At 35.6% G+C, this 60,948-nt stretch overlaps 1 protein-coding gene across 5 annotated transcripts; it reads left to right on the top strand.

Moving 5' to 3' along the window:
• The first annotated feature begins 649 nt into the window (after positions 1-649).
• Positions 650-35,562, top strand: LOC311292259 (uncharacterized protein). Of its 5 annotated transcripts, XM_084411877.1 has the most exons (15): positions 650-812; positions 13,677-13,988; positions 14,085-14,432; positions 14,739-14,825; positions 24,970-25,032; positions 25,159-25,200; positions 25,502-25,561; positions 25,961-26,002; positions 26,441-26,515; positions 31,684-31,712; positions 31,804-31,878; positions 32,028-32,096; positions 33,724-33,792; positions 33,917-33,985; positions 34,102-35,562. In XM_084411877.1, exons 1-15 carry the CDS (start codon positions 752-754, stop codon positions 34,204-34,206), a joined length of 1,506 nt encoding a protein of 501 aa, XP_084268003.1. In that variant the 5' UTR covers positions 650-751; the 3' UTR covers positions 34,207-35,562. The 5 variants fall into 5 exon arrangements, with proteins under 5 accessions (XP_084268003.1, XP_084268004.1, XP_084268006.1 ...); XM_084411878.1 differs by lacking the exon at positions 33,724-33,792; XM_084411880.1 differs by lacking the exons at positions 14,739-14,825; positions 24,970-25,032.
• The last annotated feature ends 25,386 nt before the right edge of the window (positions 35,563-60,948 follow it).

Raw genomic sequence — 60,948 nt, 5'->3', positions numbered from 1 at the left:
TCTAAACGAGTCAAAAAGTCGAGACAGGACCCATCGTCAAAATGTCTGTGTCCACCACTCTAGTTCATCCAAACCAAACCAAACCAGAAAAGAGACTCAAAGTGCTAAATACCGGAATTATCCTTTAATAAAGGAGACTAGATCTGATCTATTTTCTCAGGGCTGGAGAGAGTAAAGCAGAACATTATAATCCATGTGTAGAAACTCTTCCTGAAGACATTTAATATCTGCTTTACAGACGCTCATGAAGTGTGTGCAAATACTTTCTGTTTCACCAAACTGGAGCTGACGTTAATCATTTCAAAATACCTTAAAAACAGTAGTAATAATAATAATAGTGAAAACCTTTTCAGTAGAAAACTAATTTTATTACTAATAATGTAATTATTTTATTTCTAGATTTTAACGGCATGTGGGAAACTGCTAAAAGAAAGAAGTGAGACTAACAGTAATTCTCTCATGTCCAAAAGTAGCCAATAAACTGTTCAGAGCAGATGTGTGTGAGACAGTGTGTTGACAGTATATGCACTTCTCACACGTTTCATACACACTTAAAGCAACACTTCACTGTGGCATCGTGTCACTAAACAGCAACTCTAGCTGAATTTAAACACTCATTTGATGAGAACAGAGAAATTACACAACCAGAGGAGGAGCTGATGATGTTTAAAGGAAGAGCTGTAACTATATATAATGAAGAGAAAGAGCTGTAACTGTATATAATGAAGAGAAAGACTGACAGAAACACAAAATGGCTGATAAGTGTGATCTGTGTCTGCTGGGACTGATCATTCTCTCTTCACTTCTCACAGGTAAAGAAATCTGTATTTTCTCTAAAGACATTTAGTGGAATTAATCTGGAAAGAGTTCATTTGAACATGCTCAGTTTATTCTTGCACACATTCACGCTGTGATCTCAGAGTTGTGTATTGATACACACAGATCATACTGTATTATTCCTGATACTGGACATAGTGTCACTCAAACATCTGATGATGAAGAATTATCTTCATATTAAGAGCGTGTCAGTGATTTGAACAGCTCTCTGATAGGGCTGTAGTGCCTCTTGGACTCGAGTCCGGACTTGAGACCGTTTTTCTATGGTCTCAGACTTGTCTCGGACTCGCTGGTATTCGGACTCGGACTTGTCTCGGTCTCGGCCACTGATCTTGCCAAATATGGCTTTTGGTCTCGACCGAGTCCAGGTGTCTTTATTATGTTCCCAGTAAGCACACATAGCCTACGTTGCCACAACGTATGTGTGCTTACTGGGAACATAATAATATTGGAGGGAAAGTGAAACACTGGCCACCTAATAACTAGTGATGGGCATTCCGGCTCTTTTGACTCACAAACGGCTCTTTAAAAAATAAATGTTTAAATAAACTCACGGAAAGTCCACCGCTAGTGCAACATTAATATTCACATTTTTAATTGTCCATAACAACCCGAAAACTTGCCTGCTTGCCTTGCACATCTAATTAATGGGCAAAGTTTTCCGACTTTTTTTTTTTTATGTGGACGTTATTGAGCTTGTAGAAGTTTAGCTCTTGCGTTCTTCTGAACATCTCGCTGAATGACATCTGAACATTGCCCGATAATTTCTGAGTCATATCACTCCATAATCTGCCTCTCTTTTAAATGCCTATTCCACGAGTGGTACCCTGGTGAAAAAAAAGTATACTTTATTATATTTGAAATATATTCCCTTTTTCAATAGTACATTGCAAATATATTTAAAAAAAATATACTATCTTTAAATATATTAAAAGTATATTAGCATCATGCTTTTTATCTATTTTTATAATACAACTTTTAACACACTTTAAAATAATAGTACTTTAGTATATTTTCTAAAAATATATTTAAAAGCAAGCATACTTTTAACATATTTCTAACAAGTGCACTATAAGTTCATTGGTAATAAATATATGCTTAATTACATTTTTAAGAAATATGCTAAAATCAAGCATACTTTCAATATATTTCTAACAAGTGCACTATAAGTACATTGATAATAAATGTATGCTTAAATACACTTTAAAAAAAATGCTAAAAACAAGCATACTTTTAATATATTTCTAACAAGTGCACTATAAGTACATTGGTAATAAATATATGATTAATTACACTTTTAAGAAATATGCTAAAAACAAGCACACTTTTAACATATTTCTAAAAAGTACACTACAAGTCTTTTTAAGTTTTTGTGTATTTAAAGAAAACATACTTATGTTGATCTACTTAAAATAGATTTGAGTATGCAGTGTACAAATGGCTACTTTTGTAATTGTGATTTAAGTATTTTTAATTTAAGTTTATACAATGTTAAAGATAGGCACAATGTACAATAAACACAAATCCATTACAAATTTTACATCAACAATCACACCATTGGAACACACAAGAAAATGTGTTTTCTACTGTACAGAAAGTGGCAGCTACTGGATTGTGATGTCACAAGTGGCCGTTTAACATGCAGCCAAGTAAACACTGGCTATATTGCATGGCCAAAAATGGAAGTTCACTCACTAGGGTAGGTAATCCTGTTCAGAAACACTTTTTTTATACTGGGTGAAATGGTCCTTCCATCCTGAGAGTAGTCAATACATTATGTGTTCAGAAAAAGGAATGAAAAAAATCAGACCTCTGTAGCAGCTGCAGGACAGTAAAAACTCTGACCAATCACTGCCATTCGGTGCGAATGTAAAGAACCAATCAGATGCCTTCATGTCTCGTGCCCGAGCCCCACTGCGTGCGCTGCCCTGCGTGCACTCATCACATGTCACCGTTCCGGAAACATTCAGCTCACTACACCGAGTAAGCAGGAGTTTGCGGCACAATGGAAGAGAAAATGCAGCAAAATCTACCAATGCCAGCTTTGCTGGTAACTGCTCGCCCTGATAAAAAGCCTAAAAAAAAGAAAATCGCAACGAAACAGGCACTGGATAAAGCCAGAGAACAAACTTGCGTCAACATTGCAGCATTTGAATGGTGGAGACAACTGAGGGAGCAAAAGTGATGAAAAGCGATGCCGAGGTTGCGTTCTTTCTGCTGAACAGGTAATTATTTGTTTTGCTTCGGGGGGATTTGTTATTTCCATGATGTTACGTTAGGCCACGTAGCTACTTTTGTAGCTAGTGCTAACTAGCAATGCTAACATTAGCTTCTCTGTCGGTGTAAGCCAGTTGCGTTACAGGTCTGCTTATCTGACTTTTAGGACATGCCATTTTGAACATATTGCACAGCCATAGTCGCAAGTGTCTGCATTATAATTGTGATAAAATGACGTTAATATTGCTTATAAACGGGACAACTGTGGTGATGTGGCATATGTGTTTTGTTAGCTACGAGAAGAAATGTTTGTTACTGTGTGAAATGGAAACAAAGTTTTGTTGTCATTCTTTGTGTGTCTTTGAGATGCAGTAATTATTGTCAGATGTGTAATTGTGATATTCTTCCTAAAGGTAAATCACTGCCAAAGGAGTAGATCACCACAGCAGACGACGCCTCATGCAAAGCCTGACCTGTCAGCCATCCCTGGACACTCCTTTTCTTATATATATTTATTTCTTATTTATTATATGTAAATACAGATTTTTATGACAATCAAAAGCAGCGAAAGTACAGATACTTGTGTAAAAAAGTATTTCTCTTAGGTCTCTCTTGTTCGTTTTAAAAATAAATAAAACAAAAAGTGTTATACCACATTCATTGTCATTATTCATTTAGCATGTAAGGAGGTAAGAAAAGTAATAGCTTGTTTATGCTGAAATGGTAAAGGAAAGGCATTTATCGTTTCAAAATATTTATTCCAACATGACAAAAATACTCTGCTTTCCTGTGACCTGCAGCTGACTCCGACTGTGGATGCGCGTTCATGTTTGTGGGGGCGTAGCTTTGGACGGAGTACTGACGGGAAGGGGTGGAGCTTAGAAGAGGTGCCGCTTTCAAATCTTGCTAGCTCTCCAACATTACCTACTATAGCTTTAAAGTATATTGTACAAAGTATAGCTAAGTAATATTTGTTTATTAATGTGCATTTGTTATTGAAGACAAAGTGTGCTATTTGTAGTATTTGGATTAAGCCAAAGGTATTACGGAGAATATAATTTTTACTCAAAAATAATAGACTTGTATATTGCTCGTAATGATTTTGTAATGTACTTGTAACACAGATAAAGTACACTTTATTATCACTTATCAAGTATGTAAATAGTCCCTACACAGGCATATATTTAAAGTATACTAAGTATACTTGAAGTTGTTCCAATTTAGCACACAAAAGTACACTAAATAGACTTAAAGTTATGCTTTACTACAATTTAAATGCAACTAAAATATACTTAGTACAAAATTAGTTGTTTCAAAATAGCACACTTAAAGTTAACTAATCCTTAACACACTTGAAGTATACTTATAATTAGTGTGGCTGCAAGTATACTTAGTATATATTTTTAATAAATTTACGGTATATTTCTTGTATGTTTCGAAGACACTTGTAATTAATTTGTAATGTACTTGTAACACAAATAAAGTACACTTTAATACACTAATCAAGTATGTAACTAGTCCCTACACAGGCATATACTTAAAATATACTAAATATACTTAAAGTTGTTCCAATTTAGTACACAAAAGTACACTAAATACATTTAAAGTTATGCTTTACTACAACTTCATTACTACTAAAATATACTTAGTACAAAATTAGTTGTTTCAAAATAGCACACTTTAAGTTAACTAATCATTAACACACTTGAAGTATACTAATAATTAGTCTGGCTTCAAGTATACTTAACATATTTTTTTTTCACCAGGGTAGGCTCCAATGACTGGCCGTTTTAAAATATAGCTAATATCGAAACAAAATAACCCAGCAGTCTACGAGATGTTTAGGCCTCCTCCAGCACTGACAGCTTGGCTCATAGTTTGCAGGTTTGCTTAGTGGCAAACTTTTTTCATTTGATTGGTTGAACGGTCTTGATCGGACTCGAACCTCTTTGGACTCGGTCTTGACTTGGACTCGACAAAGGTGGTCTTGACTACAGCCCTACTCTCTGATAAAGACTAATAGTTTATTCTGGAGAGTGTGTTGTTTGCTTTAAGTGAGGAAAAAAAGGATAACACTTTACAATAAGGTTATATGAATAATCATGTACTAATACCTGGATTAATACTTAATTCAACATGAACTAATGATAATTGAAAGCATGAACTAATCATGAAACACTGAAGAGTTATCCTGAACTACGATGGAGTCATTATGGATTCACGCATGAATAACGGCAGCCTTAACTGTAAAATCCAACAGTGATTCTAACTAACACTTTTTAGTTAACTTTACTTAATGTCTTAACTTAATTGTAAAAATCTAGTAATCTGCACTATTCACATACTATGCTTTGTTTACTAATAAAACACAAGTTCAGATTAATTGATTGGTTTGAGTGTGGTTTTTGAGGCGGGGAAAATCTTAATGGACGTTTCACTCATTTCCTCCACTTCTACAGTTATTTTTCTCTGTTTGCATTCACTCATTTCCCAAAGTCATCTTGAATGTTGACATTTTAATACAACTGAAAAATTGGAGAGAACATCACATAAGCTGACTTCATAAATTGATGTTGATTTTCCTAAAATGTTTTAGTCACCATTATGGCGATTAGTGTTCCCTTTGGTTGGGCACTTGGAACTTCATTTATACTATTGTAATACTCTTCCCATTGATTGCAACAAGAAATCAGTTATTCGGTTTCAAAGGAAGTGAAGTAATAAGTAATATTTGCTAACACTAATATTTGTAGACTTAATAGTTGCTAACACTTATGTCCTAAACATCTTGTGAAATTGTGTTTATATAGTCCCTCTATATTTGTGACAATCTTGTAATTGATCATACTTGAGTCACACAGACTTCAACATTCAGCCTGCAAAACACAACAATGGTAACAATTATATTTTATTTAAAGTAAATTATCAAGTACTCTCTACAGTTCTTTTTTAGTTACTAGAACTCTTGTGTAAGTGAACTATACTAACTAAGCATTTGTCAGTACCACATACTATTCCTATTTCACTTCCCAGGTGAAATATATTTAAATTGCGCTTATTTTGGTATATTTAATGTATTTTAAGTGTACTGTATTGAGTATGTATTAAATGTGTTATTTTGAAACAACTTCAAATATACTTAGTATACTTTTATATGTATTTAAGTTCAATTTTAAGGTAATAGTAATATATTTTAACTAGGGCTGGGAATCGATAAAAAAAAATAATAATAAAAATAAATAAATAATTAATTGCACAATTTGCTGTAATTAATTGCAATTAATTGCATTTCCCCCAAGCTTGTAATCATCAATATTTAAACTTAGAATCACCTAATTAAATTAAACAACACAGGAAAAAAAAGGAACAGAAAATAGCCCTATATTAAAATAATATTAAACATCAATATACCAATATATTATTCTTTTTTAATAATCAATCAACATAATCAATTAAACAGGTGTTTTTTTTTTTTTTTTTTTACTAATTATCCAAATAAAATATAGTCCTACAAAGCTATTATTACCAGAGCATGTGATCAGATCAGGTCATTTGACCATTGTTGCCCAGCATGACTATACCAGCTCAGTAGGGCTATTGCAAACAGAAGTCTAGCTACTACAGAGAAATTTCACGTTATTTGAGCGGACTTTGCTTTTCCCCCAGCCCTAATTTTAATATACTTAATTGTGTTAAAATGAAACTATTTTAAGTACATTTAGTGTAATTTAATAGCACTTCTTTAAATTGTATTTTTAATACACTTTAAATATGTTTTAGAACTACACAGCTGAAGTATATTTTTAGCTTCACATTAATGTGTTCCCAGTATATTTTAAATATAATATCATCTTATTAATAATGTATTAATAGAACACTATAAGAGCCACTATTAATATAATAAAAATACATTTTTATAAAACCATTCAGTATGAAAATAATATATTTTAATGTAATAAAAATACAGTGAAAAATTATCATTCCGTAAAACACACAGTAAAAAATATTTGTATAAAACAACACACACACACACACACACACACACACACACACACACACACACACACACACACACACACACACACACACACACACACACACACACACACACACACACACACACTTTGAAAGCTAGTAATCTTTAATGTACTACACCCAGTGTACATCAGTACAGCAGCATATGTAAACTGTAAAAAAAAAAATACATTAACATAAAATACAGTGATCTGCAGAGGTATTATAAACAACAACAAAAAAACTAAATTAAGTCAATAAACCTAACTACAGTCAATAAAGTGCAGTCATTAATAGTTGCAAACAGTTACAGTACTGTTACAACTAGTGTTGTCACGGTACCAAAATTTCAGTATTCGGTACCGATACCAGTGAAAATCCACGGTTCTCGGTACCAAATTCGGTACCAAAGCTTAATTTAGATTAAATTTACATAATTATATTAAAGTGTATATCACAGTTACAAAGATGGAAACTGTAGTAAAAACACTTTACAATAAGATTCCATTTGTTAGATAACATAAGATAAAATGACCTAACAAAAAAACAATAGCCTAGTTATACTGTTGCAATTATTCTCCTTTAGGGGTTAATTTAAAAATACATTTTTAAAATCAAAAGTTAACATTATTTCTGTTAACATTATTTAATGCACAATGAATGAAGTGAACAAACATGACCAATCAAGTGTTTGTATTAAATAACATTCACAAACATTAATTAATGTTGTAAAAATATATTGTTCACTCAATGTGTTATGTTAGATAACGCATTAAGTGATGTTAATGAATGGTATCTTATTGTAGCATTACCAAACTATACAGGAGATAAAATATGTTTTATTTGACTTGACTATACTTTTATTTAATCCAAATCTGTATTCATATTTAACTTTAAAAGGGCTTTTTAAACCTGCTAAGAGTTATCCAGCCAAGAATAAGACTAGAACTGCTTTTGTGACGGACTGATATTAATGACGGCTTTTTATTTCTCATCTCCATAAATATATCTAGTAGTAAAGCTAATGCAAGGGCTAGAAATCAATTAATAGGCCTATGTCACACTTCCTCGTCGTCATGGAGAGCGCAGTTCCCACAAGCGTTTGTACTCCCGTGGCGTCTGTCGTTGCTATGCATCCATGAACGCGCATGGAAAAGCGAGCGCGCCGCTTCTATTATGAGCAAGCGCGCCATTTGAAATAACGTATCTGCACGCGCAAAAACATCAGCACCACATCAGCAGCAGCACCGCCGATCGCCATCAGCGCTTTTATGAAGAGGACGCAACTGCACGCGCTTCGGGCATGCACGCGCATCAAGTACCGGGTTTGAGAAAACCTGGTACCGTGACGTTTAAAAAAAAATAGTAGCGACTTGGTACCGAAGTACCGGGTCTTTTGACAACACTAGTTACAACTCAAACCATCTTCATCCTTCAAGTGAGGAGTGATTGGTCTTTGAGTTTGCCTCATTGTTGCATTTCCTTCGAATCAGTGCTCGCACCCTCAGACGTGTTGGAAATAGTTTGATCACAGTGTCTGTGAAAGGGGAAAAAGAGGAGTTTATTTTTATATTAAAGCAAAATGAACCTCTGTTAAAAAAGTAACTGTTCCCTTTCAAAAGGGAACTTGCACTGCTTCGATGATGCTATTGGGGAACGATGTTCTCTAGGCGCCTCTTTAATACTTCTGAGTCGCACTAGTAGTGTCACAGGCTGTCGCCAGTCAAATTCTATTGCCGTGATTGTACAGCTTTTCAAACACCGGTTCACATGGAGGCCGTTCCCCATAGCGTCATCGATGCAGTGTCTCATTCCCTGTTCTCAGGGGACAGAGGTCGTAACCTAGACGTTTTTTATTACAACACAGTATGATGTTTTGACATTTCCCTCTGTTGTACATACAAGGTGAAAAAGACGTACTGTTAAATGTATTATAAATGCATTAAAGTATATTTGTTTTGTACTAAAAACATACTTAAGTACATATTTAATACATTTTAATATGGTAAAAATGGAATTCTTTAACATGACATGTAATGCTTAGTTCATATATTTTAACAGTAGACATTCAATATAAAATATTAATGTAATTCAGAAAAGGAGTTAATAAAATATCTCTTGAACAACTGTGAAGTCTACATGGTTTGTCACTGTATCGCTGCAAAAAAGGACAATTTAACTGTTTAACTGAAAAAGTATACCCAGCCAACAAGAATAATAATTATAATGTACAACAAATGCTAATCTTTATTTTTAGCATTAATGTATTAGTCAGCCCCCTTTGACTTTGAGAGCAAAGAAAAGTGATGTACAGAAACACATACTCTTCACCTCTGTTAAAAGATTTAAGGAAATTAGAAGTTGTGCAAAATATTGTAAGCCAGGACAAGTGACTTGCAGCTTTCCCAGAAAACAATTAAACAAGATTTTTACATGATTTTTAGATTTTTACATGAATGAGCACAAATTAGACACCTGAAATGGACATGTTGCTAACATTTTCCTACCAAGACTGACCGAATCACCTTTCAATAAGCCTGATTCAAAAATCTCTATAACAGAGGTGATATGAGATTAAACCATACTTACTACTCTATTCTTTGCTTGTCACTGCACTCAGATTTCAGTTTTTCTTCTATAGCAGCTGGTCTGAAAAACAACAAATATTAATATTTAAAAAAAGAGAGAGATTTACATGCATATACATATTTATATATCAGTCAGGCATGGCGCGTTTACATTTGTTCACATTAAGTAGCCTCTGTATCTGGATAACTGATCGGATGTTGCACAATTAAAATGAAAAATGATACACATGGTATCATGTAAGTCTAAATAAATTGTTTTAAAGATTGACGTTTATTGTAAGGGTCAAATAAGTTTAATTTCTTGTCTAAACTGCGTCTGGCCATTATTTTCTGACAGCATGTGGGGAGACTGGGCAGGGATTTATATGACGTCCACCTGTGAATGCAGACATGATGGCTGGAATGCGTTTACATTACACTGAGATCCGATCACAGTGCGTCCTCGACTACCTCCGAACCTGGACACGCTGATCGGATAACATTCCGATCAGAAGCGCGTTTACACTTGCCTTTTCAATGTGTAAGTGGACAACTTGGCTTGTTAATGCCAAGTGTAAACACAGCCATAGAAAGTTATCAAAAAGGCAATAAGGTTGTCAAGCTTGAACACATATAAACACCAATCACACTCTTCCATAATTGGCTGGTCAGTTTTTTTCAAACTTTTCAAAGATCATTTACAAAATAACAATAAAGCCACATTTTTCAGGTAATCAGAAATAAATACACAGCTTCATTTTGCAAATACAAATAAAATTAATGTAATTTTGTACATTTTATAATAACTAATTCTGTTTTTTGCAGATGCATTGGACAATGTTTTATAGTTGTTTTAAGTAGGGATGCACCGATCCGATTTTCAGTATCGGCTTCGATACTGCCATTTTTGCTGGATCGGGTATCGGTCAGACGAGGCCGATCCAAATTCGATATTGTGTGTATACTATTCTGTGTTATTGTTAAGCCCCACAAAAGGCACACAAACATTATAAAGCACCATAAGTTTTTGTGCACAATATTTTAAGTGTTCTGAAGCAATTATATAGTATAATGTGAGATAGAAATGTAATATTTAAGTCGTTACATTCAAGCTCACGTAAATGTTTCTCTCAGCTGCGGCTGTCAATCATTCTTCATTCAGCATTCAAACAGCGCGTCGCGTTCGGTTATGACAGTTAACACGATGAAACTCCAAGATGACTCAATGTTACTATTATTATACTTGATCTGTAGATAAAGGTCTATGGTTTCGCATAAAACAATTTTATATTGCTGGACTTTATTGCTGTACCTTAATCATGTTACTTTCTACCGGGTGTCTGTTAGATCACAACACTGCAGTAAAGTCAGAGCACTATTTGTTCTTCACACGCACAGTAACTGAAATTTAAAACTGTTAAAAGAAAATGCTGAATAAACTATTGCATAGATAGATACTGTATAATACACTACGCATCAATATGTATTTTCTATGTGCTTTAAACTGTGCGCAGCGCGCTGTGACTCATGTTGCTTCAAGCGCATCATTCTGCGCTTGGGATGCGCATAAGCACTTTGTGCCGCACTTTATTGGAGCGTTTCATATCATAATACAGTGACGCAGTGTAAGATTATTAAAAGCCGTTCTTGTTCTGTCCTATCTATCATATGTTGCTACCACATTAAACAGCTGTGCTATACATTTAAAAAATGTCTCAATTTTATAGTAGGATATAAAATAACTGATATTTTAGATTTTTGTTATCTTGTTTTTCATGAATGTATTTTACAACAATACAAAGAGCAATGTGCAAAATTTTACCAGATTTAGTGTTACACTTGTCTCTAATTTGTTCCCCAGTAAACGGTTTTTTTTTTTTTTTCACAAAATTTTATACAATTATTGTTCACTTGTGATTTTTCTAGACTAAATTTTACTGCTGAATTATCCACTAATCTACTAATCACTAATCTTATAACACCGCCGTCAGTGTATGAATGAGTGAGTGAATGGGTGAATGTGAGGCTATGTAAAGCGCTTTGGTGGCCATAGATCTGTGAAAGCGCTATATAAATGCAGTGCATTTACCATTTAATCTAGTTTATAATAGATTATGATCATATATTTTTTGTTGTTGTTGTTTATCAGTTCAACACAGAGTTACAGAATACTTACAGATAAGGATCCAGTAAGGAACAAGCAACTGAAGTTCGAGTGAGGTGTGAGCTCATTATTATCACAAGAACCAATCACAGCCGTTCAACGGCTCTGGAAGCAATCAGGATTAGTCACGTGTGTTATTCGTATTTTTCAAAATTAAACAAGTACAACATATTTTTGGATAACATTTAAACATCTTTGGAAAATGTGTCTATGATGCATTTAAAATAATATGATGTTGATATCCTTGTGGGAATTTCAGTAGTAAAAACATATCATGTAATGGACAACAGCCTGTAGCCCTTTACAAGTATAGCCTACAAACAAGTAAAAGTGAACAACATTCATTTTAAGTGCTTATTGCAATGCTTAATAATAGTTGACAAATGTTTATAATACATTAGAAGTTGGTACATTATACAAAAAATCTAAAATATTAAAATGATAAATACATAAATATTACAAATATATTGCAGTAGGCCTAAGTGTTTAAAGTACTTTTAAACACACTAAAAGCTTAATCATTTTGCTATGTTCTTACACAAGTTACACATAAAATGTACTTCAAGTAAGAGCAACATAAGTATGTTTAAATACACTAAAACTTCACACAAATGGTATGATTGTGTTTAGCATATTTCTTAAAAATTTAACTAAGCATATATTTATTACCAATGTACTTCTAGTATACTTTTTAGAAATATATTAAAATGCAATTCAGCGTATTTTTAATGCACTTCAAATAAGCATGTTGGTAATACAAATGTATTATAAACATACTATTTGTATTTCAAGTATATATTTAATACATTTAATACTATGTATTTTTCACCTGGGTTTACTTGCTCTTTTTAAGGCAATCGGTTTGCATGCTTTTTTTAGTAAGTCCAACTAATTAGATTTTACAGTTAGTACATGTTTGATAGTTAATGCATTCATTAACATTTATGGATAAACCAAATCAAACTGCCTCTTTAAGAAAGAATAAGAAATACCCTTAAAAGGTCTTTATCTGTTTTGTGTTGCTCTCTTTCCCTTCAAACTCACCCAAACAAACAAACAAATAAAAGATAAAGGTTATTTGTAGTGATTTTACTATTTATTTACATCATTCGACATATCTGGACTCAAAAGGAAGCCCAAACATACCTGTAAAGACACACGTTTACAATCAAATTTGGAGCGCAAGCTAATCGAAGCATAAACCAGTTAATAAAGTACTGTACAAAACTACCTGGAAAAATCCCAATATAAAACACATGCAAACATGACTTTAATTATCAATTTGGTTTACCAAAGCAATCAATATATTAGATTAAAATGCCAGCATTACCGTAGCAACACAACTAGCACATATTCACACACCTAACACAACAATATCTACACAACGAGTGTTCAGCTCAGCTCAGTGATGTTGTGTGGTCAGAGAACAGAAGTACAGTATCATCACGACTGTGTCTGGATGGAGAGTGAACTACTGATCCCAGCAAACCTTCCCTGAGTTTTGCTCCTTCCTTTGGGAACTGTTCCACAAATATTCTTTGTGGGTTTTGAATTGTTATTTTGTATTTAGCTGTGCATAAGTCACAGTAGGGTGAGTTTGAAGGAAAGAGAGAAACACAGAACAGATAAAGAGCTTTTAAGGTCAGTTATTAGTGTATTTTCTACGGTTGAAGAGGAGGATCAACTAATCCTGTGCCGTCCAGTAATGTTTATGACAAAGCTGAAATCAAGAGTTCAAGATATGATGATATTACATTATTTCTTATTCCTTATTATAAAAGACAGTGTGATTTGAATCTTCTGCTTTTTATGCTGGTGTGGTTTATTGTTTTCATTTATTAATATCATAATGATCACTGAGATATACTGTGTTTCAGGTATCAGTGGAGTGGATCAGGTGTTCATCAGTTCTGGTGAAAATGTGCGTCTGCCCTGTAATAATGCTCTTTCTGACTGCAAATCAACTACATGGACCTATAACAGACTCAGACATTCAGCAGCAGTTGAACTGATTACTGGAGGGAGAAAGAGGAAAGACACAGAGAGACATGAGAGACTGAGTCTGGAGTCTGACTGCTCTCTGAACATCAAGAACGTCACAGAAGAAGATTATGGATTATACACCTGCAGACAATATGTGAATGGCAGACATGGAACTGATGCTGATGTTTATCTGAATGTTCTTCATGGTAAGTTTATGATTATGTGGTCAATTTAAAAAGGTCAGATTCTCCGTTTAAACTCAGATGATGATGAAGAGTCTGTGATTTGTGTCTTGTGTTCAGTTTCAGTGTCTCCATCATCATCTTCATCATCATCTTCATCCTCACAGACTGAGATCAGTCCAGGCCGCTCTGTGACTCTCTCCTGTCAGTTGTATTCAGATACTGGATACTCCTGTGATTATTGGGTTCGTTCTGAGGGAGTTGAGCTGTTGTGGGTGAATCAGACTGGTGTTGAACTGAAGACAGACTCCAGATATCAGATATCATCATCATCAGGTCAATATCGCTGTATCATCATCACTCTGACTACAACACTCCTGAATGAAGATGACAACAGAGAGTGGAGATGTCAGCTTACTCAGAGAAATCAACTCGAGACCTCAGTCAGATACACTGTCAAGTATTCAGGTGAGCAAACAGTGTTAGAAGACCCTCATAATGTCAGTAACACTAAGGTCTATCAGTATCACTGAACCAGAACAAACTGAGGGAACAAAAGCTTCTTTGACTCTCACAGAAGAGTAACTCAAAGCATTGCTTCAAACTAATGAACTGCAGTGAAGTAACAGTCCAAAACGTGATGCTGGAAATAATAAAGGAATTGAAACTTGACAGCAAAAATATTAACTTTTTATGTAATGTGATGATCAAAGTTAAAATATGATGGTCATATTGTACAGTATTAATCATCTGATCTAACATTCATCTTCACAGCTCAAGCGAATTCAACGACAGCAGTGAATCCAGTCCACATCACACACTCTCAGGATCCCTCAGCTATAAACACACACGTTTCTAAAGGTACATCATCACTGTCTTTCTCACATCTGTGCTTTTCAGAGCATAATGCTAGAGTTATCTTCAGTGTTAACTCATCAAAATATGACTGTCATATTCTACTGTATGATTGTCACATTGAGTTGTTGTTTTAGTTTTATTTCATGGACTTTTATGGTGTGTCCCAATTAGCGTACTTGTGCATATTCTATGACATGTTTAGTATAAACAGTGAGAGTAGTGTGTTCATATAACACTCCGGTTCTTTCACTCGATTCTCCCAGAAAGCGTCACATGAAGACGATATGTTGAGCTCATCCATGCAGCGCATTCACTGTAGATCCATGAAAAACACCAGACAGACATAAAATACTGCTCATCCACTCACACAATTATCAAAAAACATACATGTGAAAGTAAACAAAACAAATATACAAAAAAAGAGAGAAACACAAAATAAGCCGTACACTCGTAATGCTCGGCAACAAGTTTAACATATAAAACTTCAGTTATTCATCAAGTCTGGGTGTCTTATGACCCCAATATGAAATAAACTGATTTAAATATCTTTTTTAAAAGAATATTTTTGACCCTAAAGAAAAATAGTTATCTCTGCCAACATTTTGTTTCTGTCTGACCGGAGAAAGTTTGTCCTGCCATTCACCTCAACAGCTCAGATGAAACTGAAGAGAAAATGGCCGACTTCACTTACTTCTAATGCTCAATTCGCCTACTTCTACTACGCTCAGGGCCGGTTCTAGACATTAGGAGGCCCTAGGCAAAATTCATGTTGGAGGCCCCCAATAAAAAACACTTGAAACAAATATGATTCCTAACCTTTATATTTATACAACATTTTTATTTTAAATTTAGTATATTTTTACTTATACAGTGCATATACAGTTTGGACAAATTACTATTTTTAATGTTTTTGAAAGAAGTATCTTATGCTCATCAAGCCTGGATTTATTTGATCAAAAATACACTGTAAAAAATTTACTGTAGAATTTACAGCAACTTACTGGCAATTTTGGTTGCCAGTAAGCCTGTAAATTTTACAAGAGTCCTGTAAAACATCAACTACAGTTTAACAGTAAAAATACAGCACTAACAAATTGCTGTAAAATTTACAGCAACTTACTGGCAATTGTGGTTGCCAGTAAGCCTGTAAATTTTACAAGAGTACTGTAAATCATAAACTTCAATTATACTGTAAAATTATACAGCACACCTGTAAAAGCAGCAAAACAAGAGCAGCTGTGAATTTACAGTTCTTTAATGTAATCTTTACAGTATGTTACTGTTATTAACAATGTACTGAATTAAAAACTGAGATAACTCACTTCATTTGAGAAAATTGATTGGTCAATTGCCATTAAATATTTACTAGAAACATCAATTTAACTAAATCCTACTAGTGATCATCATCACACATGCATGAGTTGAAAAACTTAAAAACGTCATCAATGCATCAGCAACTACACAGTCACTGCCTTTAAATAAAGCAATATGCAACATAACATCTGTGTTTCTCTGCTCATCCTGGACTGAAGCTCAGGCTCTACTCTTCAGCACAATGGTGACACACAAAACTCAACAGAAACCCTTTAAATCCCAACAGATCAATAAAACACTAGCATATCTCCACTATAGCATTATGTGCAAAAACACATAAAATCACACAAAGCAAATCACAGAATTGTACTTTTTTGTTTAGTAAATTTGACACTGAGATTTTACTGTAAACAAATGACTTAAGCCACAGCTTTAGATGAAATCAACTGAAGAGAAAATAAGACATTCAATCTGTGAAGATCTCAGCAGAGGAGGATTAAACAACTCCACAAACAGCATTACCAGCTTCACTTATTACTAACCAGACTGACTTTATTTCTGTCATAATCAGAAGGTCTTTTTGAGAATTAACGGAGGTTTAGATGTTGATGTTTTTTTTTTTATTGTTACCATGATGGTGATCAGTGTTGGCTTTAGCTGGGCTCTTGCCCTTGACATTTGAACATTAGGTTTTTCTCTGGCTGCTTTAACTGTGTGTTTGTGAGGCACAACAGTTAGAGCAAAAAAGCAGAGAGAAAAGTGCTCTGGTGTAAATGGCTCTGCATTGATGATGTCATCAATAGAGCTTACAAGACTGTACTTCATTTCATTTACACTTTAATCTATTCTCAAGCAATCATGTGGGTCATTTTGAATGATTGGTTAAGAATACACATATGACATCCCACGGCATTATTATAATTTGAACAGATTTAAAAATATATAATGCATAGAAAGTTTTAAAATGCTGTGTTATTTTCTCACACACAGACATCAACAATCGGCGTATGAATCTCAACAATGGTGACATTCAAATGAAAAGCTTCATGTTGCAATGTATGCTGGGTACCACCATAGTACATAATTCCCAGAATGCAATGTGGCATGCATAAATTATGTAGCTGAAATGTATTATTTTCTTTTATTTTTACCATGTGCTTTTATTTTTGTTGTTGTTTTTGATATGACTTTTTAGTAGCTTGATTTGTGATGTTCAGAGTTTCTGTTTATCTGAATATTTTGTTTGTCACCATTGTTGAGGTTCATATGCTGATTCTTGATATATGTGTGTTCCTGTAAATTTAGAAGTTTTGTGATTCGTAAATATGTAAAACACAAATTATCTGCTCTCATGACATGTTGTAGTATCATATGACTATTACAATCAATTTTTCATAATTTGAGAATAGACTCTGGTCAACATCAGCATATCTTCCACTAGACATTGATACCCCAGCATCAATACTCAACCATCAACACCACTGCATATTTTACTTTGCTTTTATTGCTATAACAAGCTTGTCTTATAAAGATATGGTTATAGCAGCGAAAGAAAAACTAATGTTAAAGAAATAAAGAGTCAAGAGCCCAACTAAAGAAAGCACTAATCACGATCATGGTAACTTCAAATGAAATATTGTCAATACATCATCAACATCTAAACCTCAGTTATTTCTCATTAAGTCTGATTATGATTATCACTCTTCAGGTGATTTCATCTAAAGCTGTGGCTTAAGTCAGTTGTTTACAGTAAAATCTTACAGTCATATTTACTAAACAAAAAAGTACAATTCTGTGATTTGCTTTGTGTGATTTGATGTGTTTTTGCACATAATGCTATAGTGGAGATATGCTAGTGGTTTAATGATCTGTTGGGATTTAAAGGGTTTCTGTTGAGTTTTGTGTGTCACCATTGTGCTGAAGAGTAGAGCCTGAGCTTCAGTCCAGGATGAGCAGAGAAACACTGATGTTATGCTGCATGTTGCTTTATTTAAAGGCAGTGACTGTGTAGTTGCTGATGCATTGATGATGTTTTTAAGTTTTTCAACTCATGCATGTGTGATGATGATCACTAGTAGGATTTAGTTAAATTGATGTTTCTAGTAAATATTTAATGGCAATTGACCAATCAATTTCCTCAAATGAAGTGAGTTATCTCAGTTTTTAATTCAGTACATTGTTAATAACAGTAACATACTGTAAAGATTACATTAAAGAACTGTAAATTCACACCTGTTCTTGTTTTGCTGCTTTTACAGGTGTGCTGTATAATTTTACAGTGTAATTGAAGTTTATGATTTACAGTACTCTTGTAAAATTTACAGGCTTACTGGCAACCACAATTGCCAGTAAGTTGCTGTAAATTTTACAGCAATTTGTTAGTGCTGTATTTTTACTGTTAAATTGTAGTTGATGTTTTACAGGACTCTTGTAAAATTTACAGGCTTACTGGCAACCAAAATTGCCAGTAAGTTGCTGTAAATTCTACAGTAAATTTTTTACAGTGTACAGAAAAAATAATATAGTGAAATATTATTAAATAATGGTTTTCTATTTTACTATACTTTAAAATATATTTCTGTGATGCAAAGCTGAATTTAGTGTCACGTGATCCTTCAGAAAACTTTAATATTCTGATTTATTATCAAATGTTAGAAATGGTGCTTAATATTTATTTTATAACCTGTGATACTTTTTTTCAGGATTTTTTATTTTTAAAAAGTTGTTTTAAAAAAAGTCTTCACTATCACTTTTTATATATTTAACACATCCTTGCTGAATATTCCTGTTTTTGTTTTTTGTTTTCTGTATTTTTGATCAAATAAATGCAGGCTTGTAGAGCATAATATGAAACTTTAAACATTAAAAATAGTAATGGGTCCAGACTTTTTACCGGTACTGTATACATATTAATCAAACTTTATCTAAGGTAATCTCTTTTTTGTTTAATGAAGATGTTATTGTTGTTGTTGTTATTTTGCTGTTTTATTAAATTTATTCACAGTTCCAGAATACCACTTCAGTAGATGAACATAAGTGCTTTTATCATTTTTTTCGGTATGGGCAGGATTTTTCCCTCCCATTTAATCAATACTGACTGCAGATATTATGATATTATGTATTGTTACCTTAAAGGGATAGTTCACTTTGAAATTAATTTTTGATATGTTTTAGCTTACCTCAAGGGCATCCAAGATGTAGGTGTCTTTGTTTCCGCAGTAGTTTCAATTTTGATATTTTTAGGTCAAACCGTTCTTGTCTGTCAGTCATATAATGCAGGTCTGTGGTCACTGTCTCAAAACTCAAGCACAGAGTCCAAATTAAAACAATTCCCCATCGTCCAAATGAAACAATTCCCCATCATAAGTACACATTGATGGCCTAAGACACGAAACGAGCGGTTTGTGTGAGAAAACGAACAGTATTTATATAGTTTTTAGCTCTTGAAAACAGCACACGTCCAAATGGTCTGACGGCGCGGGCGAGTATAGATGTATACATAGATGTCGCCTTGGCTACTGCAGTTCATTGGAACGAAACCGTAACAAAGCGACATCTAGTGTATATTTCTATGCGGGTATAGATGTATACACTAGATTTCGCCTTCGCTACTGCAGTTCATTGGAACGAAACCGTAGCCAAGGCGACATCTATGTATATATCTATACTCGTCCGCGCCGTCAGACCATTTGGACGTGTGCTGTTTTCAAGAGCTAAAAACTATATAAATACTGTTCGTTTTCTCACACAAACCGCTCGTTTCGTGTCTTAGGCCATCAATGTGTACTTATGATGGGGAATTGTTTCATTTGGACGATGGGGAATTGTTTTAATTTGGACTCTGTGCTTGAGTTTTGAGACAGTGACCACAGACCTGCATTATATGACTGACAGACAAGAACGGTTTGACCTAAAAATATCAAAATTGAAACTACTGCGGAAACAAAGACACCTACATCTTGGATGCCCTTGAGGTAAGCTAAAACATATCAAAAATTAATTTCAAAGTGAACTATCCCTTTAAATATGCTATACACAAATCAAGTGGAAGAGAAAGACACAGTCGCTACTGAGCAGATTTTTTTTATTTTTTTTTAAACTCATCAGCAGAATTTAGAAGATAGACCCATAGATATGAGATCCTTTATTTGAAACATTTAAAAATGTTGTAAAAATGTTGTAGTGTGTTGGCTTTTTAACTTTGAATACAAACGGCTTGTCTTTTACTTTTGTAGCTTTTTTACTAGCAGCTCCTGACACAATGTTATTCCTTGTACGCGCAAATTCAAAGCGTCGCGTCTGGCCACGTCGTTAATGACGCTCGCGCTCTTTTAAACTCGTAATAAAGCGGTGAATGATTTTTCCAGAAATGACGCTGATCTACAGTACAAGTTTATTTAGAATACATTGCAATCACTCCAAAATAGATGACGACAACTCACACACCTGCATTACGAGCTGTGCTTCTTTGAGTGCCTATTTAGGCTTTTGCTTCGCAGCACCTGATGGATGTGTTCGTTACACAAACGTTCAGAAGCCGGCACCCGCTTTGAAACGGAAACATTAATTGGTTTAACCCTCTGGGGTCCTTCGGGTCCAAATGGACCCGAAGCGTTTAAATAAAAAAATGTTAAAAATCATAGCTTAATTGGAATGGTCCGAGATTTGGTGACTTTGTTGGTACTTGGTATATGAACACCCAAAAAAATTGGGGACAGGATTTGAATAGTCTAAGTGGTTGTAAAAAAAATAGTCACACTCAGGACCTTCGGGTCCAAATGGACCCGCCATAGGAAATGAATGGGAAATTGGCAAAAATGTGAAAATGCAGAGTTTTTTTGTGCGTACAATCTACAAATCAGCCACGATCCAGAAAAAAAGCACACAACAGTGAAGGGGTTAATCTATAAAACATCAAGAGTGCAAAACAGACACATCCACACACACACACACACACAAACACACTTTTATACACATACACACTAATAAATTCAGATTACAAAAATCTGTTTTGAATTTTTAAAAATCACAGCTTCATCGGAATTTTCCGAAACTTGGTGACTTTTATGGTATTAGGTATGTGAACACACAAAAAATATTGGGGTCATGATCCAAGCACGTCACACTTCTGCTCTTTGGTCAAAAATTACCCCCATAGGAAATGAATGGGAAATTGTCAAAAATATGAAAACACAGAATTTTTTTGTGCATACAATCTACAAATCAGCCAGGATGCAGAAAAAAAGGACTCAACGGTGAAGGGGTGAATCTCTAAAACATCAAGAGTACAAAAAAAAAACACACACACACACACACACATTTTTTTAATAAAAAATAAATAAAATAAAAATATATATAAAAAATGTCTATTATATTCAATGGGAAAAAATGGGTCATAATTATTGAATAAATATTAATTAAAATCATAAAATTATCTCAAAACACCAAAAAAGAAAAGAAAAAATATTATAAAAAACAAGTAAAAAAAAAAAATATGATTTTTTATATATATATATTAATCCCGCCCTCCGGGTCCATTTGGACCCGAAGGTCCTGAGTGTGACTGTTAAACGAAGGACCCCAGAGGGTTAACTGCAGATCAGTGACAATTCAACAATATCCAATGAACAATGAGGCTACTATTTCTGTCCGTCTTGACTGGTGGACTATAGGGGATGTTACGGTTATGGAGGCCCCTCCTCAAAGCCCGTGGCCCTAGGCAATCGCCTGCTCTGCCTATAGCTAGCGCCGGCCCTGACTACGCTCTAAAAGTATGTACTCTTTTTGGGAAGTAAAGGTGCATACTTTTGAGTGTGTAGCAGAAGAGTAGACAAGCTTTGGGACAAACTATCACGTCATACAATTGCGTCTTTAACGGTTGCTCTCTGTCACTTATTTATGCGCATCCTGACACTCAAACTAACCTGTCAATCATCTTGTCAAAGATAAAATCCTCCACATTTAATTTAATTTCCTATAACATCCCTCCACTCACTCTTGGCCTGTTCTTCCACAGCCAGGAATACGAGGGGAGTACTTTGGGTTCGGGCCGAATACCGATCCCAGAGCCTCTCCTCGGACAGCACGTCAAATATGCATTTATTCTATCTGACTTATTTGTAAGTGTGAACTCGTGAAATCTCAATTCTCCAGCGGCTGTCGTCTTTGTTGTTAACCAATTCAACACAAGCGCTCGTTGGTGACGTAGATGATTACGTTGCTCATCTGTCCATCATCGTATAAAGCCCGCCCTGACAATTTGATTGCTCCGAACAATTTTTGTTCGGGCATAATAGCTCCTCAACGGATCGAGTCCAGACCGAACTTCCCGACCAAAAAATGTTGTGGGCGGTGCTAAGTTCGGCTGGCATCCAGGCTAGTACAAAACCATTGTCCAGGAAAATTTGAAACAATCTTGTACACACATATCCAAGTTGTGCTGCACATTCTTTCAAGACTTTCCCCTTCAGGCCACCTGGGCCAGGTGCCTTATGCAGTTTGACTTTACGAAGCACTGTGACAATCTCTCTCTCTCCTGTATGGTCATAGGCTGTGATTGAGTCATGGTCATTTCTTCATTACTAACAGTCAAATCATTAAAATTATTATCAAATCTTTAATAAAAAATATTAAGATTATTTGCAAACCAATGAGAGTCTTCATATTGTTGAACTCTTTTCTTTTGTCTACCCATCAGTGTATTCAAACCCTTCCTTGCATCTCTTACATTCCCTGTTTTGAATTTCTCTTCAACATTCTCTTTATATTCATTCTGTGCATCTTTTATCTTTCGTTCTACTGCTTTATTTAACTCTTTTACTTTCTGCTGATCATTCTGCAAGAAAGCAATTTTCTTCATATTTAAATAATGTTTCAAATCTTTGTTAATCCATGGCTTATTATTTGGGTAGACTCTGATATTCTTTTTTTGAACAACAGAATTTACACAGAAATTGACATAGCAGGTTATTGTATCATTCAACAATTCATAATTACTACAACAGTCATCATCATTAAAAATAAGTCCCATTCAGTACGCTCAAAACAGCCTCTTAGCTTTTCTGTTGAGTCTCTGGACCACGTTTGGACCTGCTGAACGGCAGGCTTCATCCTCTTTAATAGCTGCCTATATTTTGGTAACAGATGAATAACGTTGTGATCCGAACATCCCAGAGGTGGATATAACCTTGGCAACATATGCACCTTCAACGTTACCAAAGCATTTGTCCAGAGTCCAGTCTTGTCGGACAGGTTACATATTGCTCAAGATTTGGCAACAGCGTAGAAACATTGCATTTATTGAAATCTCCAAGCACGAAGACTGGGTCATCGGCAGAATTGCAAAGCGCTCTGTTGTAACTAGCGGCTATGCATTCGGCAGCAAGTGCAAAATTTGGTCCAGGCACATAGACTAAAATAATTGTTATTTGTCCAAATTCACGCGGCAAATAATATGGCCTAAATGAGACAGTCAATAGTTCATAGTGAGCTGAGCAATGTGTTTCACGTACCGTAATATTCTTCGCCCACCTGCTATTAACGAACATACACAGTCCTCCTCCGATGGTTTTGGTTGACTTGGCACTGCCATGGTCCAGGCGGATTAATGAGTATCCGTCCAAGTTTATGTTGTCAATCGCCACGTCTCCGTCTTCGATCTTGTTCATTTTGATGAACGAGATCGAACGAGAGAGTCAGTAAAATGATCCGAACTTCCCATCACTAATCTTCAGAGATTGAGGCCTAGTCCACACGTACACGGTATTTTTATACACCGTTTCTCCTCCTCCGTTTAAAAAAAATGTCATGTCCACATGAAAACGCAAAAACACCCTATGAAGCGCTGTCAAGAGCATGCCAAACCAACAGGTGGCGATATAACCCTAACCCTAAAGCCATGTTGGCCAATCAGAAGCCTGGAAAAAAGGTTATTATAACCGGTTCCGACGTCACAAGCCAGAATCTTCGGTTTCACCGACTACACGAAAAGCACTGCAACCAGAGTTTCTGAAAATCTTCACCCTGGCAGGAGTTTTAAAAAAGGTTTGGTTTCAGAGACCGGATACTAATACCTGTGTTTGTGTGGACAGGGCCTTAATGTCTTCTTTTATCTTCAGTTGATTTCATCTAAGGCTGTGGCTGAAGTCAGTTGTAGTTCTTGTGTTTCTCTTTCCTTCAGTGATTCTGCTTGTTAACAGCAGGTGTTCATCACTAATGCTCACTCATCACTTAATAAATCACTTTATCATCTCATTAACTTTAACTCTGATTCAGAGTAAAGACGGGGTTCACACTCTGCCATTTATAATAATCCTTTACGATTGTTGCTTGCCAGACTGTACAAACCTGATCCTCGCTGTAAGTCATGTCACACTGTAAGATCTTAGTTGTCATTATTGTCAAATCAAGTCAAGACACGTTAAAAATGGACACACGCAAGAAAACTCGTCTGGCGTTTTACATCAATCAATGACACATACGTTCACAGTGATCTGCATTACATGCAGGATTGAAATGGTGGCTACAAAGAAATCTTGTTAATTTTGGTCATGGCTTTTCTTGAAAAAACGAAGACAATTTTGGCCAAATCGTGGCCAAAAACGCACAGTGTGCACCCGGCTTAACTTTAACACTCTTTAGAGTGGGACCATATGTACTCTGAGCAGAGTTAAATGAAATCTGGGGATTTTGCTGTGTGTGTTCTCATGGTGGATTTCTCTCTTTAGTTTGGTCAAATAAAGTTTAAGCTGCTAGGTTTGCTACACCTCACCTCTTCTTCTCCTCATTCTGGATATTATTATGATGCATCTCAACTAACATTCATCCTTTTCAGCTCAAGCTGATAGACCAACACCAGTCACAGAGTCTCAGGATCATTCGACTACAAACACACAAGGTACATAATCACAGTGTTTTGTCTTTGTCTACAATTGTCCCCAATCTCCTCTGTCCATCTCTAGTTAAAATATAATGGTAAAATTGTACAGTATGAATCATCTGAACAAACATCCATCCTTTACAGCTCCAGCTGATTCAACGACAGCAGTGAGTCCTTCTACACAAGGTACATGATGATGCTGATGCTTTTAAGACATTGATGATGTTATTCAAAGAACAGCTTTGTCTAACATAATTCCATAGATAATATGAATGAATTACCATATAGACACTCTACCACATAAATAATCAGTATGTTAGAGCTGAGTTGACTTTTTCCTTTTGTTTCTTGAAAGAAGAGCAATAAACAATAAATAAATCAAAGGGCATTAATCAAAAGTCAGAGGAAGATCAGAATCGTTTGAAATCTCATTCGGTGCCGATGGCTTTTGTCTTTGTCTATACTTGTCACCAATCATCCTTTTCAGCTCAAGCTGATACAACAACAACAGGCACAGACTCTCATCAATCAATTTCAAACACACAAGGTACATAATCACAGTGTTTTGTCTTTGTCTACAATTGTCCCCAATCTGCCCTGTCCGTCTCTAGTTAAAATATAATGGTAATATTGTACAATTGTACAATATTATAATTGCAATATTGTCTACAATTGTCCCCAATCTGCCCTGTCCATCTCTAGTTAAAATATAATGGTAATATTGTACAATTGTACAATATTATAATTGCAATATTGTCTACAATTGTCCCCAATCTGCCCTGTCCATCTCTAGTTAAAATATAATGGTAATATTGTACAGTTGTACAATATTATAATTGCAATATTGTCTACAATTGTCCCCAATCTGCCCTGTCCATCTCTAGGTAAAATATAATGGTAATATTGTACAGTATGAATCATCTGAACAAACATTAATCCTTTACAGCTCCAACTGATTCAACGACAGCAGTGAATCCTTCTACACAAGGTACATGATGATGCTGATGCTTTTAAGACATTGATGATGTTATTCAAAGAACAGCTTTGTCTAACATAATTCTATAGAAAATATGAAATAGACACTCTACCACATATATAATCAGTATGTTAGAGCTGAGTTGACTTTTTCCTTTTGTTTCTTGAAAGAAGAGCAATACACAATAAATAAATCACAGGACAGTAATCAAAAGTCAGAGGAAGATCAGAATCGTTTGAAATCTCATTCAGTGCCGATGGCTTTTGTCTTTGTCTATAATTGTCCCCAATCATCCTTTTCAGCTCAAGCTGATACAACGACAACAGGCACAGACTCTCATCAATCAATTTCAAACACACCAGTTACATAATCACAGTGTTTTGTCTTTGTCTATAGTTGTCCCCAATCTGCCCTGTCCGTCTCTGACTCTGTGCTCGATCTCTTCTTCAGTCATAGTGATTTCTGTCGCTGCAGTCGCTGTTCTCCTTCTTGCTCTTCTCTGGCTGATCTGCAGAAAAAGAGCTGGTGAGTTTTCAGATTTACTCCTTTACAACAATTAAAAACAGTTCAGATGAGCAAACAAACACATCATGTTCAGATTCCCAGCCAGCACAGCCATGTGGGGCCCAAATGGGTTTGACCTGGGCTATCTAACTGGGACCCAGCCAGTTTTGTCCTCGGTTTCCATGTAGGCCCCACATGGGTTTGCCCAGATGAAATGAACACTGCTTAGTGTGCACAGTACAGGCTGTTTAATGTAACACTTAATCAGTGTTGGAGGTAATGAGATAATTAAGTGATTGAATAATGATTTTGTATTAGTGAAGAACAACTGCTGTTAACAAGCAGAATCACTGAAGGAAAGAGAAACACAAGAACTACTTCCAGCCACAACCTTGGATGAAATCAACTGAAGATAAAATACATTACATCTCTCAAGATCTGATTAAACAACTCCACAAACAGCATTACCAGCTTCACTTATTACTAACCAGACTGACTTTATTTCTATCAGACGTCTTCAGAAATTCTTATTGAGAATTAACAGAGGTTTAGATGTTGATTACTTATTTGAAAGTAATAGTTTGATTTGATCTTACCATTGTGGCGATCAGTGTGTGCTTTAGTCAGGCTCTTGACTTTTTAACATTAGTTTTTCTCTGTCAGCTGTGTCTGTTTGTTGTGGTGAGAACAGCGAGATAAAATATAATCAGATGCTGTTATCTGATTGGTGATAAGAATATAATCATCGTAGTGGCTTAGCTCACTGATTATGTCTGAGGTTTATACGGGTAGTATGTTATTCATTTTGTTTTATTGTTGTGATTCTACAGCAAGAGAATAATAGAATTTAATCAGAACATCAAATGATTTTTAACACACCATTTACATATTTTGGACTCCAATGAGATTTACTCGCACACAGACATCAAGAATCAGCATATGAATCTCAACAATGGTGACATGCTTCATGGTGCAATGCATTCTGGGAGCTATGGATAAGTTTCGTATGGTGCACTCAGAATTAGGGCTGGGCGATATCGCACGATATTGTTATGCGCATCTCATCAGTAAAGCCGGTTCCTTGATTAGTAGTAAATCGCCTTCACCTGCTTTCAGATGGAGCGGCATTTACTACAAAGAGCCGTAGTTAACTGACAAGCTGAGCCATATCGCATTAATATCGCGGACGTATCGCCAGCGATAATTAATGCGATATGGCTCAGCTTGTCAGTTAACTACGGCTCTTTGTACACAGCAAAAACTCCAGTGTTAATTTAACACTCCTGGGAGTGTATATGAACACTCAAGAAGTGAATGAGATAATTAAGTGATTAATTTAGTGATGATTGAACATAATTGAAGACAACTGATGTTAACAAGAAGAATCACTGAAGGAGAAAATCACAAATTGTAAGCCACCGTTATGGTGATCATTGTTTGCTTTAGTTGGACTCTTGACCATTATATGTTTACTTTAGATTTTGTTTGGTTGTTGTATGAGTTATAACCGCCAGTTGAACAAAGAATAAAGTGATCTGATGGTGTTGGTTATATTATGACTATCATCATTTGAACTTGATCACTGTACTCATTAAGATCCTTCTTTCTGACTTCGATTTATGTTGTTGGTTACACAGCATAACTGTGAATCTGCATAAATGGCCAGAATTTTTTATATAATATAAAGGATTTCTTTAGTAGTTGTTTAAAAAAAAAAAATCATTATTTTAGGCACACACAGACGTCAATATTCAGTCTATGCATCTCAACAATGGTGACGCGCAGAATATTCAATTAGGAAAAGTAAATTACATAGACAATTCAGATTATATTTATTCATACCGCAATGCATGATGGGAGCCATTAATGAGTTGTGATTGGTGGCAGCCACTGCAACATGCTTTATTATTGTCACCATTGTTGAGATTCACAGGCTGATTATTGATGTCTGTGTTTCTAAATGAATTTATTTGAAAGTGTTTTGATCAGAACAATGTTTATTAAATATATTGGATTATAAGTAAAGTACTGATAATTATATGCTGTAGAAACACAAAGCTGCTGCTAACAAGCTAAACCAAACTATCTCAATAAGTTTCATTTTTCAGATCACAGCATGATTATGTCGAAACATAATCAACACTATCAGATCACACTTTACTTTGTTCATTTAACCGTTATAAATCAATAACAGCAGACAAACAACAGTAAAATTTAAACATACAAGGGTCAAGAGCCCAACTAAAGCAAACACCCATAACCATAATGGTAACTTACAATTTGTGATTTTCTCCTTCAATGATTCTGCTTGTTAACATCAGGTGTCTTCAATAATGATCAATCATCACTCAATTAATCACTTAATTATCTCATTAACTTTAACACTCTTGAGTGTTAATTTAACACTCATATTTTAACACTTTACACTCTTGAGTGTGGACTCATATACACTCCCAGGAGTGTTAATTTAACACCGCTTCATCTGAAAGCAGGTGATGGCGATTTACTACTAATCAAGGAACCGGCTTTACTGATGAGATGCGCATAACAATATTGTGCGATATATCACCCAGCCCTACTCAGAATGCATTGCAGCATGAAGCATGTCACCATTGTTGAGATTCATATGCTGATTCTTGATGTCTGTGTGCAAGTACAACTTTCAGTAGTCCAACATGTGTAAATGGGGTTTAAAAATCATTTGATGTTCTGATTAAACTGTGCTGGATCTCTTGCTGCAGAATCACAACAATAAAACAAAAAGAATGGCATACTACCCATATAAACCTTACACAAAATATCAGTGAGTTAAGCCACTACATGATGATGATTATATTCTTATCATCAATAAGCTTACAGCATCTGATTGCATTTTCTCTTGCTGTTCTCGCCATAACAAACAGACACAGCTGCCTGAGAAAAAACAAATGTCAAAAAGTCAAGAGCCTGACCAAAGCACACACTGATCGCCACAATGGTAACATCAAATCAAACTATTACTTTGAAATAAGTAATCAACATCTTAACCTCTGTTAATTCTCAATAAGAATTTCTGAAGACGTCTGGCAGAAATAAAGTCAGTCTGGTTACTAATCAGTGAAGCTGGTAATGCTGTTTGTGGAGTTGTTTAATCCGATCTTGAGAGATGTAATGTATTTTATCTTCAGTTGATTTCATCCAAGGTTGTGGCTGGAAGTAGTTCTTGTGTTTCTCTTTCCTTCAGTGATTCTGCTTGTTAACAGCAGGTGTTCTTCACTAATACAAAATCATTATTCAATCACTTAATTATCTCATTACCTCCAACACTGATTCAGTGTTACATTAAACAGCCTGTAGTGTGCACACTAAGCAGTGTTCATTTCATCTGGGCAAACCCATGTGGGGCCTACATGGAAACCGAGGACAAAACTGGCTGGGCCCCAGTTAGATAGCCCAGGTCAAACCCATTTGGGCCCCACATGGCTGTGCTGGCTGGGTTGTAAGTATCAGAGAAACATGTGGAATATATGAAATTCTCAAACAGAAGTTTATTCCTGCTGAGAAATCCTGTAATGTCAATATCACAGAGTTATCAAGCCAACAATCATTTTTATTAGGGCTGGGCGATTTAAATCGCGATATTGTTATGCGCATCTCGTCAGTAAAGCCGGTTCCTTGATTAGTAGTAAATCACCATCACCTGCTTTCAGATGGAGCGGCATTTACTACAAAGAGCCGTAGTTAACTGACAAGCTGAGCCATATCGCACTAATATCGCGGACGTATCGCCAGCGATTATTAATGCGATATGGCTCAGCTTGTCAGTTAACTACGGCTCTTTGTACACAGCAAAACCTCCAGTGTTAAATTAACACCCCTGGTAGTGTATGAGTCCACACTCAAGAATGTTTAAGTTAATGAGATAACTAAGTGATTAATTTAGTGATGATTGAGCATTATTGAAGACACCTGATGTTAACAAGTAGAATCGCTGAAGGAGAAAATCGCAAATTGTAAGTTACCATTATTGTGATGGGTAGTTGCTTTAGTTGGGCTCTGAGCCTTTCATGTGTTCGCTACTTTAGATTTTGTTTGGTGGTTGTATCTGAGTTAAAGCTGCCAGTTGAACAAAGAATAAAAAGTGATCTGTGTTGGATATATTATGACAATCATCATTTGAACTTGATCACTGAGCTCATTAAGATCCTTCTTTCTGAATTCGATTTATGTTGTTGGTTAAAGCATAACTGTGAATCTAAATAAATGGCCAGAATTTTTGATATAATATAAAGGATTTCTTAAAAGTTTTTAAAAGAAAAATCATTCTTTTAGGCACACACAGATGTCAAGATTCAGTCTATGCATCTCAACAATGGTGAGGAGCAGAATATTCAATGAGGAAAAGTAAATTACATAGACAATTCAGATCATAATTTATTCATACCGCAATGCATGATGGGAGCCATTAATGAGTTGTGATTGGTGGCAGCCACTGCAACATGCTTTATTATTGTCACCATTGTTGAGATTCACAGGCTGATTATTGATGTTTGTGTTTTAAATGAATATGGCTGAACATCTTTTTGATCAGATCAATGTTTATTAAATATTTTGAATTATAAGTAAAGTCCTGATAATCATAGGCTGAAGAATCACAAAACTACTGCTAACAAGTTAAACCAAACTATCTTAATATGTTTCATTTTTCAGATCACAGTATGATTATGTCAAAACATAACCATCACTATAAGATAACATTTTACTTTGTTCATTTAACTGTTATAAATCAATAACAGCAGACAAACAGCAGCAACTATTAAAGGTAACAGATAATGGTCTAGAGCCCAACTAAAGCAAACACCCATCACCTTAATGGTAACTTACAATTTGTGATTTTCTCCTTCAGTGATTCTGCTTGTTAACATCAGGTGTCTTCAATAATGCTCAATCATCACTAAATTAATCACTTAATTATCTCCTCAGCCCTAAATGCCGCTTCATCTGAAAGCAGGTGATGGTGATTTACTACTAAATCAAGGAACCGGCTTTACTGACGAGCTGCGCATAACAATATCGCGATTTAAATCGCCCAGCCCTAATTTTTATTATTCATTTTAATGCTTCAACAAATTCTTATTGTTGAAAAATCTTAATACTTAACATTGTGTTTTTCCATAAATACTCATATTTCATGAGGCTCTTGTTTTCAGATAATAAAAGAGGGACTGGCGACTCTGCGGTGAGTTCAGTAATGCAGTGATTTAGATTTGAGAAATATCTTTAAAGCTCAATAAAGTGTCATTCATGCAGTTTAACTGTTTGTTCTGAAGGTCAAAGATGGGAATGATCATAAAGGGACGAATGAGACGATCAACATGTCCATTCCTCCCGCTGCAAGAGCCGATGTGAGTCCACTAAATCATCAAACATTACGCTCACTGTCTGGTCAATAATATGATTTAAAAGTTTTTGTGTTATTCTACATATTATAGTGAGAGATATGTCTGTTCTGTGTGTTAAACTTGACTCTCTGCACGTCTGCATTGATGTTTAGGAGCAGACAGATGATGTGACTTATTCTAAGGTCACTTCTTCCAATACAAAGCCAGAAAAATCGCTCAATGTGAGTAGATACCAGCACAGTGAATTCCCTGGTGTTAAATTTAACACCGCTCTGTGTTTATATGGGAACCACCAGCAGGGTGTTAAAAGTAACACTGAAGCAGTGTTAGAGTTAATTAGATAATTAAGTGATTAATTGAGCGATGATTGAGCATTGAAGACACCTGATGATAACAAGCAGAATCACTGAAGAAAAGAGAAACACAAGAACTACAACTGACTTCCGGAGATGAAATCAACTTAAGATAAAAGACAACATTAAATCTCAGCAGAGGATTAAACAACTCCACAAACAGCATTACCAGCTTCACTTATTACCAACTAGTTATTGAGAATTAATAGAGGTGTAGATGTTTTATTGGAAATAATATGTTTTAGTAAATTCACCATTATGGTGATCAGTGTTTGCTTTAGTTGGGCAGTTTGACTCTTAGCTTTGCTAAGCAAGTTTGTGGTCTTTGTAACAGTGTTTATCAAAACACATAATTTGTTACAAAGTATGCCAGAGACAAAGATGATCAAGTGATGTAGTTTTTACCATCATTAAGTAGAATCACTAATCTCATAAATTACCAAAAATGGTTATTTGTTATTAAAAGCTTATTTTTTCACCAATGGTTATTTCTTGCCACAGAACAGACAATCTGAATTTTGATTTATGTTTGTGAACATTGTGGAGCAGATTATTTAATACACACACAGACATCAATAATTAGCATATGAATCTCAACAATGGTGACATGCTTCCTGCAGCAATGCATGCTGGGAGCCACCATATTATTAAACTAATGGTTCCCAGCATGCATTGCAGCATGAAGCATGTCACCATTGTTGTGATTCATGAGCTGATTCTTGCTGTTAGTGTGTGTGTCGTTGGTCTATTTTCTCACAATGTATTTAGAAGTTAAAATTCAGAATATTTGATCTTTGGAAAAAAAAATATTGATGGTAAAATCTGTTAATAACAAGTTACATCTTTTGGTCAGTTATGACATTTGTCAAACATTCTTTTTTATAATGATGATGAAGTATATATCATATCTTAGTTTATGGTTTCATTTGTAACAAATTCTGTTTCAGTGAACACTGTTACAAAGACAACAACTAACATAAAAAAATATATAAATTGTCAAACCACCCAACTAGAGGAAACACCGATCACCATAATGGTCACCAAACATTTTCATCAAAAAATGTGTTCATTCTCAAAAAGAACATCTGTAGATGAATGACAGAAATAAGGACAAACTGGTTTGTAATAAGAGAGAGTTCATGTCTTTTCAGTTGATTTCATCTAAAGCTGTGTCTGGAAGTCAGTTGTAGTTCTTGTGTTTCTCTTTTCTTCAGCGATTCTGCTTGTTATCATCAGGTGTCTTCAATAATCGAACAATCATCACTCAATTACTTATTTAATTATCTAACTCTAACACTGCTTCAGTGTTTCTTTTAACACCCTGCTGGTGGTTCCCATATGAACACCGATTGGTGTTCATTTAACACCGGGGAATTTACTGTGAGCACAATAATGTGATTTAAAAGCTTTTGTGCTATTCTACATATTATAGTGAGAGATATGTCTGTTCTGTGTGTTAAACTTGATTTCTTTGCACGTTTGCATTGATATTTAGGAGCAGACAGATGATGTGACTTATTCTGAGGTCACTTCTTCCAATACAAAGCCAGTAAAATTGCTCAATGTGAGTAGATACCAGCACAATAATGTGATTTAAAAGCTTTTGTGTTATTTTACATATTATAGTGAAAGATATGTCTGTTCTGTGTGTTAAAATTGATTCTCTGCACGTTTGCATTGATGTTTAGGAGCAGACAGATGATGTGACTTATTCTGAGGTCACTTCTTCCATTACAAAGCCAGTAAAATCACTCAATGTGAGTAGATACCAGCACATGAGTTTGTCTCAGATAAATGAAGCTCATGCTCTAATAATAATAATAATAATAATTGCTGGGGTTCAAACATTGATGGACAGAATCTGTTCTTTCAGGATCATGATGATACAGTGACTTATGCTGCCGTCAGAGGAAGAGAAGATCAACCGCAGGATCAACTTTACGCCTCTGTGAACAAGAACAAGACCAATAAACATTAATGATACAGATCATGAGCTCATCATATCAGGAGCAGACGGGAAGATTTCATCTCTCTGGTGTTTGGAGGAATTATATATGTGTGTGTGAACGAGCAGATTTTTGTTGAATGTCCTGTGAATATGAATGAGATTTATTGTGAATCATCATCTGGTCAGAGCACAGAATCTCATCTATATCATCACAGCTACAGTAAAGTTAGAGATTGAAGCCCTGATGTGTTTTCAGGCCAGACTCAATCTAGTGTCTCACAAGCCTCTTCCATGACTGGAGTCTGTTTATCTGCTAGATTTCTGTCTGAAAACCTTCATCTTCATGCAGAAGCACATGATGAAATGATCCTCTTGCTTTCCGCTTGTATACCAGCTGTTTCTTCTACAGAGAGACGCCCATCTAAGAATTACATCAGTGTCTGCACTGTAAACCCTAACGCTCAAAATAATTAATTGGTTTGAGTAGGACAAACTTAAATTAAACTAATTAGTTCAGTCAAATTAACTTTTATGAGTATTTAGCACTTTCTTTTTCTTTCAAGTTCACAGAACTGATATATTTTAAGTAAACTGAACTGTTTCATTGTTTTGAGTTTTATGAAATTATTAATTGTAATTTAGACAAACTTAAGTTTAACTGAAATGGCTGGGATGTCCATTTCCCAGCATGCTTTGCCGATGGCACTCGAAAGGGAGAGTAAATGCTAAAATTAAGTGTAATATAATGTTTTTTTAATGGTAAGATTAATGTTAAGTGTGAGATTTAGTAGTGATTAATGTTTTGTTTTGCTAATTTAGAAGAATTTCTGTTAATGTTGGCTTTACACTGTAAAAAATCAAATCTTAAAAAAACAGTCAATGACTGTCAGCAATGGCTGCCATACAAAAACTTAATAAAATGAACGTAAAATATCCTAATTTGAAAAAGTGCAAAAGACTTTTACAGAAATCTGCATTAATCTTTTTTAACAGAAACATAGTGATTTCACATTTATTTTCAGGGGTTTTTTTTACTAAAAAACATGCAGTTAACGACATGTATGATTTGTTGTGACTATACATGACTGCATCAGCAATTACACAGTTACTGTCTGTTAAATAAAGCAACATGCAGCATATCATCGGTGTTTCTCTTCTCATCCTGGACTGAAGCTCAGGCTCTACTCTTCAACACAATGGTGACACACGAAACACACCATACAGAAACACTTTAAACCCCATCAGAACATTAAACACTATCAGGATCTCAGCATCTTCACTTATTACAATCCAGACTTTATTTCTTTCATACTAACATTCTTATTGAGCATTAACAGAGGTTTAGAAGTTGAAGTTTTATTGAAAATAATAAAGTTTGATGTCACCATGATGGAGATCAGTGTTTGCTTTAGTTGGGCTCTTGACCTTTTAGTGTTTTTCTCTGGTTGCTTTAACTGTGTGTCTTTGATGCATATTAGTTATGGTAGGAATCGAAGAGAAACTCAGATCAGATGATGTTGGTCTCTTTTTAGTAATAATATTCATCATGTAGTGTCCTGCTTTATTAATACCACCTGAAGTGTAATATCTGATTAAGTCATTATATAGTAGATATTAGTTTTGCATGACAAAACTGCAATAGAAGATCCTCCAGTGCTGTGATACTCAGATTTTATGAAATGATTACACAGAAAATATTTTGACAGGATCATATAGACTCACTCAGACATCAAGAATCAGCGTATGAATCGCAACAATGGTGACAATGAAAAAAAAAAAAATCTGATCAACTCTGAACTACTATAAAGTCACAAAAAGGCTTTGTTGGTTGTCACCATTGTTGAGATTCATATGTTGATTCTTGATGTCTCTATACTACAATAAAAATGAACCAGCTCAAAACTTTTTCTGTATAACACATTTTTTATATTTTGAGATTGTTATAATACTGACACTACAATATTTCAAGGGTCATGTGAAAAATTATGACATTAATTATAGACTTTGTATAATGCTAAACTTCATCTACATATTATGTAATCTAATATAATCAGAGATTTGACTGACATATCAGTGAATCACATCATCATTAAATGACCAAGATCATCTGATATTTTCTCCTGTATTGATTGCTATAACAAATGTGTATCAAATACAAAGTTAAAGCAGCCAAAGAAAACTAAAGTTAAACCTCAAGGGTCATGAGCCCAACTAAAGCAGACACTGATCTCAATCATGGTGACATCAAATTTATTTTAAAGTTTTTTACACTTTATTTAAATTAGCATATTTGACTTTAATTTTATGGTTTTTGTTTGGCAGCCGCAGCTGCCAGTCATTTTACCTTTTTTTTTTTTTTTTACAATGAAGGTATATCATCATGATTATTTAGGAAATACCTGTAAAATAACAGTGTTTTTCAGTTTATTTAATTTAGGATGTTTTACAGTTTTTTGGGGGGCTGACAGTCATTTGACCATTTTATCATTTAACTGTTTTGTTACTGTTTAATTACAGATTATATTTGTAATTTTACATACATTTTTATGTAATTTAAAAAAACAGAAAAAAATACTACATGAAAAATACAATACATTTTCTGTATAAAAAATGTGAATTACTGGAATTTGTCATTAATGTCACAATACCTAAAATAACAGCTGGATTTTTATTTTACAGATAATTATTATTTGTAATTTTACAGTGTTTTGAGTACAATTTAAAATTAAAGAAATTTTAAATTTTACAGCGTAGGATAGTTACTATCATGGTGACAAGTGGTGCATGCAGCTTGATTTGAGAGGTAACACTTTTGTTCCATCATTAATGAATAACTACACAGGAACAAATGAGTAATGCAGTTTTAACACTACTATTAACTAACAAGAAACTCTGATTAACAAATTAGTAATTAATAGTGCTAAGTCGAATGATGTAGTTCACTATTAGCTAACCAATAAAAAAAAAAGTATACCTAGAACTAAAGTGAAAAGCATGATAACTCCTTAATACTGACTAAAGTCATTGTAAACTTTTAAGATTTTTGTAAGGTTTTGGATAGTAATGACTCAAGTGTTACTCCATCCTTCTAAAGAAATTATTACCTCTTTACTTTAAGAATTTTTCTTAGACAATTGAAATGAAATAAGTGCACAGTTTTAATATGCTCATGTTATTAGCACATTAGTGTATAAACCTAAATGTAATTTGGACATTTTATGGCAGTCAGTGTCAAAAAACTGTAAAAACAACAGTACTTTGTAGGTGAAGCTGCTGCCAGTTAATTACTGCAAAGTTTTAGTGTGTTTCAGCTCTGTAATTTTGCAATCATGAAGACGTTAAGAAACTTCACTCTGTAAAGCTTTAGATTACAGCCTGGAAATTACTGTGTAATTAAAGCCAATTTACAGTGTAGCTTTCGGTAATTATAGTGTACCTACACTGTAAAAAATTTACTGTAGAATTTACAGCAACTTACTGGCAATTTTGGTTGCCAGTAAGCCTGTAAATTTTACAAGAGTCCTGTAAAACATCAACTACAATTTAACAGTAAAAATACAGCACTAACAAATTGCTGTAAAATTTACAGCAACTTACTGGCAATTGTGGTTGCCAGTAAGCCTGTAAATTTTACAAGAGTACTGTAAATCATAAACTACAATTATACTGTAAAATTATACAGCACACCTGTAAAAGCAGCAAAACAAGAACAGGTGTGAATTTACAGTTCTTTAATGTAATCTTTACAGTATGTTACTGTTATTAACAATGTACTGAATTAAAACCTGAGATAACTCACTTCATTTGAGAAAATTGATTGGTCAATTGCCATTAAATATTTACTAGAAACATCAATTTAACTAAATCCTACTAGTGATCATCATCACACATGAATGAGTTGAAAAACTTAAAAACGTCATCAATGCATCAGCAACTACACAGTCACTGCCTTTAAATAAAGCAACATCCAACATAACATCAGTGTTTTTCTGCTCATCCTGGACTGAAGCTCAGGCTCTACTCTTCAGCACAATGGTGACACACAAAACTCAACAGAAACCCTTTAAATCCCAACAGATCAATAAACCACTAGCATATCTCCACTATAGCATTATGTGCAAAAACACATCAAATCACACAAAGCAAATCACAGAATTGTACTTTTTTGTTTAGTAAATTTGACACTGAGATTTTACTGTAAACAAATGACTTAAGCCACAGCTTTAGATGAAATCAACTGAAGAGAAAATAAGACATTCAATCTGTGAAGATCTCAGCAGAGGAGGATTAAACAACTCCACAAACAGCATTACCAGCTTCACTTATTACTAACCAGACTGACTTTATTTCTGTCATAATCAGAAGGTCTTTTTGAGAATTAACGGAGGTTTAGATGTTGATGTTTTTTTTTATTGTTACCATGATGGTGATCAGTGTTGGCTTTAGCTGGGCTCTTGCCCTTGACATTTGAACATTAGGTTTTTCTCTGGCTGCTTTAACTGTGTGTTTGTGAGGCACAACAGTTAGAGCAAAAAAGCAGAGAGAAAAGTGCTCTGGTGTAAATGGCTCTGTATTGATGATGTCATCAATAGAGCTTATAAGACTGTACTTCATTTCATTAACACTTTAATCTATTCTCAAGCAATCATGTGGGTCATTTCAAATGATTGGTTAAGAATACACATATGACATCCCACGGCATTATTATAATTTGAACAGATTTAAAAATATAATGCATAGAAAGTTTTAAAATGCTGTGTTATCTTCTCACACACAGACATCAACAATCGGCGTATGAATCTCAACAATGGTGACATTCAAATGAAAAGCTTCATGTTGCAATGTATGCTGGGTACCACTAGGGCTGGGCGATTTAAATCGCGATATTGTTATGCGCATCTCATCAGTAAAGCCGGTTCCTTGATTAGTAGTAAATCACCATCACCTGCTTTCAGATGAAGCGGCATTTAGGGCTTAGGAGATAATTAAGTGATTAATTTAGTGATGATTGAGCATTATTGAAGACACCTGATGTTAACAAGCAGAATCACTGAAGGAGAAAATCACAAATTGTAAGTTACCATTAAGGTGATGGGTGTTTGCTTTAGTTGGGCTCTAGACCATTATATGTTTACTTTAATATTTACTGTTGTTTGTCTGCTGTTATTGGTTTATAACAGTTAAATGAACAAAGTAAAATGTTATCTTATAGTGTTGGTTATGTTTTGACATAATCATGCTGTGATCTGAAAAATGAAACATATTAAGATAGATTGGTTTAACTTGTTAGCAGCAGTTTAGTGATTCTTCAGCCTATGATTATCAGTACTTTACTTATATTCAAAATATTAAATAAACATTGTTCTGATCAAAAAGATGTTCAAACATAATCATTTAAAACACAGACATCAATAATCAGCCTGTGAATCTCAACAATGGTGACAATAATAAAGCATGTTGCAGTGGCTGCCACCAATCACAACTCATTAATGGCTCCCATCATGCATTGCGGTATGAATAAATTATGATCTGAATTGTCTATGTAATTTAATTTTCCTAATTGAATATTCTGCTCCTCACCATTGTTGAGATGCATAGACTGAATTTTGACATCTGTGTGTGCCTAAAAGAATGATTTTTTAAACAACTTTTAAGAAATCTTTAATATTATAACAAAAATTCTGGCCATTTATTCAGATTCACAGTTATGCTGTAACCAACAACATAAATCAAAGGCAGAGAGAAGGATTTTAATGAGTTCAGCAATTTAGTTCAAATGATGATTGTCATAATATAACCATCACCATCAGATCACTTTTTATTCTTTGTTCAACTGGTCGTTTTAACTCAGATACAACCGCCAAAGAAAATCTAAAGTACACATAAAAGGGTCAGAGCCCAACTAAAGCAACTACCCATCACAATAACGGTAACTTACAATTTGCGATTTTCTCCTTCAGCGATTCTACTTGTTAACATCAGGTGTCATCAATAATGCTCAATCATCAATAAATTAATCACTTAGTTATCTCATTAACTTAAACACTCTTGAGTGTGGACTCATACACTCCCAGGAGTGTTAATTTAACACTAGAGGTTTTGCTGTGTACAAAGAGCCGTAGTTAACTGACAAGCTGAGCCATATCGCATTAAATATCGCTGGCGATACGTCCGCGATATTGATGCGATTTGGCTCAGCTTGTCAGTTAACTACGGCTCTTTGTAGTAAATGCCGCTCCATCTGAAAGCAGGTGATGGCGATTTACTACTAATCAAGGAACCGGCTTTACTGATGAGATGCGCATAACAATATCGCGATTTAAATCGCCCAGCCCTAGGTACCACCATAGTACATAATTCCCAGAATGCATTGCGGCATGCATAAATTATGTAGCTGAAATGTATTATTTTCTTTTATTTTTACCATGTGCTTTTATTTTTGTTGTTGTTTTTGATATGACTTTTTAGTAGCTTGATTTGTGATGTTCAGAGTTTCTGTTTATCTCAATATTTTGTTTGTCACCATTGTTGAGGTTCATATGCTGATTCTTGATATATGTGTGTTCCTGTAAATTGAGAAGTTTTGTGATTCGTAAATATGTAAAACACAAATTATCTGCTCTCATGACATGGTGTAGTATCATATGACTATTACAATCAATTTTTCATAATTTGAGAATAGACTCTGGTCAACATCAGCATATCTTCCACTAGACATTGATACCCCAGCATCAATACTCAACAATCAACACCACTGCATATTTTACTTTGCTTTTATTGCTATAACAAGCTTGTCTTATAAAGATATGGTTATAGCAGCAAAAGAAAGACTAATGTTAAAGAAATAAAGAGTCAAGAGCCCAACTAAAGAAAGCACTAATCACGATCATGGTAACTTCAAATGAAATATTGTCAATACATGATCAACATCTAAACCTCAGTTATTTCTCATTAAGTCTGATTATGATTATCACTCTTCAGGTGATTTCATCTAAAGCTGTGGCTTAAGTCAGTTGTTTACAGTAAAATCTCACAGTCATATTTACTAAACAAAAAAGTACAATTCTGTGATTTGCTTTGTGTGATTTGATGTGTTTTTGCACATAATGCTATAGTGGAGATATGCTAGTGGTTTAATGATCTGTTGGGATTTAAAGGGTTTCTGTTGAGTTTTGTGTGTCACCATTGTGCTGAAGAGTAGAGCCTGTGCTTCAGTCCAGGATGAGCAGAGAAACACAGATGTTATGTTGCATGTTGCTTTATTTAAAGGCAGTGACTGTGTAGTTGCTGATGCATTGATGACGTTTTTAAGTTTTTCAACTCATTCATGTGTGATGATGATCACTAGTAGGATTTAGTTAAATTGATGTTTCTAGTAAATATTTAATGGCAATTGACCAATCAATTTTCTCAAATGGAGTGAGTTATCTCAGGTTTTAATTCAGTACATTATTAATAACAGTAACATACTGTAAAGATTACATTAAAGAACTGTAAATTCACACCTGTTCTTGTTTTGCTGCTTTTACAGGTGTGCTGTATAATTTTACAGTATAATTGTAGTTTATGATTTACAGTACTCTTGTAAAATTTACAGGCTTACTGGCAACCACAATTGCCAGTAAGTTGCTGTAAATTTTACAGCAATTTGTTAGTGCTGTATTTTTACTGTTAAATTGTAATTGATGTTTTACAGGACTCTTGTAAAATTTACAGGCTTACTGGCAACCAAAATTGCCAGTAAGTTGCTGTAAATTCTACAGTAAATTTTTTACAGTGTATAAAAATGATGTAAGTATTAGGGAACAATATGTCAAGTTTGGGGAATAAATGGAGAACAACCAGGAGAGTTAAAGGGTTAGTTCACCCAAAAATGAATATTCTGTCAGTAATTACTCTCATGTTGTTCCAACCCCGTAAGACTTTTGTTCATCTTCAGAACACAAATTAAGATATTTTTGATGAAATCTGAGAGCTGGCTCACTCCTCCACAGGCTTCTAGGTAATTTCATTCTGCCGGCCCAGAAAGTTAGTAAAGACAATGTTTAAAATAATCCAAGCGTCTACAGTGGCTCAACCTTAAGTTTATCAAGCAACGGGAATACTTTTTGTGTGCAATTATGATGTATTATGATGTCTATGAATCGTGGTAAGATGATCATTGTGTGTGTAGAGAGCAAGAGCAGTTCATGAAGAATGCATGATGTGTACAAAATACAGATTTTTACCATGTAACACAGCAGGAAGGAGCGTTTCCTCTGACCTACTCGAACAGAAAGTGAACAACCTTATATAGCAGGTGAGAGTGCATTTCTTGCAACAACATTTTATGCAAATGCATTGATTTATTGGTATTATAAGTAATGATAAACAACATATATTGAGTTCTTTATTGAAGAACTATATCTTTTATCTTTATCTTTAATACTCTTTATTGAGTATTTTAATGCATTTGTGATCTGCCACAGAGACTTTGAAAATGGCAGTAGATCCTGATCCATTTCCTGGTATGGCGCTCACAGTGCAGCAAACAGCCCCCTCGAGGACTGAGCGAGCATGATCCTCACCCATGTAAATGACGCACATATCGAGTGTCAACTGGTGTCAGTAAACACTGACACGGATGCAAACACTGCCTGAAAGACCAGCGCTAGCTTCCATTTGATCGCCTTGTTTAGATACGGTGAACTAAACTCCTTGAGTACTTAAATGTCTGCGATTACAGCAAAGATCATTGAGAACCGGTGCTGCCTGATGAACAATGCGAACACTGTTTTCGCTTTCTTTTTTCAATTACATTATAATTCAATTTCCTGAATTTCCATAATATGTCAGTATTTCTAAATGAATGAGGTTTTTATACAACAGAATACACAATGTTTTATCAAGTATCCTAAAATGTGTTTTATGTGTCAACATAAAATAACTCTTTGTATTTAAGACATAAACAATATTTAGTATGTTTAAGGCTGAGCAACTATACACTGCTTTTTACATTTTACATATCTGTAATGCCCCCAATGGCTTTCTATAATCATTTTTTCGGATAAACAATATATTGTTCTTTTTTTATCAAAAAACATAGAAAGAATAATTATATGTTTGGTTCGGTTTGCTATAGAGTAGACAAAATATGTAGAATCTATTGAAAAATGTAAAAACTTACCTAACTTTTCTCACCAGACAATTTTGTTGGTTAGCTGTACAGTATCAAATCTATGGGTAGTTACAAGAAGAAAAAAAAGTACCTTGGAGGTGTGGTTGTTTTCTAGCCAGTTTTCATGAAGGTGGAGCTCCCGAAAGGTGCGCATGTGTTGTTATTTCTCCATACAGAAAATTACTTTGACGTCACCTGTTTGATTGAACAGGAGGAATGTCCTACACCCAACATAAACATCAATTGAAAATTGATAACTGGTTTTGTCAAGTTTCAAAAATGCTATGCATGCCATGAACACAAAGACTGAATAATTGAGCATTTAACCCTCTGGGGTCTGAGGTGTTTTTGGGGCCCTTGAGATGTTTTGACATGCCCTGACATTTGTGCTTATTTCAACTACGTACAACATACCATTGGCCAACATGTAATTTTGCTGTATTCAGCACAAATTCTGCTACAATAATATGTGAGCAAAATGGATGTACATGTTTGCATTTTATAGAAAAAAATAAAATAATTATGTGTGGTTAGTACGTTTTGGAAAAAAAAATTGTCACAGCAATAAGGCCATTTAACACATACTGAATAGTTGTCCTCAAGACTTTTGAATTACTATTTTTGTAGGCTAGAATTTTTTCTACAAAATGATGTGAAAAACATTCTGACCACTCTTTCACAAACAACAATATAATGATTTTAATTTTGCAAGTCAGTTTTTGTGTCAGCACTGCTGTATGTGTGGGCCATGAATATTAATGTGATTCACACCAGGGGTGTGACTAAAGACCACTCCCCCAATGGCTAATGGCCCATCTAATGCTAATGCTGTGAGGCAGCTTGAACAAAGAATGAGGAACTAAGAATGATTCACTGATGAATAAAAAGTTAAAAAGAACAGCCTTTATTCAAAATAGAAATCACTTAATACATCCTTTCCAAAAAAGAAAGAAAAAAAGACCAAACTTTTGTTTTGTTTTTATAAAAAAAATAAATAAAAAAAATTCAAAGAATCCTGAAAAAACTATCATTGGTTATAAAAATATATTAAGCAGCACAACGGTTTCCAACATTGATTTAAAAAAAAAAAAAAAAATCATATCAGAATGATTTCTGAACTCTGATGGTTAGTGGAAGGTGGTCAGCAGAGCACACACATCTGAACACAGTCACACATCTTTATGCCACTCTTGAAAACAGTTCCTGTTCAACTGAAGACATAAGTGAACATTGCATGCCTGGCATTTCCATGGTGTTAAATTAATTTTGCCATGCACTGCTTTGCAATGCACACATTCGCTGCGACCAACTGTGGCAACATCCCTGTCATTTGCTGTCAGCTCAGCTCCTGGAACCGGTACATGGTCACTACTGGTCCGTTTTGGTGCCGTTTTCAGTGACACAACACAGAGCTCTGTTATAAGTTGCTCCATAAACTCTTTATGGGACAAGTTACCATGTAGCTCTTTGTGCACAATGAAAGAGTTGGTGGAAGCAATGTCCAAGAAGTGTAGAAAGATCTTTCTGTCCCACTTCATGGTTTTGTGCTGTGTTGTGTAGTAGTGTATCAGCTGATCTGACAGGTCAACTCCCCCCATGTGTTTGTTGTAGGCAGTCACAGGTGCAGGACATGGAAATGTCTTTGTCCTCCATGTATCTTGTGTTTTCACCCTCCTCTGCGCGGTGTCTCCTGTATAAGCAGGATGGATGGTAGAACAGACAGATACCTCTCGTGTGTCCATCCACTTCACAAATACAAGAGGTCCATCCCGAATCCACCTGATGGATCTCCTGGCAGATTTTTTAGAGAGTGAATTAGCTGCATTCCGAGGGCAGTCCTTCCTGTTGTCCCTGTAAGTCCCACACATGCACCAAACTTCATTGCAAACAAGTCTTTGAGGAGCTTTGGACTTAAAAATTATGTCCATGTACACATGGTACCCAGAACCCAAAAATGTGAGGTCTAAAAGAGATGTTACAGCATCATATGACAGTCCATGGCCTGTGGGAAAGTTGTTCTTTCCTGTGTACACATGAGTCTGCAAGAACAAACAACTTGAAACCCCATCTGGTTGGCTTGGCTTGGCTTTGCATGCCACCATTCTTTCATCCACAGCTAAGTTTCTTTTTGGATGATAGATGGATTTACAAGCATAACGGATAGTGTCCATGAGAGGTTTGACCCTGAAAAGACGGTCATGTTCAGCTGTGCCCCTCTTTCAGTCATTATCCACATCTGCATCTGGGTGACTCGTGCACATTCCATGAAATGGTGCGGTATCTGTCCCGGGACATAACTGTAGCTGGAAAGGGTACGGAGAAAACACTGCTTTGCCGCCAACTTATCTGATCGTGGTCATGGTAACTAAGACCTTCTTGCCCTGTTTGGGGGGATGGGGCCACAGATCCCAGAGTGAGTTCTAAATATCATTTGTTAAACTATAACAAATACTTGTGTCTGTAGTAGACTGGGTTTCTCATGTTTGGGGTTCTCATGTTGTGAAATGCATTGAGGTGATTGGTCTTTAGGTCACGTGACTCAGTGTACTCAGGAAGCTCAGAAGTGAGCTGCGGAGCTGTATGTGTGTATATGCGGCTGTCCTCTGGCAGTTTTTCAGTAAACGTTATTGAGTTATTCCAACCACCGTCTTCAGTGCCTTATTCGAACCCCAAGATATTACATTGGCGACGAGGATGGCGCTAATAGGACGAGTGGAAGAGTTCAAGGAGTCGCGGGAGGATTTCGCATCCCACCTGGAGAGATTTGAACTATGGCTAGTGGCAAACGAAATAAAAGCAGAAAAACAGGTCAGTGTATTTTTATCGTGCATTGGACCAGAAACTTATGGACTGCTGAAGAACTTTGTAATACCAAAGAAGCCCGCAGAACTGACTTATAAAGAGTTGACTGACACATTGAAATCACATTATCAGCCGAAGCCTTTGGTCATAGCGGAGAGATTCCGTTTTCAAAAACGTGATCAAAAAGAAGGAGAGTCAGTGACGGATTACATAGTGGCAATAAGACAATTGTCGAAGGATTGTGAATATGGAACTCACTTAGATGACGCATTGAGAGATCGTCTTGTGAGTGGACTGTCCGCTGAGTCGATTCAAAGAAAATTACTGGCGGAAAGAGAGCTGACGTTTGCCCGAGCATGTGAGATAGCGTTGACAATGGAGATGGCGTCGAAGAATTCTCTTGAAATCTTGGGAAAAGTACAGGCTGCAGCTGTAAATCAAGTCTCTAAATCATATCTTGGAAGCAAAGGACAACGCCAGTTTAGACATGGAAATGAGAATCCAAAACTGAAAAATTATCAGGAAGGGGACAGCGAACAGAGATGCTACCGTTGTGGGGGAGGGGGACACTCACCTCAGGAATGCCGATTCAAAAATGAGAAATGTCATGCGTGCTCCAAGACAGGGGATTTTTCCAGAGCATGTCGGAATAGGAGACAGACTGCCAAGGCCCAGTATGTGGAAACGGAGGATCACAATGTAGACAGTGAAGATGACCCGTTAGGGGTCTTTACAGTTCACATGGCATCCAGTGGGGATGGAGGCATTAAAGTTAATGTGAAAGTGTGTGATGAGGACATTAGTATGCAGTTGGATACTGGTGCGGCAGTGTCCCTTGCATCTGAAGTGTTGCACCAAAATAAGTTTCCGCATTTACCCATTGAAAAGTCCAACATCAGATTAAAAGCGTACTCAGGAGAAATAATTCCCCTTCTTGGCTATGTTCAGGCACCAGTGCAGTACGGGGACCAGAAAGCTATACTCCCTCTCATCATAGTTAAAGGAAACAGGCCTGCTCTGTTTGGCCGAAATTGGTTGGAGAAGCTGAAGCTGGACTGGAGGAATATTTTCACAGTCGAAAAAGGAACTAAACACGGCGACCCGGAATTACAAGCAGTGCTGCAGCGCCACTCTGTGGTGTTTTTGGAGAAGGTCAGTGCCATAGAGAAGTTCAGAGCAACAATAAGAATGCAGCCGGATGCGCAGCCAGTCTTTTGCAAAGCCCGGCCGGTGCCGTATTCATTGAAAGAGGCTGTGGAAAAAGAACTGGATAGGTTAGAAAAAGAGGGAGTAGTTTCCAAAGTGGATCGTAGCAAATGGGGGGCCCCGATCGTAGTTATAACGAAGGCCGATAAATCCATCCGCATCTGTGGGGATTATAAGGTCACAATAAATAACCAGCTGGAAGTAGAGACTTACCCCCTGCCCAACACTGAGGATTTATTTGCGACTCTAGCAGGCCGGGAAGTGGTTCTCAAAGTTAGATCTTTCAAATGATTACCAGCAGTTGAGATTGGACAAAGACTCTGAAGAGTATTTAACCATTAATACTCACAGAGGACTGTACCGCTACCATCGTCTCAGCTATGGGGTTGCCAGCGCACCGTCAATTTTTCAATCAGTGATGGACCAGATCCTACAAGGGCAAGAAGGGGTGACTTGTTTCCTGGATGACATCTTGATCACAGCCGGCACAAAAGCCCTGCAGGGACCGCAAGGATGGTGTACTGGTTAGTTTTGTCCGACCGATTGTGTTGTGCCGGTCTGAGCAAAAATGCCAGGGCCCTTTTTTTGTCCCAGTCCAGCCCTGCGCAGAACTGATCACCGGTGATCATAGCGAGATGCATGCCGGTTATAAATGTGTCCGAGTGCGGTCCACCTTGCTCTGATGTCATGCTGACGTATGTCAAAAAACTCTTGTGACCGCAAGGCGAACGTGTCGGATTCTGCAGTCGAGCGCAGTTTCTCTCCACTGACGCGCTGAGCAAAGCATGATCAGGGTTCCTGCAGGTTTCAGTTAGTCAAATTTAAGACCTTTTTAAGACATTTTAAGACCATAAAGATTGAAATTTAAGACCTACACGACGCATTGCCAAAAAAAAATTCAAATCAAAGAATTCATTTTATTTCAATGAATTCAGTAATTGAAAAAGCATTAACTTAATTTACAGATAAAGCAATCAGGGGCGGAGCCAGAGGGGTGGCTTGGGGTGGCCCACGCCACCCCTGAGATTCGATTGGCCACCCCAGGTGCCACCCCAAAATCCTACTCTACGATTGGCCATTAACGTGGTCAAAGGCGGAACCTTTGTTGACGCACTTTACTGCCTTTAAATCAGCGCGGGAGCTTGGACAGTCAGACACCAGAACTCAGAAATGTAAGTAGCAAGTGTTTGATATAAGCTAACCAACGATACATGGCTTATTGTTTTTTAGCATGTGAGTTTACAGCACTACTACTTGTGCTAGCACGCAAAGATATCTATTTACCTATCACATCTGCCTTGATATCTAATCGCATCGCACACACAGCCCAGTATCACGTCTGTTGAATCACGTCATGTAACGAACGTTAGGCTAATTTATCTACTGTAAGTTACCTGCCTATTCTGCCTACTCAGTCGACATTTGCTAGATCATTAACTGTTAACTGTAGGCTACTTTTGTAAAAAGCATTTAATGATTTATCATTAGCAGATTAGCAGATGCAATTTGTGCAAAAAAACGTAGCCTACATTATATTTTAACCAAATTAAACACGCCATAGCTCGCCCCTACCTTCAGTAAGTTAGGCTTAGGCTATATTCCCAGATAAATTCCACGCAGGGTTTTGTTTTTGTTACAGTCAATGTTTTCAAGCCCTGTGTTGCTAACATAGCTATGCTGTGAAATTAAGGTCTAGCCTACTGGTGGGTTTAGTTGAATTTGAGTAATAGGATATGCAACCATTTACATCTGGAGATAGTTATTTGTGCTCGCCAAAATCATAGAAATTATCATTACAAGACACTTACAGTATCTCCTGTAAGTAATCCAAGACAGATTTTCTTCGAGTTGTTAGGCTTTGAAGCATTTATTTTAACAAATGACATGGAAAAAAAATCATTTCATCCACATATCCTTATGCACAATGCACAACAACAATTTAGCTTAAACCGTGAGAATCAAGCAAACCTCACGGCCGTCAGGGCCTTAAAGTGACAGGCACTGAATTTGACTTGCACATCACCAATGCAGTAATGACATGAAAGAGTTGTCTATATCGTTTAAACTTTATAAATTGTAATAGTTTAGCTCACAGGTCAGATGTGGCCTTTGATTAAGCTTTAATTTTGTGTAATTAATTGTAAATAATATGTTCTTTGTTGTGCATTGTGCCATTTCATGTTTGTTTCATTTCAATTTCTAATAATAATGTAAGTAATAATTACTAATAATGTAAATGGGGAAAAAAAGTATTTAATTGGTGTTTATGTAGCCTAGGGGGTTGGTTGGACTGTTCTGAAGGAAATCTGACTTCATTGCAGTATGAAAAGGAACCAGAATATCCAACAGTTCTTCGTTAGCAAGAAAAGCAAACCTGATGAAGACAGTGAACTGATCAGAGCAGCTGACGTTAGCAGTACCAGCAGTGGTTCAGATAATGTTAGCGAGTCAGATCAGGATGATGACAGGCAGGGTGAAGCGACTGAGCTAGCAGCTTCACCTGATGACCTGGGTATGTAAAATCTAGAATTAAATTTTATGGTATCATTGATTTAATACACTGTTAGACCTTACCGGGTTTTTTTACAGTAAAATACTGGCAACAATGTTGCCAGTAATTTACTGTTAATTGTACAGTTATTTACTGTAATCTACAGTAAAAATGCACTAAATTAAAAACTGAGTTAAAAGTAATTTCACTTGCAGAAACCGACTGTTTTAAATTGACCAACTGTCATTTAAATGTATTAACTAAAAGGTATAATGCACTAATAAAACGCGACCAAAGTATTATTATGAACTTCTTTCATTTGAGACCACAAAAAACTTTTGTACATAAAAATTTCCCACTGGACCAGCAACTTCACAGTCACTGCCTGTTAAATAAAGCAACATGCAGCATATCATCAATGTTTGTAGATCTTCTCCTGGACTGAAGCACAGGCTCTACTCTTCTGCACAATGGTGACCCAAAAAACAATATTTTACAGTAAAATACTGGCAACAGTGTTGCCAGTTTAAACCTGTTTTATAACTTACAGTTTATTACTGTTAAAATACATTTTGTAGGTGTGTCTTTTTATCTTACACTGTTAACCCTTTCAACCCCACAGGGAAATCCACACTACAAAGAGTAAAAGTAACACTGACGCAGTGTTGCAGTGAGATAATTAAGTGAATATGTAAGTGATTGTTGAGCATTAGTGATGAACACCTGCTGTTAGAACAGAAAATAGAGAAACACAAGACCTACAACTGACTTCCAGCCATTACACATTATTACACTTATTATTAACCAGTATGACTTTATTTCTGTCATACATCTACAGAAGTTGTAATTGAGATGTTTAATTGAAAATGTTTGGTTTGAAGTTACCATTATAGAGGTCAGTGCTTCCTTTAGTTGGGTTGCTGATGCTAAAGCATTAGTTTATGTATTTTGCTGCTTGAGCTGTGTTTTTGCAAGTCACACTTGTGCACACACACAGTTGGTAAATGACTGAGGTTATGTTGATTATGGTGACAACATTATCATATTGCCTGTTCACTCACTAAGGAAGTAATTTTCACTCATTCAGAGTTTAGTTCCCAAATAAAAGTGTTACATTAGCACCACTGTGAAACCACAGCAATTAATTAAAATTACTCATTTTTTAACACATCATGTATAACCAAAATTAACAGAGCTACACTGTCTTGTAGAAACACAGAGATATCACAAATTAGCACATGAATCTCAACAATGGTGGCAATTTTTTATAACATTTTTAATAACATATTTATTCATGCAGAAGTGCATGCTGGGAGTTTTATACTATGCCGGAACCCAGCATGCATTGCGACATGAAACTTTTGATCGTCACCATTGTTGAGATTCATATGATGATTGTTGATGTCTGTGTGTGTCTGAGTCAAGCAAGAGTTAAAAAATGTTTTGATGCACTATACGGTTTCAATATTCTTCAGAAAACTTGATTACAGAAATATTGCTGGTTTGCATGTTGTAGATTATCATATGAAATGCCCATAAGTTCAAAGCTTATATACAGAAGTAACAGTAAAAACAGAAAATCAGACATGCTCAGAATGATTATGACATTATCACAACAGCTATTAACACCTGATGACTTTTCTCTTGACTTTTTCTTGCCATAACAAATGTGTTTTATAAACACACAATTACAGCAGTCAGAGAGAGATAAATGGTAAGAAGTCAAGGGACAAGAGACCAACTAAAGCAAATACTGATCTCCATTATGGTGACAACAAACTTTATTATTTACTAAATCTCTGTTAATTCTCAACAAGAACTTTTGTACATGTATGAAAGAAATAATTTTAAACTGGTTTGTAAACTGGAAGTCAGATGTAGTTCTTGTGTTTCTCTTTTTTTCTGTTCTTGTTTTTCTGTCCTTCAGTGATTCTGCTTATCAGGTGTTCATCAGTGTCTCAATTCACTCACTTCTTTTCATTCAAGGGGACTATATTAGTGAACTAATGTAGGGAATAGTGATTGAGGATATAGGGTGTGATTGGGAAAACAGCCTCCGAGTGTTGATTTTGGGCACGGTTAATTCACAGTATATTCCTGTAGGCTAGTTTTATTTTCTACGGTATATTACTGTTTTAATGGAAAATGGTATGATATTGTCCTTTTTTTACAGTAAGGGCTAACAGTGTAGGCTATGTATTTGAAAAAAAAAAAAAATATTAACAGCATTTTTATTTAGCCTACACAAAATAAAAATGTTTAGGCATCTAAGTGAAATCATGTGAAATCATTCTAAATGCTATTTCAGATTCAGACAAGGGTGCTGGAGACAATTCAGATCCTTATAAAGGTATGAAATCTCAGCTATATCTGATTGAATTGCACTTGTTTCAACAAAATGTATTTTACATTTAAATTTAGGTCCATCATCATCATCTTGTCTCACTGGTTGTCCACTTGCTGCTACAAACCCAACCCCTGGACCTCATGGTGTGTACTGTATGTTTTATCCTGGTTAAAATATATATATATAACACATGTTTGTATGATTTGCTGAATTACTTTTGTTCTTTCCAGACATCTCCCAATCAAGGGCAGCAGATCCAACTCGACCTGTGCTGAGGATGTTTCCCAAGACCACACAAGGTCAGAAAAGAAGGGCATTCAACCCGCAGTGGTACAGCAAATATTCTTGGTTAGAGTACTCTGTTAGCAAAGATTCAGCTTACTGTTATGCATGTAGACATTTCTCACTCCCTTCAGCGTCAGAATCAGTATTTACGTCCCAGGCAGGTTTTTCACATTGGAAGAAAGCGCTGTATAAAGATGGAGGCCTTACATTGCATGACCGGTCTGACAGTCACGTTAATGCAATGTTTGCTTGGCGAGAATATAAGAATCGTATGCTGTCTGATTCTGGGTTAATGAATTTAATTGATCAAGAGTACAAAAGAAAAGTTGAGGAGAACAGGAGATACATAAAAACAATTGCAGAGGTTCTGTTGTTAACAGCAACTCAGAAGCAGGCTCAGAGGGGCCACTGGGAGTCAGAGGACTCTGACAATAGGGGGAATTTCATAGAAACTCTAACTGTGATTGCTAATCATGATGCCCTTATAAGTGAGAAAATGAGGGAAAAGGGGAATGCAAAGTACACATCTGGAACCATACAGAATGAAATTCTGGAGTGTCTTGCAAACATGGTGAGGGATGACATTGTAAAGGAGGTGAAGGAGAGTGAGGTTTTCTCAGTAATTGCAGATGAAAGCAAAGACCTCCAGAAAAAGGAGCAGCTGTCGTTGGTAGTGAGGTATTACTACAGTGGGGCTATACATGAAAGTTTCCTTGACTTTCAGCATGCTCAGGATTTGGATGCTAAGGGACTTAGTGATAAAATCATACAATGCCTTGAAAAATATGGGCTCAATTACAAGGAGAACCTGATTGGGCAAGGCTATGATGGAGCAGCTGTGATGAGTGGGAAACACTCTGGTGTGGCAGCCAGAATTCAGGCAGAGGCTAAACAGGCATTTTATGTCCACTGTAATGCCCACTGCCTGAATCTAGTCTTAGTGGACACAGTGAAGTCAGTGGCAGAGGTAGATTGTTTCTTCACCCTCCTCCAAAGACTCTATGTGTATATGACCGGGTCCTATGTACATCAAAAATGGATGGAGGTTCAAAAAGATATGTATGGTGGTCAATGCAGAGAGTTGCAAAAACTGAGTGATACACGATGGGCGTGTAGAGCGGTGGCTTGCAGGAACTTATTGGATAGATTACCAGCCGTCCTGCATGTTCTTGAGCAGATCAGTTCAGAGGACAATGGGGACAGATCAGTTGATGCTCGAGGTTTATTAGCACAGATTGACCTTACATTCATAGCCTTACTGACAACTTTCCAAAAACTCCTTGGAACCACAAAGCGACTCTCTGACCTGCTACAGGCCCCCTCACTTGACTTAGCCATAGCAGTTGATTTGATTGAATCACTTCATGCTACATTTCAGGAGTACAGGAATGAGACATTTGCACATGATTTGTGGCAAGAAATATCAGATACAGCCAAGCTGTGTAATGTAGCAGTTGAAAATGTCACAAAAAAGAGAGAACAGAGAGTGAGCTCAAAACTGGGTGGGTCTCATATAACTTGTACTATAGGCCTACGCAGGGGTGATGAGGACAAAAACTCATTCAGGCAAAGGTTACTCTACCCAATCCTAGATTCCATCATGAGTGAGATGGACAGAAGGTTTTCAAAGTCAAACTGTGTACTCATGAATGGGATAAAGACACTGAACCCTCAAAGCTGTACATTCCTAGACAAGGGTCAAGTCTTACAATTAGGTGATTTGTATGGCAGTGATCAAGAGGACTTGACCCATGAGCTGCATCAGGCCAGAAGGGTTGTAAAGAGAAAGATGGACAGTGGGGCAGTACAATTGGGAAGTGTTACAGACTTCACTGTATTTTTGGAACCCTATAAAGAGGTGTTCCCTGACCTCTTTAGGCTTTGCAAGGTTGCCACAGCTATCCCAGTGAATACTGCAGGCTGTGAACGGAGCTTCTCGGCCCTGAAGCTAATAAAGACACACTTGCGGACCACCATGGTTGATGGTAGGCTTAGCCACTTAGGTGTGTTAAGTATTGAATCCAGGAGAGCAAAAGCTTTAAATATGGATGACTTTATCAAGGTTTTCGCCAGCTCACACAAAAATCGGCGCATTCAGTTGTTTTAACACCAATATATAGATGGGCAAACAAATTGTATTTCATTGTTCCATGAATAAATAGTATTTAGCTGAGAACTTGAATTGTGGATGTTAACAGCTATAGAAATAGATGGCCAAAGATATTATGTTTGAGTTGTTATTGTGAAAAACAAAAAGTCTTGAAGGTGTTTTTTTATGTTTGAGATGTTTGTTTATTTATATTTAATTTTATTCAAATAAAAATAAATTTGATGTAAGAGTACGGTCTTTGTCCTTCAGTTTATGAGTATGGTGTTCGATGCATGATTTTATGATGCCACCCTTGAATTAATCAGTGCTCCACTAAGGCCACCCCTGTTAAAAAAGTCTAGAATCGCCACTGAAAGCAATCACATTAGTAACCTTCCACACCCAACAACGTGTGTCAGAGAAAAGAACAGAATCATATATAATTATTTTTTATAGAAAATTGTACTTTGCATATTATAGGCCTACTGTAAAAAACCACATAATTAGTTGATTTTAGTTGATCATAACTAGAGATGAAATGGCATGAACATTTCATTTAATTATTATAGTGCCAAAAATTACCACTGTTATCAATCCTGTTCAAAAAGTACTAATACTACACAATGAAATCAATTCACCAAGTTTTATGTCGAAAAACAGCAAATAACAAATAAAATTAGCATCAATACACACTAACATAAACATTAAAATAATACGATTAAAAATGATAGCCAGATTTTAAAAGTGTCTTGCAACATGTTATATACTAACATGTACAAGTTCAAATAAAGTTGACAAAAAAGGTTTTTATAAAAAGATAAACCTCACATATTTCAGACTTTAATTTATCTTTTTTGACTCATTCTTTTTATAAAAAATGATTTACTGACATTTACAATACAGTTTAGCTTATCTTTTATTATTAATAGTAAAATTTGGTCAGATTTTTCTCCTTCAGTGATTCTGCTTGTTAACATCAGGTATCTTCAATAATGCTCAATCATCACTCAATGAATCACTTAATTATATCACTTGCTGTAAGAGCGCAACAATATAAAGGGATTATTTGCTTTCCAGGAACATACGCAACACCACGAAAATGGGGAAAACAACTTGTTTTTCTTTTATTACTTGTCAGCATCTGCCCTTCAGTGGCATCAGGTAAGTTTAAATTAACACAAAAACATCAGTTTCTCCCCTCTTAATCAAATTCCCACATATCCAAACTTATAGAAACACAGGGAATTTAACTTAAACTATAGCAATATCCAAACTTAAAAATGCAATACTTTTTTTAGGTTTTCTTTAGCTTATTTATTTAAACTGTTTCAATAAATAATAAATTATGTTTCAATAAATAAGCTAAACCCACCGGTCCACCTCGACTTTTCGATTTGATAATGCGGCCCTCGATTTTAGCTAAGTGAATAGCCCTGGTCTAAGTTTTCACTTTGTTTACTGAAGAGCTGTTTGAGTATAACTAATTGAACAAGAGAAATAAACTTATTAATATATACATACAGATGTTCCATAAACATCCATTAAATAATTAAACAGTATTCAGTCTGTATATGACAATGACATTAATAAAGTATTATTGGGCAATGTTGAGTAATTATTCTGAACATCGCCACAAGAGGGCGCTACTAGCACGTAAATGCCCTTTAGCGACTATGTGAGAAGCAGCTGATCACTGGGAGGAATATCTCCAAAATAGGCAGGAATCCAATAATAACACAGTGTGCAATACATAAACATCTCAAATTAAAATAGTACATAGAAAAACTGAATACATCACATTGTAACATTGATCCAAAGCCATTACCATTGATTTTTGGATACAATTTCAACACTTTTTCAACAATAAATCCCTTTAATGTTCACTCCAAGAAAAAAACAATGTAAAAATTATTTGTTTGCATTTTTTAAGTTATTGGGGCACTAATAACACAATTAATAAAAATAAATAAATATATACCCCCCAGTTTTTTAAATATAGGCCTCTACCAAATGGTTGAGATGCTGCTTGATGGTAAAAGTACCTATTACATAATTATAAATGTATAATAGCATTTAAATGATAATTTAATACCTACAAAGACAAAAACAAAGTTGCAAATGTAAAAATACCAGGAAACAATTCATGTCAAGTAAATTTTATTTCAACAAAAGAACTTCGCTCCCATTTTCTGCATAAAATTCCAACAATTTTAACAACAATTGTATTGTCAAAAACATATGGGGCCCTCTCCAACTTCTCAGCTCTGCTGTGTATAATCCCCAAAGAACTTTTGTTCTTGCATTGTGTGTGTGTGTGTGTGTGTGTGTGTGTGTGTATGTGTGTGTGTGTGTGTGTGTGTGTGTGTGTGTGTGTGTGTGTGTGTGTGTGTGTGTGTGTGTGTGTGTGTGTGTGAGACTGTATGCCTGTTTGTGACTGTATGCCTGTGTGTGACTGTATAACTCTGTGTGTGACTGTATGCCTGTGTGTGACTGTATGCCTGTGTGTGACTGTATGCCTGTGTGTGACTGTATGACTGTGTGTGACTGTATGCATGTGTGTGATTGTATGACTGTGTGTGTGACTGTATGCCTGTGTGTGACTGTATGCCTGTGTGTGACTGTATGACTGTGTGTGTGACTGTATGACTGTGTGTGACTGTATGCATGTGTGTGATTGTATGACTGTGTGTGTGACTGTATGCCTGTGTGTGATTGTATGACTGTGTGTGTGACTGTATGACTGTGTGTGTGACTGTATGACTGTGTGTGACTGTATGCATGTGTGTGATTGTATGGCTGTGTGTGTGACTTTATGACTGTGTGTGACTGTATGCATGTGTGTGATTGTATGACTGTGTGTGTGACTGTATGCCTGTGTGTGACTGTATGACTGTGTGTGTGACTGTATGCCTGTGTGTGACTGTATAACTGTGTGTGTGACTGTATGCCTGTGTGTGACTTTATGCCTGTGTGTGATAGTATGACTGTGTGTGTGACTGTATGCCTGTGTGTGACTGTATGCCTGTGTGTGACTGTATAACTGTGTGTGTGACTGTATGCCTGTGTGTGACTGTATAACTGTGTGTGTGACTGTATGCCTGTGTGTGACTGTATAACTGTGTGTGTGACTGTATGCCTGTGTGTGACTGTATGCCTGTGTGTTACTGTATAACTGTGTGTGTGACTGTATGCCTGTGTGTGACTGTATGCCTGTGTGTGACTGTATAACTGTGTGTGTGACTGTATGCCTGTGTGTGACTGTATGCCTGTGTGTGATTGTATGACTGTATGTGTGTGACTGTATGCCTGTGTGTGACTGTATGCCTGTGTGTGATTGTATGACTGTGTGTGTGACTGTATGACTGTGTGTGACTGTATGCCTGTGTGTGACTGTATGCCTGTGTGTGACTGTATGCCTGTGTGTGATTGTATGACTGTGTGTGTGACTGTATAACTGTGTGTGTGACTGTATGCCTGTTTGTGACTGTATGCCTGTGTGTGACTGTATGCCTGTGTGTGTGACTGTATGCCTGTGTGTGATTGTATGACTGTGTGTGTGTGACTGTATAACTGTGTGTGTGACTGTATGCCTGTTTGTGACGGTATGCCTGTGTGTGATTGTATGACTGTGTGTGACTATATGCCTGTATGCCTGCACTGTAAAAAATAAAATCGTAAAAAAACAGTCATTGACTGTCAGCTACGGCTGCCAAACAAAAACCGTAAAAATAAAGTAAAATATCCTAATTTAAATTAAGTGCAAAAAACTTTTACAGAAATTTTCCTTAAATGTTTTACGGAAAAACAGTGTTTTTTTACAGCTATTTCCTGAATTATTACAATCAAACACCTTCATTGTAAAAAAATCCCATAAAAAACAGTCAAATGACTGTCAGCAATGGCTACCATACAAAAACCGTAAAATTAATGTAAAATATCCTAATTTAAATAAGTGGAAAATACTTTTACAGGAATCTTCATTAATCTTTTTTAACAGAAACACACAGTTAAAACACAGTTAATTCACATTTTTTCTGATTTTTTACTGAAAAACATGCAGTTAATTATATGCACGATTTGCTGTGACTATACGTCACTACATCAGCAACAACACAGTCACTGTCTGTTAAATAAAGCAACATGCAGCATATCATCAGTGTTTCTCTGCTCATCCTGGACTGAAGCTCAGGCTCTACTCTTCAACACAATGGTGACACATGAAACACACCATACAGAAACACTTTAAACCCCAACAGAACATTAAACACTATCAGGATCTCAGCATCTTCACTTATTACAATCCAGACTTTATTTCTTTCATACTAACATTCTTATTGAGAATTAACAGAGGTTTAGAAGTTGAAGTTTTATTGAAAAGAATAAAGTTTGATGTCACCATGATGGAGATCAGTGTTTGCTTTAGTTGGGCTCTTGAACTTTTAGTGTTTGTCTTTAATGTTTCTCTGGCTGCTTTAACTGTGTGTCTTTGATGCATATTAGTTATGGTAGGAATCCAACAGAAACTCAGATCAGATGATGTTGGTCTCTTTTAAGGCGAGACACTACAGGTGAATAGGGTAAAATTTTTAACTAGCAGATATCACCATGAAACTTTCCCAGCTGATTACCTACATTAAGATGAGAAAAAAATGTATTACAAGTTTTCTGTAATTTAATGTTTAAATATGCAAATCAGGCAATATCTAATCAAATATGCACTAATTTGTATATATTTTAAAAAACGATATCTGAGTATTGGATAAAGCCAGATTAAAAAATATTTTTTCATTGTGTTCACATATTAGATGGGGAAAAAATTACAGAGGGATTTATGGATATCTACTTTTGTTATCCTGTAAATCAGAAAATACTGTCAATAGCCTTAAAAAAATGATTTTCGCCATGTTTTTTGGAATAAAATGTTATATAAATCAGGCTAGGAATAATATATTTACAAATCCCTCTGTAAATGTCTTCATAATATAACTAGGTACAAGTCTGGAAAGTTTGGTGTATATAGGTGCTACTGAAGTGGAGATTTCGGACTTGGAGTATGAGAGAAAAGTCATTTTGAGAAAACGGGCTTTAAAGATTTTTCATCAGCCAATGAGATTGCGCATTCAGCCCTTTTACTTTCACGATTGGTTGCTGATAAAAAGGAAATGACCATATTTGGATCCGACAGGATTGTACACAAGAGAGAGAGCTTCCTAACGGTGCTTCTGATGGCAGGCTGACGGCATAGATCGCGGAGCAGCACATTGATTAAGAACGCAAACTTTTGTTGAATTTATGAGAAATCTACAGACGCAAACAGACAAAGTGTAATAAAATAAAGACCTAAATGTGTATTTCGGACTTTTTTTCAACACAAGTCTGAAAGAAGACATGTTATTGAAGACAAATATCCCCAAATCTCAAACTTGACCAGTAAAAAAAAAACGAGGTTTTTGCCTGCCGTGTCTCGCCTTAAGTGACAATAGTCATCATGTAGTGTCCTGCTTCATTGATACCACCTGAAGTGTAATATCTGATTAAGTAATTAAATATTAGTTGTTAATTTTTGCATGATAAAACTGCTATAGAAGATCCTGCAGTGCTGTGATACTCAGATTTTATGTTGTCATTATACAGAAAATGTTTTGACAGGATTATATAGACTCACTCAGACATCAATAATCAGCGTATGAATCACAACAATGGTGACAACGAAAAAAAAATCTGAACTACTATAAAGTCACAAAAAGGCTTCGTTGGTTGTCACCATTGTTGAGATTCATATGTTGATTCTTGATGTCTATACTACTACAAAAAAAAAAAAATTAACCAGCTCAAAACTTTTTCCATATAATACATATCTTTTTAAATTTCAGATTATTACAATATTGTTGCCAAGGATCATGTGAGAAATTATGACATTATAGACTTTGTATAAAGCTAAATTCAATCTACATATTATGTAATCTAAACTAATATATTCAGAGATTTGGCTGTCATATCAGTGAATCAGATCATCACGATGACTGTAACATCACTTATGATTGATCAAGATCATCTGATATTTCTCCTGCATTTATTGCTATAACAAATGTGTATTAAATACACAGTTAAAGCAGCCAGAGAAAACTAATGTTAAAAACTCACGGGTCATGAGCCCAACTAAAGCAGACACTGATCTCAATCATGGTGACATTCAATTTATTTTAAAGCTGTCAGCTGCGGCTGTCAAACAAAAACCGTAAAAATAAAGTAAAATATCCTATTTTAGAAGTGCAAAAAACTTCTACAGAAATTTTCCTTAAATGTTTTACAGAAAAACACTGTTATTTCACAGCTATTTCCTGAATTATTACGATTTTAAAAAATGATATGCATGTGAGAAATTATGACATTAT

This window comes from Rutilus rutilus (genome assembly GCF_951802725.1).
Source record: "Rutilus rutilus genome assembly, chromosome: 1".
In the NCBI taxonomy this organism is placed as follows: domain Eukaryota; kingdom Metazoa; phylum Chordata; class Actinopteri; order Cypriniformes; family Leuciscidae; genus Rutilus; species Rutilus rutilus.
Note: the sequence above shows the minus strand (reverse complement) of the source record. Positions and strands in the feature narration are given on the sequence as shown.

Coding starts and splice junctions, on each gene's coding strand:
- LOC311292259 (XM_084411877.1), top strand. CDS start 752: ATGGCTGATAAGTGTGATCTGTGTCTGCTGGGACTGATCATTCTCTCT. Junction 31,713..31,803: donor GAGGGACTGGCGACTCTGCG/GTGAGTTCAGTA, acceptor TTTGTTCTGAAG/GTCAAAGATGGGAATGATCA. Junction 33,986..34,101: donor AGCCAGTAAAATCACTCAAT/GTGAGTAGATAC, acceptor CTGTTCTTTCAG/GATCATGATGATACAGTGAC.